This window comes from Vicia villosa, linkage group LG2, assembly GCF_029867415.1.
Source record: "Vicia villosa cultivar HV-30 ecotype Madison, WI linkage group LG2, Vvil1.0, whole genome shotgun sequence".
Taxonomy (NCBI): domain Eukaryota; kingdom Viridiplantae; phylum Streptophyta; class Magnoliopsida; order Fabales; family Fabaceae; genus Vicia; species Vicia villosa.
Window position 1 is genome coordinate 4,769,952 of NC_081181.1, and position 72,089 is coordinate 4,842,040.

The 72,089-nt window shown below is 33.4% G+C and overlaps 7 protein-coding genes across 9 annotated transcripts; 3 read left to right on the forward strand and 4 right to left on the reverse strand.

Moving 5' to 3' along the window:
- Positions 1-1,294: 1,294 nt before the first annotated feature.
- LOC131648866 (signal peptide peptidase-like 5) lies at positions 1,295-8,368 on the forward strand. 3 transcript variants are annotated; one of them, XR_009298184.1, is made up of 14 exons: positions 1,295-1,562; positions 1,669-1,827; positions 1,900-2,005; positions 2,335-2,457; positions 3,317-3,474; positions 3,894-4,073; positions 5,032-5,066; positions 5,168-5,324; positions 6,036-6,089; positions 6,196-6,288; positions 6,478-6,616; positions 7,537-7,607; positions 7,842-7,925; positions 8,019-8,073. XR_009298184.1 is itself a non-coding variant. In XM_058918594.1 (14 exons), exons 1-14 carry the CDS (start codon positions 1,446-1,448, stop codon positions 8,114-8,116), a joined length of 1,578 nt encoding a protein of 525 aa, XP_058774577.1. In that variant the 5' UTR covers positions 1,297-1,445; the 3' UTR covers positions 8,117-8,368. The 3 variants fall into 3 exon arrangements, 1 of the variants encoding a protein (XP_058774577.1); XR_009298185.1 differs by having other exon boundaries at positions 6,478-6,595; XM_058918594.1 differs by having other exon boundaries at positions 1,297-1,562; positions 6,478-6,620; positions 8,019-8,368.
- A 6,197-nt stretch (positions 8,369-14,565) lies between these two features.
- LOC131648486 (uncharacterized) lies at positions 14,566-15,201 on the forward strand. Its single transcript, XM_058918239.1, has one exon. The coding sequence runs from the start codon at positions 14,566-14,568 to the stop codon at positions 15,199-15,201; it is 636 nt and encodes a 211-aa protein (XP_058774222.1).
- Positions 15,202-18,314: 3,113 nt separating this feature from the next.
- Positions 18,315-19,529, reverse strand: LOC131648487 (F-box protein CPR1-like). The gene has a single exon (XM_058918240.1). The coding sequence runs from the start codon at positions 19,527-19,529 to the stop codon at positions 18,315-18,317; it is 1,215 nt and encodes a 404-aa protein (XP_058774223.1).
- A 2,563-nt stretch (positions 19,530-22,092) lies between these two features.
- LOC131648489 (F-box/kelch-repeat protein At3g06240-like) lies at positions 22,093-23,313 on the reverse strand. The gene has a single exon (XM_058918241.1). It carries the CDS (start codon positions 23,311-23,313, stop codon positions 22,093-22,095), a length of 1,221 nt encoding a protein of 406 aa, XP_058774224.1.
- Positions 23,314-55,748: 32,435 nt separating this feature from the next.
- On the forward strand, positions 55,749-56,774 carry LOC131648867 (intracellular ribonuclease LX-like). Its single transcript, XM_058918595.1, has 2 exons — positions 55,749-56,045; positions 56,134-56,774. The coding sequence occupies exons 1-2, from the start codon at positions 55,773-55,775 to the stop codon at positions 56,569-56,571; spliced, it is 711 nt and encodes a 236-aa protein (XP_058774578.1). The 5' UTR covers positions 55,749-55,772; the 3' UTR covers positions 56,572-56,774.
- Positions 56,775-57,230: 456 nt separating this feature from the next.
- Positions 57,231-57,830, reverse strand: LOC131648490 (uncharacterized). The gene has a single exon (XM_058918242.1). The coding sequence runs from the start codon at positions 57,828-57,830 to the stop codon at positions 57,231-57,233; it is 600 nt and encodes a 199-aa protein (XP_058774225.1).
- A 753-nt stretch (positions 57,831-58,583) lies between these two features.
- Positions 58,584-59,804, reverse strand: LOC131648491 (F-box protein CPR1-like). The gene has a single exon (XM_058918243.1). It carries the CDS (start codon positions 59,802-59,804, stop codon positions 58,584-58,586), a length of 1,221 nt encoding a protein of 406 aa, XP_058774226.1.
- Positions 59,805-72,089: the final 12,285 nt, after the last annotated feature.

Consider the following 72,089-nt stretch of genomic DNA (forward strand, 5'->3'; position numbering starts at 1 on the left):
GTTAAAGGGATAAAGTCCCTAGTCTAAGGAAATAGTTTCAAAATTCTTAGTTTTGTATTACAAGAACGTACCGACCTAACCCGTCTTGCGTTTTCAAGGAAAGAAAAAGAGAACTCGAAGAAAACCTTGCCCAACAATGTTATACCCCATTTCCCAATAGTGGTCCAAAGTCCCGATAACTTACCATGCAAGTTAAGCATTGTAAGGGGAGTGGAACCCTTAGGCCAGATGATTCTTCCATGTAGATTATGTTTACATGCTTCTAGACCTAGTTGACATTCTTTTTCAGGAATAAATATTGTTATTCTATAACCATTAATTCAAGGAACTGCAACTGACTCAATGGGATGTTACAAACATTATTTACCGCCTTAGTAAAAGATTTAGTGACTTTGGGTTTTTCCCATGTTGTTTATTATTAGTGGAGTATTGGTTGTTTTAGGAAAAAGTGATTGAAAAATGGGATTAAACATGTTAGAAAGAGAAGGGAAGAAGGTGAATAATGTATAACATGTCAAGTACCAGTCTACACGTCCGAGACACCCCACTTTTTGCTATCTTGATCATACACAGTTATTTGAATCCCACCCCTGTAAAACATTGTCTTCTCACTAACAAAATCCCTTCCATGATGAGCGATAAGACTTATAATATGTAATAGAAACCGTTTCATCATAGTGGAATTTTAAACCTAAAGAATGAAAACACAAAATTGGAAAAATGGGATGAAATGAGCATTACCGTAGGTTGTGTATGTTCAACGAATCTAACAATGACTTCAGCTTCAACTGATTTCTTGAACAATTTTATAGTAGAGAGACTTCAATGGAGTAATATGAAGCTCTTCAATGGTGCTTCTCAATTAGAGCAAAATTGGAAGGACTAGAATAGAAATTTCTATTGTAATTTTGTATGCCTGATGTACTGATGTGACATAAGTGTGCCCATGAGTTATTTAAGAAAAAAATTAAAAAATTAAAAAAGTATCAAACAACATGACACATAATCAATTGGCGTTATTTTCTGTAAATGTTTAAAATAACATAATCTTCATATGATAATATTGATTTTTAAAAAAAAAATTATAAAAAATAAACTAGAAGTCGCCTATATGACACGAGTAAAATGATATTAACCAATTTTTTTTTTATAAAATATGTGAAAATATGTTGTAATATAGAAGATTAATGATATAGTTTAATTTAAAATAGAAAAATAGAATCCAAAATGAAGGTGAGGTTTTGTTATTGGTTTATAGAACTTGCCGTTTATTTATGCTATGAGAGGAAGCAAAGCAAACAAATGGCACCAATCTCTCTCCATCTATCTCCAAATCATTCCATTGCGAAAGAGAGGGAAACAACCGAATCCAAACAACACAAATTCTCTCACATCAAGTCAAATCATTTTCTCTCTCTACCATCTCGCCGTAACCGAATTCAACAATGCCGTGGTTTTCGTATTCTCCCCCCTTCCCGCCGGCGGCGATTCTCATTCTCTCATTGTTCGCCGCAGCAAATGCCGTCGACAACAATGCCTCATGCAATCACGAAATACAATTGGTAATTAATTACTTTTCATTTTCATTTCGTTCCTATTTCTTCAATCATGCATTTGAATTTTGAATTTTGAATTTTGAACTTTGAAATTTGAATTCAATTGTTGTAGATTAAGGTGAAGAATTGGATTGATGGCAAAGAAGGTGAAATGGTTAATGGCATGACCGCGAAATTCGGCTCTTTGTTGCCTGAAGATGCTGCTAAATCTGTTAGAGCTCCTCTTGTTTCTTCTGTTCCAGCTGATTGTTGTTCCCTTTCAACTTCAAAGGTACCTTTCAGAAACATATTGTATCGTCATTATATATAAGGTTTTCTCATCGGCGTGGTTTTTGTATTCTAGGTATCTGGATCAGTTGCTGTTTGTGTTCGCGGTACTTGTGATTACACGACTAAAGCTACAATGGCACAATCAGGAGGCGCTACTGCAGTGTTGATGATAAATGAGGGTAACTAATTCATCCATATGCCACATCTCATGCAATTCTTTTCACTCAAATGTTAAATTGTTTGTCTCAGTAACAAACGCCAACACTATAGATTGACATTGTCATCCAAAATAATTCTCATGGTAACTAGGCCGAGTTAATTTTAACTGATATCAATCAATGAGGCACTAAATGCATTAGCACTACTGTTATTCACTAATTGAAAAATACCTTCCCATCCGCTGTTTAACCCGTTATGTTATGTTCTTTTAAATGTTTACTTTGTTTTTTGCCGAGTTGGTTTTACATGATTGTATTTGTCTGAAATCCATCTGTTTATTTTCTCTCAGAGCTCTTTGAGATGAATTGCCCTAGTGATACTAAGGAAAAGATAGACATTTCAATCCCAGTAGTGGAAGTAACAGAGTCATTGGCAGGAAATCTCAAGAATTCTTTGAAGTCTGGAAAGAAAGGTAAGGATTTCAATTTCTAAAACTTCTACTCGGATTTCTATATTGTTTCAGAAAGAGATTTGCACTTATTTATCTATTATGTTGTCTCAATGTATATATTAATTGGCCGTCTCAATGTATAATTCTTTCAACCATGATAAGAACTGAACTATATAGGAGGGATCCCATGGTTAATTAAAGAAGCCATATGGATGCGAATGTCTTGTATCGAGTATATTATTTGGATGTCTAAAATTTATTTGTGACAAAGAGTGAGGTGCATGTTCTTGTATATAGGAAAAGGGAATCATCAAGTTTCTTTATATTGTATGCATACTTTAGATAGGTAATGGAGAGATGGTTATAACTAGAGGACTTGATAGGTTAAAACTTAATATGAAAAGCTTCCCTGTTAAACATATTGTACCAGGTACCTAACTATTATTTTATATTATATCCTAGACTTCTGATGTTTCTTGGTTTCATTGTACTCTACAATGAATTAAAGATGAAGTAAATACTAAAATAGCTAAACTTGTAGCCAAAATTTTTTAATAAATAAATTTTACAAAAAAGTATATTATATATATATATATATATATATATATATATATATATATATATATATATATATATATATATATATATATATATATATATATATATATATATATATATAATGTATGGAGGGGAGGGATGGGCCGTAGCTCATGGTTGCCCTCCCCCACATCCGTCCCTGCATGCACCCATGCATTCTCTTAAGTTCTTTGAAAGTTAAAAGAAAAACATCACATGTTTTATGAAGAAAAATAATGTATATTTATTATTAGATGTCTATCACAAGATTTATAGATGGTTAATTTTGAGTTGTCCATTGCAGTGGAAGTCCTACTATATGCTCCAGTTCGTCCAGTTATAGATTTCTCCGTTGGAGCTTTGTGGTTGATGTCTGTCGGAACAGTTATATGTGCTTCCTTATGGGCAGACTTTACTGCTACTGATCAAGCCGATGTACACTATGATGATTATTCTCCTAAGGTTTTTCCATGCAACCTTATATCTATTTGTATTAGTTTGTGATGTTTTCTTAATTATACTAAGGAATGACAATATAATTATCAATATATCCTGATATGAAGGCACACTTTCATTAATTCAACGAATATTTTAACAATAGTTAAAGGGAGAATTTGTAATCACCAACGGATTTTAGCCGCATGAATGCTACTATGCATTTCCTTTTATCTTTGACTGCCTTCTGTATGAATCGACACGGATCATTGTAATCAGTTAACTATTATAATTTAGAACTTAGACTAGATCTACGGTTCACCAAGCAAGTCTTCTTCTCATCTACGTTCATATTGTTTAATGATTGTACAAGTTATTTTAGTTCTTTTACTAATGCATCTTCAAGCAAATTAGTTTAAACATTTATGTTTCTTTTCTTTTGCTAGGGATCTTCCACTGCTGAAAAAGGGGCAGATGGTTCTGAAGATGAAATTGTTAACATAGATGCTAAGGGGGCTGTCATTTTTGTCATTACGGCTTCTACGTTTCTCGTGCTACTGTTCTTCTTCATGTCATCTTGGTTTATCTGGGTGCTGATTGTACTTTTTTGTATTGGAGGTATTGAGGTAAGGTAGCTCATTTTCGTTGATTTTATTCCTAACTGTCCTACCTGATATATATGCATCTATATGTACATGTGTATGTATTTCATGGTTTGCTCAAGTTATTGGTTCCCTATTCCCATCTATGATCAATACACTGTAACAATAAAAACTATAAGTGTTATAACTCAATAAACACACAGTACCCATTCTGATTATACTATATTGATTTCGTTGGATTTGATAACCACTATTGTATGTTTGAGCAGCTGTGCCTCATCAATATACACAACCAAAATAATCATCCAGACTAGATTGCAGATGGAGATGGGATGGCATAAGACAACTACTCCCCCGTCAATTAGCTTTTGAACAAATAATATAAATTTTTAATCCAATTAGGTGGAAAGTAGTTCATATAAATGTCCTATCCAATAAGTTAAACACCTAAACTCTCCTTCAGCCACACAGCTAGTAAGTGATTCCATATACAATAACAAATCACTAGACACACATATTTTTCATCTTTAATTGATGAGAAGGAATGTGGTGACTGGCATTCAAGATTAATAGCAAAGCAAGTGAAAAAAGTATTGGATTCTTCTCTTTCACAAGTTTGCACACGGCCCTTGGCAATCAACCATGCTTTTAAGCAGGCAATGGACTCGCTCAGATTTACTTCTATTGTACAAACTTGTTTTTCATTCATGCTAGTTTCAAGGGAACTATTGTTTCACATATAGAGAATCGGAAACTTCACTATGTTCTCCAGTCGGTTTATTGTTGTATCAAGTTTTTGCTATCGAGCATATTTTGTCTGTCCATGTCACTATTTTCCTCTTTTTTTATTTTTTTAATATAGTTTATTTTTTACTATAAAAAATATATCGGAGGGCATTAGTCTTTTCAATTCATATGGGTTTTAATTTTTAGTAATTGCTTAGCTCCTCTTTTCACTAATTAAAGTACTTTTTTTTTTCAGGGGATGCATAATTGTATTGTAACCCTCACTTTAAAGTATAATATATGTCTTCTTTCTTATTAAAATTAACATTACTATTCCTTATGCATATTATGTGTTAGTTAATTTTTCATTTATTTTTCAAATGTATGAGCAGACATCATCCCAGTTATGGACACAAGACTGTGAATTTACCTATGTTTGGGGTGGTATCCATTTTCTCACTAGTAGTGCTACTATTTTGTATGGCATTTGCGGTAACATGGGCGGTTACTCGAAAAGGGTCATTTTCATGGTTTGGTCAAGATCTTCTTGTAAGTGTCAGCTTCTCATACCACCACAATTTCTATTATCATTGCAGTTTCTGTATTAAAACTTTAAGGCAGAGAGACAAACTTTGGAACATATTGTCCGTAATGATTATTATATGAGATTCAATCCTTTTTATTTAAGGGTTTTGCTAACGAGTGCCCTCAGGGCATTCTTTAAGCCTACTAAATAAAGAAAATATTCTTTACAAAAGTCAAGATTTCAATTTCCAATACATTTTCAATGCATTGAATACACACATTTTTAAAAATACTTACTATTTTAATCACTTAAAGATTGCCCCAAGGGCACTAGTTAGCATTTCCCTTTATTTAAACATGTCATTGAACGACTCTAATTGAAGAACTGAGACAAACACAGGAAACTGGTTTCAGAAACAAAGCCAGAAGTTGCACGGCCTTCTAGTCTTAGGTCTACCTTTGTTGATGAGTTCGTATTTCCTTGGAAATATTTTTCCAACATTGCACCCTCTTATATATCTACAAACATGCAAATGCACTAGCACATACTTATGCCTGTAAAGTTTTTCCAACTTATGCTGTTTGATTCTATAACAAGCTTTCTTCAGCAGTGCACTGGAAAATGGCTTGTTGTCTCAATAATGATTGTTAACTTTCACAGGCGATGGGCTGTTTATTCAATCTTTTTATTTGATTTGATACAGTTCACTTGAAATACAACTTTATTCTTTACAGGGTATCTGTTTAATGATAACAGTATTGCAATTGGCTCGCTTGCCTAATATCAAGGTAACTGATTGGGATCCTTGTGTTTATAATTTTGATTCCTTCTCATTTTTTTTCTGACATTAGTTATCACATTTTGTATCATTTTCTGATGCATCTGATATCCTAGGTTGCTACTGTACTACTTTGTTGTGCATTTGTATATGACATTTTTTGGGTATTCATATCCCCCGTGATATTCCAGAAGAGTGTTATGATTACTGTAAGTCTCACCTTTTTTTTTTCTTTCATTTCTTAGCTATTTTATTTTATGTCTTTCTATTGTTTTTTTTTTTTTCATTCTCAAGGCAGAGTTGAACTTTTTATATTTCTTTCTAAATGTTCAGTGTTTCCGCTCTAACTGTTACACCAAAAAAACTGGTGTCTTATAGTTATACATTTTCTTTTCTAGGTTGCTCGGGGTGACAAGGCCGGCGGTGAAGCAATTCCTATGCTTTTGAGATTTCCCCGTCCTTCTGATCCTTGGGGTGGCTATGATATGATTGGATTCGGAGATATTCTATTTCCTGGTTTGCTTGTTTCCTTTACTCGTAGGTATTGAATTCCTTATTTGGTCAACAACTTGTGTGGATGATATGTAAACTTAAAAGTAACTAATATATTTGAACTAAGTAAAATTCAACTGCGTATTTGCAATGATATGCATCAAGCCTTTTCATGTTTGCAAAATATGTTTCCTTTTGATTTTAAAGTTTATGTATCTGTGATTTATCTCTGCCTTGTCTCCAGTCAGTGTATGTAGTAAGAGGAATAGTAACCGGTACAATGGAGAATTTTAGGCTAAGAAGGGTTCTAAGAGAGCAGGAGGAGGGGTGTTCAGAAAGGAGGTAGAGGCAATGCACAATAATTTTTCCACACCCATGCCAATGCTCGCTTATCACATATATACATCTCAGTATTTCCATTTAGAGTTAGTTAGCCTCAGTAAAATTGTGAAATCCTATGATCTTGCAATTTAAATCACGAATTTAACAATATTGATGAATTCTACCCTCGTTTTGATTATCTTGAATCCCATACTTGCTCTGAACTACCCGTTGCTACATAGAATTTGATTTGAGAGAAAAGTTCTCATGACAATGTTAAGATGCCAAATTAATAACCCATTGCCCCCTCTTTCTCAGGTTTGAACAAATCCCACAATCATTTTTTGTATTTCCAAACTTCTAAACAACATAAATTTTGGATAATGTTGTTCAATGGGAAAATTTGTTTCTCACGCTTCAATATTTTGGGATCAATATGGATCACATATGTTTAACATCAAATTAGAAAGACAATCAATTATTTTTGAACTTCGTCTTTTGGATTGATGATTTTTGCATAAGCACTGTGGTTTCATGTCATAAAAGAACTTTTTAAATATTTATGTTGGTTTTAAATTTTCCAATGTGCATCGGACTAGATGTTTTGTACTGATTGTATTTGTCATTGCTTTTGATGGTCTCAGATTCGACAAAAATAATAACAAGGGGGTTTTTGATGGATATTTTCTTTGGTTGGTAGTTGGCTATGGCTTTGGTAAGTTCTTTTGCAGTTAAGCATTGATTTTCTTCTTTTATCTTGTTCTCCATTAAATGAATTAAGAAAACACTCATGAAATAAACACCGGAATAATATAGAATTAGTAGCATTCATTAAACCTTTGTTGATTAGAGTTGCTAGTTTATGATATTTCTTAATCTGGTCATTTATTTAAACTTGTACTCTATTTGTTAAAGCTGCTATGCTTTAAGGACATGTTTCCTATTTCAGGTCTCATCTTCACATATTTGGGGTTATATTTGATGAACGGTCACGGACAACCTGCACTCCTCTACCTTGTTCCATGTACATTAGGTAACTGGTTTTGTGTTTTAGCTTAGATATTATGTAGTGGTTCTCATCATTTAGCTTCTCTAATGTTCAATTGTTGTCAAATTACTTGGACAGGAGTCGCTGTGATATTGGGATGTATAAGAGGCGAGCTCAAGGATATTTGGAATTATAAAGAAGATTCGTCTTCATCCAAAGAACCTTCTGAAGTTTGAATTATTACACAGTTTAATGCAACTAGGACAATTATCTCACATACATCAATATTAACTTAATGGCATGCGATGTATTTGGTGGTTATAGGAAAAAGATCAGGTGTACATGCTATTCTTTCCCAGGCTTCGGTAAATATCTTTTGTAATTAATAACTAATTAACAAAAATCAATGTCCTTTCTCTGTTTTTTTTTTAAAAATATAACTCTGCTTCATAATTCTCGCGAGAAAGAAAATAAAGTGTTGTGAAATTTACCGTCGTTTCTTGGCTAGTGCTATTGTCATTGCGCTAACCTGTGTTTAGATAAAGGCTTTGATTGGTAAGGCATAATTTTGAGCTTATGTCGTATAACTTATAGTTTATGAGCTCATATAACAATTTAGATCTGTTTGGTAACAGTCTTTTTATCACTAGCTTATAGCTTATTATACTAGCTATATAGTTTATTTTCTAGACGCTATTTTAAATAACGTTTTAGCTTATAGGTTATAATATTTTCTTCCTTTTCTATCTTTATTATTTTAGCATAAATTCATTTTTATCCTTTATAATTTATTTTAATTTCAAATTAAATAATTATGTATTAAATATTTTTTTATGTCATTTTACATTTATAAGTTACTTGAACCGTTTATTTTATCAAACACTTTAATTAGTTTATCAGTTATTAGTTTTAACTCTCAACCATCAACCATAATCTATAAGCTATCAGTCATCAGCTATAAACTATTAGCTAATTTATCAACCAACCGCTATTTTTACCAAACAGATCCAAAGCTTCTAAAACAATTGTTTTTACTTTTTATCTAAAGTCTCTTTGAGATACAAGATTTAAATACATGACATTGAAGGTTGAGTTTACTTGTATTGAACTTTATTTTAATAAAACATCCAAACTACTATAGAGATCTTTTGAATGTTAAGTTTACTTGTATTGAACTTTATTTTAATAAAACATCCAAACTACTATAGAGATCTTTTGTATGTTTATTATTTAGAAAATAGTCCCATTAGCATTAGTTAGCCGGAGAATGATGATTTATAGGAGTCTTTGCAAAAGATTGATACGCTATATTATTATCTAGTCTCATGTTTTGTTATATAGTTAGCACAAACGACACAACATGAATCTCTTAGGAAGGGACAATATAAAGTCATATAAATGAAGAATTTCACATTTCAATAGTGTTTAACAGTGTTTTGCCTATAAATAGCCAAATGGGGAGATTGTTGTTCCTTTGATTGACTTATTTTTATAGGAAAACTGTTATGAATGTTTGTAGTGTGCTTATAATTCTCACCTTCTGTTATTTTTGAGATTTATCCATGCATATCTTATAAGTTTTGCAAGAGTTGATTTTGCCAAAATTTGTCAAAGGGGGATTGTTGTTCCTTTTGATTGACTGCATTATGCAAAACAACACGGAGTGTACAAGATGTTTTGGTGAGGAAATGACACATGTGGGACACGATGTTCTAACATGTGTGCAACATCTGCCTCTTGTCATCAGGCCAATGTTAATGTTGTTCAGGGCGAATATTCTTGTTGCGTTTCAATCAAATTTGTCGCTATCTTTTAGTAATGTGTTATTTAGATTTATTTGATAATATTGAATGATAACAAATATATTTAATTGGAGATTTTAATTTGAATAAAAAATAAAATATTTTTCGGTGTTTTTGGAAAAACAAATAAAAACAAAATTTTCTACAAATTTGGACATGATCAAAGCTCGAGCGCATTGGAGAAAATCCCAGAAGTTGCATTGTTATTTAAGAAGAATCAAACCTAATATTTGAATGTGTGTATAAGAATTAAAGATCATTGTGTTAGGATTTCTATTTTGAGTCTTTGTTCGTGTTGTTATTTGTGCACCTCTCTAAGCGCCAAAGTTTCATATCTAAAGGCTTAGAGATTAGTTTGTTAGTTGAATAATAATTCATCATTGTTTAATTTGTTAATTGTATTGATCACTAGGGTTAGTGATTGAGAGAAAGTGAGAGGGGTCTCTTATTCAAGGGGAGCCTGAACAAAACTTCACGTGTAGTATTAGGAAAGTGATCTTGAACTGAGAGAAATCAGAGTAAGCCAATTTGTCATTTTGACTATTGAGAGTGGAATAGTTCTATAGAGAGTCCTGAATAGAAATACACTAGTAGAATTAAGAAGAGTGACACTGAACATGAGTTTCTCATCTAAGTCACTTTGTACTAGTTCTATTGATAATATATTTCCTTTTTTGAGTTGGAAGCCTCCTAGACATAGGCGACGTTGCACTGAACTGGGTTACCAATTCCTTTGTGTTCTTTATTGTTTTATGTTTGATCATCTTATTTTCCATTAACTGCCAACATCTGTTGTCATAGAACAAAATTTCAATTCTAGTTTACTTTACAATTTTATTTTTCCTACAATTTGCTTTCATTTCTAGTAATGTATACTCAAGACTCCAATGAAGCTTTTTCTTAATTCAAGTTACTTGCTTTTATTCCAGGTTTTTAGTTTTATCGATTTTCTCGTTATTACTGCTATTATTACTTTAGATCATGTATGCAATGTATATTTTTGTTGTTATTGTGATTACCATGTTTGAGTAGTCGATTAAGGATTTAGGGCAATGCGGATTGTCTCGTAAGAATATTCATGTAGGTTCATGAATAATTTGTTATGAAAACTTAGGGAAAATTTATTTAAGTGTTTTTGGATAGTAAAGTATTTATATTCAATGCGAAAGTAGGAATAAGTTAGATATTACCTATACGTTGAGGGGTGTAGCGTGATATCAGAATTAGAAACATCGAACTATTGAATCGAGGCAATGAAAGTATCTCAAGTATTTGATAGAGAAAGTAATTTTTGTTAATGGTTGCTCTAAAAAAATTGACTCTAAACAAATACACTACGTTGATGAAACTAGGTAGCGTATTTGATCAGAGTAAGATAACACATTGACGGAATTGGGGTTTGTCTATCTTTTCCATTTTTCTACAAAATTAACTTTATTCTCATAATAAATTGGGGTCAGTAAGAGGATTAGAAGCATGATTTAAAGTCCTAAATTTTACTTGTTTTAATCATTTTATTTTTAAACATAAAAATCATTTACAAACCACATTTTCAATCGTTTTAGCTATACAAAGGTAAAATAGAATTTGATAATCATTCACTTGGCCTCTATGGTATGATACTTTTTATACTACTTAGTATTGTTGTACGCTTGCGACATATCAATCTCATATACGAGCTTTATCTTCTCCGCCTATGAGAGATTTTGGATGAAACATAAGTCCTTCATCGTAACAACAATATCAACTTCATCAAGAGTGTGAGCAAGCCTGAAATAAAATATGACATGCACATGCAGGAAATGGTCCATCTCCCCTGAAGCATCATCCCCATAAAGACAAGTTCGTTCAGGAGAACCCTCTTCCCGAAAGGAGTATTAATCTTTATCCAGGCTCTTATTCGTTGAAATTCGGGATGGAGGCACCATCCATAATCAAAGTGGCTGCAACAATAACAAGTTGGTCGACCTTAGGGGTAGAAATAGTGGTCTCGGTGATTGAGAAGGGAGCAATGGTGGAAGCCAAAGCAACGGTATCGAGAGGAGGCGTTATAGCCCGGCCAGAAGGTCCAGTCTTGATTCCTTGAGCAATAACAAGGTCATTGGAAATCTTCAACTCATCCGTGTTATTTGCAAAATGCAATCACACATATAAAAAAACTCTCTAAGATTAAGTCTTCACCTAAAATCTTTTTCCTTTCCTCCCGGCTAACCGCACTCACGATAGCGTAAGTTCTAATTCACCTCTTCCTCGCCTTGGTTTGATGCACCTCATCGGATCCAAATCCTTCCTCATAGACCATTCCTTGAAACCATGAACACAGATCCTCCTTCATCACTGCCACGTCAGGGAAGAATGAGCCTAACTTGGTGATATAGAAATAGATGTCCTAGAAGAAGTAAGATGAGGACCAATGCTTACAAAATATGCCCTAACAAAAGCGATAAGATTTGGAAGGGGAGTAGGAAAAGGTGAGGCAGGCCTCTGAAGTAAGGGGTTTCACCAGCAAGTAGAGCCTTAGAAAGTCACCCTAGTCCCGGGTGAATTGGTCGAATAAAGGAGCATTCAGGTGGAAACTAATGAATACTTGGTCACGATAATTGTCTTGAGAAGTGAAAACTAGGAAGAATAAGTTGAAGAATAGCCCGAGTGAAAGGTTCGAAGATCAATTCTCAAGAGTCAACATACATTTTAAATACCCTAATGTGAGCCCAGGACCTCGAATGAAGTTGGGAAGGGGAAACCTTTAAATGCTTCATGACGACACTTCGTAGTTAAAGAAAGGCAATTGCAGTCCTACCCTTGTTAACATACATTCATAAGGCAGGACTACACAATTGTCGAAAGTGTTGCATATCCTTTTCTCAGGTCCTACTGGAAGAATAGACCGATCCTTAGTGTTGTCTACCATGATACGAGCAGTCTCTATTGCTATCTCAGTGCTCATAACAGATATGGTACCCACCACCTCTATATCCACCATGTCATACTTAATCACATCGGCAGGCTCCGCCAACGTCACACATTTCTAGGCCAGGTGGTCGGATTTACAATGTTCACCAGGTATGATACGAAACATCACATTTAACCTTCCTCGAAGATCCAAGTGGGCCTTCAGTTTAATATCGTTGGGTTCATGGTTATTGGTTCCCAAGTAAAGTCGGATTAAATTATAAGCACATTCTCTCACCTATTTGTTAGCTTGAATGTCCCCCTCGGTCAAAATGGGAGGGGGCATAGGGACCTCGGTATGATCTTCCCTTTCACTATCATTTGATAAAAGGGCCTCAAAATAGTAGAACGAAGAAGCTCCTTCGTCAAAAGAGTTCCCAGATGCCCTTTTTGAGTTAGAATCATCAAATATGGATATACCTTCTAGACCATGTGGTTATGAGCAAAAGGAGGGAGATGAGAGTCAGGAGATATCCCTATTCCCATAAAATATGAAATACCGCTCTCAGAATCACTCGCTAAATGAATAGTACTATCACTCATCTTTGGTGGAAAATAGTATATGTTGAAAGTAAAATCTTGGATTGAGAAAGGTACCAGGTAAATACAAGATTGAAGGAGCATAGTAATGGATAAGGGCAAAGACTTCGAACAAGGAACCACTGGCGTTTTAATAAATGCTTTCAGGGATGAAGAGACGAAGGTGTTTACTAATAAAGTGACTATGAATGAAATCGAATGCCAAGGATTGGAAATAATTCCTCAATGATCAATTCCTCCTATTCTCCAACTCGTAAAAAGCAAGGAAATATGGAGATGATATGCGTTTAGGGCTCTCGTTCGATACTTGCAAAAAGGAAAGACCATAATCATTTCTTTGACTTCTTCTTCACATATCTCGTACATGAAATATCACTACTCGTGTTATACTAATGTTGTTGTTGTTGTTCTTATTGTTGAGACCCTAAATCCTAGAGGTTTAATGTTGTTATTATTTTTGTTGTTGTTTAGATTGAAATTGAATGTTATATGTTGTTGTTTTTTGTTAGATAAGTACGTAATAAGTTTATTGTCGATGTTGTTGTAGTTTTGTTGAGATTGAGATTGTTGTTTTTGAGTTATTGTTTAATGTGGTTGTTGTTGTTGTAGTTTTGTTGAGATTGAGATTGTTGTTTTTGAGTTATTGTTTAATGTGGTTGTTGTTGTTGTTGTTTAGATTGAGATGGAATGTTATATGTTGTTGTTTTTATTGAAATAAGTACGTAATAGATTTATTGTTGATGTTGTTATAATTTCGTTTAGATTGAGATTGTTGTTATTAAGGTATCAAAATGAACTCTAAGTGTAAGAAATGGGGAAAAAATATTAAGTCTTAAATTATTGATTTGATTTTTATACATTTTTTTTAAAGACTGAGTGGTAATAACCATTAAAAATTCACACACACAACTGTGAATAAGGATGACAATTGGACTCATCCCTAATGGACACCCACAAAAATTGTCCACAACGGATAGGATAGAACCTTGCAAAATAGATACGAGTATGAACATGAACAATTACCCACGAAAATAAGCGGGTATGGACGCGGGTGCGGATACCTTAGTACTGACCCTGCCTCATACTCGTACAATATATATTCATAAATTTTTATTTTTATTATCATGTAAGCAAAAATTCGAAACTCTTAACAATATAATAATAGATATTGTTTATTAGTTGTTGTTTTTAATTAATAAATTATGTTAAATGTTTGAAAAAAATCAAAAGTAAATTACTGTAAAAAAATGAAATGTTTTTGCTTACTTTCAATTCTTATCATTAAAATTTAATAATGGGCCTTGTAAGTAAAAATAATAAATGGGTCTTTAAAGCAAGTAACCACTAGATGTTATCACAACCACTCACTGTCACCATCGCTCACCACGATCATGGATTCCGCCGCCGTCTCCCACGGTGCTCCAATCCATAAGGGAAACAAATCCTCCGATTCAAAGGTTAGCAGAAAGTATATTAACGATGATATTGCCTTCTATGTTCTTTCAAAACTTCCCATTAAATCATTGAAACGCTTTGCATGCGTGCGTAAATCATGGTCCATTTTATTTGATAACTCTCATTTCATTGCCTTGTTTCGCAACCATTTAAAAAGCAACTCTTGGAGGGTAGCGGACATTGATATGTCTCAATGGTATTTTGGGAATGCATTTACGGCTAATGAAGTGTACATGGATGGTGCATGTCATTGGTTGGTTACGTGTAATAATGATAAATCATGGCTAATGTCATTTGACCTTAGTGACGAGGTGTTTTTTACAACATCCATGGATGAAAATTTGGATTTTTATAAACATTTGGTTGTGTTAAATGGATCGATTGCTATAATCTCAAATCATGACGATGATCTTATTTATCATATATCAATTCTGGGTCAAGTTGGTGTGAAGGAATCATGGATCAAACTACTTAGTTTTAGTACCATTCCTTCCATCGACGCGCCCCCATATCCGGTTGGAGTTGGGAAGATGGGATATGTTTATTTTAGAAAAAAAGACGATGATCGATGAACTAGTCTGGATTGACGTGAACACCCAAAGAATTGAAGAGATTGGTTTTAAAGGAGATCAATCTTGTTGTAAGATTGGAATTTACAAGGAAAGCCTTTTTCGATTGGAGGATATGTAATATCCCTTTCTTCTTAGTTCTTTATCAGGCAATATTAATATTCATTTTTTGTCTTCATTTTCTTTATATTTGAGCTGTAGAACCTTATTGTAGAGAAACTTGGCAACAAAACAATGCATGGGGTGGTTTTTATTTCACATGCACACTTTGTTTCTCTATTTTTGTGCACTAAGTTGTTTCCTTTTACTTTTAGTTTACTTTGTTGAAATTTTACTTGGGATATTGATGGTGTTTGGAAGCTAGAGAATTGAAATATTAAAAGGCAGAGTGAGAAATGACAGCAAGCTGCTAAATGTGAGATCTTCACAAATGTTGTTCATGATAGCGTGCATACAATAAGAATTTTGAAGAAATAATATATCCAAGGCTTAAATTCAAGAAGAATCTATTAATAAAGTTAACTACCAACATAATTTTCGAATTATCCTAACTATATTAATTTAGAGAGCTTATTTCATAACCTTAAATATAAATATAGTTGCACATCCCTAATTATTATTTAATCAGTTCGGTCATATTTATAAGCAAAAATCTTTTAAATTCATTGAAATATAAACAAAAGTCAAGAAATCTAGATGTATTTAATGCTTTTATTTCAAAACTATCCCTACATTAAGTACTTAATATTGTTAGTAAATGACAATTTAATTAAGGGTATATTAGTAATTGTATTATCTCTTTTACATAAAATCAAGAAAATTTAATGCACTTAACTATCATTCTTAATAAGCGTAAAAATTATTTTTTTTTTTTGCTTATAAATCATATCGGAGTAGTACCTATTAATTACATCGAACATAAATTACTTCGGTAAACTTTACTCTAATTTCAATTTATTTAATATCTTTTGAAGAGATTTAGGCATTAGAAAAAGACAACAGACCTTTGTCATTCCTCTTCTATTTCATTCATTCAAATCAGATTCTATCATTTATTTAATCAGATTCTACCTTTTGATCATTCATCTTCTTCCGTAAATAATGCATGTCCTTGTGTTTTATTTTTTTCGAAAATTCCATCAACAACCTCATACGTAGGGTTCCACTCACAGAGCCACTGAAAAACATATTGAACCACCGAACAAAGCGTAAGGAGAATGCATAGAGCACTTTTGTTCACCTATAAAATCTACTTAGGTTAACTGTTTTTTCCTCTTCCTTTTTATCGAGTTGAGATCCTCTCCATTTGTCAAAAAATGGAGACCTCCATTACTAAAGTTTTGATGCATAATGGAAAGTGTGACATGTATTTGTATAATTTAACTTTTATATCATAAAAACTTTAGTAATGGAACTCTCCATTTCTTTTGAGAAATGGAGAGGATCTTAGCTCCATTTAGTGGTGCTTCTCTTTGATAAGAAATCACTAATCTCATAATTAAGTTATCCTTTTGAATTCCAAAATTTTTCATCATCATTCCATAATAGAGCACAATGATAAATTATAAGCGAGAGTTGCAACTACGGAGAATATAAAATAGATTTGAATCACAAAATTGAAGAACAAGATAAAAAGGAGGAAAAAACAGTTAACCTAAGCATATTTTTAAGCAAAAAAAGTGCACTCTACAGTCTCCTTACGCTCAGTTTGGCAGTTCCGTACGTTTTTCGGCGACTTTGTGGCTCTGTGAGTGGAATCCTAAGTATGAGGTTGTTGATGAAATTTTCAAAATAATCAAAACACAGGGACATGTAATGTTTATTGAAGAAGATGAACGATCAAAAGTTAAAATTTTATTAAATAAATTGTAGAATATTGTTTAAATGAATGAATAGAAGATGAATGATAAAGGTCAGTTGTCTTTCTCCAATGTCTAAATCTCTTCAAAAGAGAAAAAATACATTGGAATTAGAATAGAGTTTACATAAGTAATGGCGCGTAATTACATTTAATGTTACGAAATAAGGTATCTAAATTGGTTTAGTTAGGATAATTCAGTGATTATGTTGGTAGTTAACATTATTATATTAATAATAAAGTTAACTAAGTTGTCCTTAATTTGAATCACAAATTAGCTTTTGAATTTCCAAATTTGTCATCACCATTTCATAACAGAGCACAATGATAAATTAAAATCGAGAGTTGCAATTATGGAGAATATATAACAAATCTGAGTCACAAAATTGAAGAACGCGATAAAAATGAGCTAAGATCCTCTCCATTTCTCAAAAGGAATGGAGAGTTCCATTACTAAAGTTTTTATGATATAAAAGTTAAATTATACAAATACATGTCACACTTTCCAAGAACATTGATGCATTATGCATCAAAACTTTAGTAATGGAGGTCTCCATTTTTTTGACAAATGGAGAGGATCTCAACTCCACTGAATGAGGTCGATATGTTTGATAAAATACAAATCTTAAATCTTAAAGAGTTATGCTGATTTCTACAGGTTGGTCTTTTTATTTGGCTGGTTCTTGTTGTACCAATGATTCTTCACTTTTGTTTACCAATGATTCCAGCAGATTTAATACTAAAGCTCAAGAAATCATGGCCAAGTGTAACCAGAGAGTTATGGAAATACCAATGAAAGAAGCATGGAACATGTTACTACGATGAACTTTTATATCACATGTATGAATAACATGAACTTTTATTTTCTGACAGATGATTCCAGCAGAGTTTAGTATTCTATTTAAAATTTACTCAAATCATCTTAAGTATATTTCTAGTTCTCTACTTTGATGGAGTTGTTGACTCAATAGTCAATACAATCAAAATTCTCGAGACTTCAAAACAGGTATGCAGAACAAATGTTGATAACTATATGAGTAAAATTGGAGCACATTCATTAAAGAAAACATAGCATTCTTACAAATGAAAAATAGAAACATAAAAAAAGACTAAACATTTAAAATTAAATTGATAAAACAAGATCCATATCACCGGGTGTCTTCTTAAATTGTCAAATACTTGATATAATACTTATGAATTGTCAAGTTGACAAATCACTTTGTAACCAATGCCATATACCTCTGGGTGAAAAACAAAACTAGTTAGTTGATCCTCGAATCGAAACAAGACTTTCCTTGTAAATTCCGATCTTACAACAATAATCCTCTCCTTTAACACCAAGCTCCTCAATTATTTGAGTGCTCAAATCAACATAGGCTAGCTCATCATCTTTTTTCCTAAAGAAAACATATCCCTTCTTCCCAAATCCAATTAGGGGCCAGTCCATGGACGGTATGGGGCCATAAATAAATAGTTTGATCCATGATTCTTTCACACCGAGTTCACCCAAAATAGATATGTGAAAAATATCATCGTTGTCATGATTTATGATATAAGCAATTGATCCATTTAACACGGCTAAATGTCCATAATTGTAATCAGATATTTCACCAATGGGTGTTGTAAAGAACATCTCATCACTGAGGTCAAATGACAAGAGAACTATTTTATCAGGTTGACTATTAACCAACCAATGACATGCACCATTCATGTACAATTCGTCACCAGTAAATGCGTTACCTACATACCGCAGAGACATATCGTCAATGTGGAGTATCTTCCAAGAATTATTTCTCAGACTATATATCTCAAAAAAAGGGTCATACATTATACGAGGATAATCGTCATAGCCATCGCCCCTACCTGAGGTATCAAATGATACATACTGAATGACCTTAAAGTCATCTCTTACTTGGGCATAACCAAACCCATGAAAGTCATGAAGCACATGCACACGGTGTTTTGGTAAAAGATGACCTGGGCTAGGAGGAATGACAAAGAATTCCTGGATAGCAGGATTCCATAATACATATATGACCTTATTTGAATCTCCCCCTACAAAATATTGGCCGATACAAAAAATACCGTTAACACTTGTTTTCCCCAAAATACTAAGATGATTGTCATCCACTTGAAATGGAGGTGGCAAATTTAATTTGAGTCTGTTCTCAAGCAAATGAAGCTCGGCATGGAAACGATAATCAGGTGTGGCAGGCAGTTCACGATGATGTATGAGAAGAAATGTATGATGATCATCATCAGAACCATGACGAGTTATGAAATGGTTGCGAAACAAGGCCATGAAATCAGAGTCATCAAATAAAATGGACCATGATTTGCGTACGCATCCAAAGCGCTTCAATGATTTAATGGCAAGTTTTGAAAGAACATAGAAAGCAAGATCATCATGAATATACTTTCGGCTAACCTTTGAATCGTTGAACGGTGGTGATTGCTTCTGTAGATAATCCATGGCCGAGCTCAACATTTGTGATAGCTTACAAAGAGAGGAAATTTCTTCAATTTACTGTTACCACTGTTGCTAGGTAAGAGAAGTGTTTGAATTCAAATAACATCACACCTCTATTATACTAATTATATATTTTTATTTTTTTATTTTTATAAGAGACGGTGCATGTTTTTAAAATTCATTGAATAATTAATCAAGTATATTAATTATTCAATGATTTTAGATAAATAAAATATTTTTTTTGAAAAGGATTGAGAAAATATTTAAATTAATTTTGGTCAAAACAATTCAAACACCATGACACCTCTATTATAGTAATTATATATTTAAATTAATATTGGTCAAAATAGTTCAAACAATCTGACTTATAAAAATTATTCTTACATTGAGATATATCTTTTAAACTAAATAATACTTAAATTAATAATATTATTTAAATAAAAAATAAAAAATTTAATGTGTAAAAAAAATTTATTCCATCTTACAATAAAAAAACACTAATCTTTTAAATCATTTTAAAATAATAATATGATTTAGTGAGAGAGTGTCTGATGTTTGTGAGGACACGACCGGAAACAGTCACGGAATAAACCATTTATATATATATATATATATATATATATATATATATATATATATATATATATATATATATATATATGATGTTTGTGAGGACACGACCGGAAACAGTCGAGCAATTCTTGCATGGACACGGACTTAAATCCATATATTTAGGAACAACCAATAAGAAGAGAGAGAATTTAAATTTATTTAAAATTTAATGTCGTTTTTAATTGTCAACATGGAGGGTGGTTGTGATAATGGAGGAGAGAGATAATTTTAATTTTATTATTTAATTAATAAAAAAATGTGATTGGTTGTGTGTAAATCCAGGTGGTATAGCTGTGACCATGTAAGTATTTTCCGAAACAGTCACGGAATAAACCAAACAAATGTTGTTTCTTGTTTCACATTCTCACTGTCCGCGGGAAGAAGCTTCATCAGGTTTTTCTTTCTGTGTTCTCTATGTATTATTTCCCAAGGATCCTTCCTTTGTAATCTCAGCAAATTTTGACCATAATACAAATGAATCAATTAGACAATTAACTTTACTACCTATTCTCTGACAAAACACACACATATTCAGATGATTAGTGCACATTTCAACGCAAATGTATCATGTTGCACTACTTTGGCCTTTTATGCAAAGTAGAAGAAGAGGAGCTTGAAACTAAAATGTAGGAATTGCAAAAGTAGAAAATGCTGAAAAATTCTCGGCGAATGTCATTGTGGAAAAACAAGTTAGCATCCAACCCTCAATCAAACAGATTAGCATCAATGTCTACTTGTTCATCTTCGTCTTCGGACATGTTGTTCTTGTATCTTTCTTCAGTGAAACAAGTTAGATTATCAAATGGAAAAACTATCACTCTACTCATATCCATCTACAATTCATTCTGCCTGAATTGCATTTGCTACATGTGAACTGTGATGGTCTCCTTCCACAATCTTTAACGGTTTTATGTTATCTTCAATGGTTTTCTCTTCTTTCCAAAGATCCGATAATTCTAGAACTTGTTCGCAGATTCAGAATTTACGAACAAGATTCTAACAGAGCAGGATTTTGTGGACAGAAGGATATATCAGGAATCTTTTTGGCAGAATATTCACAACATAGAAAGCATCATCAACCAGAAATCTAGCTATGAGTGGGTTAAGGAGGGTGATAACAACTCTAGACTTTTCATGCGTCAATGAAGGCGAGGCATAGGAGAAACTATTATGAAACAGATTTGTGTTTATTTATCTATTATGAATTTCAATCAAATATATACAGATTTATATCTATTATGCTGTCCTCTCATGTCTCAACTTAAAATTCTTTCAATAGTATATGTGTTTTATTGATGCATCTCTGCTTCAACATTGATCCAGAGGCTATTAAAATTTGGACAATCAATTCATGTGTTGGCATGGACTACCTTTGCCACTGTTGTAGATTATTCAATACCAGTAGAAAATTTATTTTGATAAATATTTACAATAGTAAAAATAACATTAAAAACCAGTTCAGTATACTCTTTGCGACCACCTCGCACAAAATGATCCAACTATTGTGAAAGTCTGATGCCATCCAAAATTGTCAGAAAATAGGATAAACAAAGAGGAATCACAAATTAGCTTTTCTGAAACTTAGACTCATTGACTAAACATTCTTTTTGTCAATTAGTTCTTCAACAACCCTATGAAGCCAAGAGTAGGATTAAGTAAATACATATGATTCATGATATGAAATATTATAAACATTCATGTATATATTTGAAGCATAATGAAATGAAATGAAATTCAAAAATAGATATATAATATGAGAAAAATTGGAGCACATTCATTAAAGAAAACATAAGCATTCTTACAAATGAAATAGAAACATAATCCGTTTGCAAAATCTTTTTATTCTTTTCAACTATGAATTGTGAAGTCGACAAATCACTTTGCATACAAGGTAAAAATCCTAATAACCATAGCCAATATACCTCAGGGTGAAGACAATAAGAAGAAAAAAAAACTAGTTAGTTGATCCTCGAATCGAGAGAAGGCTTTCCTTGTAAATTCCGATCTTACAACAATAATCCTCTCCTTTAACACCAAGCTCCTCAATTATTTGGGTGCTCAAATCAACCCGTACTAGTTCATCATCTATTTTTCTAAAGAAAATGTATCCCTTGTTCCCAAATCCAATTAGGGGCCAGTCAATGGAAGGCATAGGGCCAAGAATAAACAGTTTGATCCATGATTCCTTCACGCCGAGTTCACCCAGAATAGATATGTGAAAAGTATTATTCTTGTCATGATTTATGATAAAAGCAATTGATCCATTTAACACCGCCAAATGTCCATAATCCAACTCAGATCTTTCATCTATGGGTGTTGTTAAGAACACCTCGTGACTGAGGTCAAATGACATGAGAGCTATTGTATCATGTATTTTACCTTGAACCAACCAATGACATGCACCATTCATGTACAATTCCTCACCAGTAAATGCGTTACTTACACAGCGCAGAGACATATCGTCGATGTGGAGTATCTTCCAAGAATTATTTCTTAGACTATATATCTCAAAAAAGGAGTAATAGATTATACCTTGAGGTGGAGGAGAATCAATGTCATAGCCATCACAACCTGAGCTATCAAATGATACATACTGAATCACCTTAAAGTCATCTCTTAGTTGGTCATAACCAAACCCGTGAAATTTATGAAACACAAAAAGGAGAGGGTGTTTCGGTACAAGCTCATCGGGGCTAGGAGGAATATTGACGAATTCCTCGGTTGCTGGGTTCCACAGTACATATCTGACCTTATTTCCCCCTATACTATCTTGTCCAATACAAAAAATACCGTTAACACTTGTTTTTCCCAAAATACTAAGAAAACGGTCCTCTTCTGAAAACGGAGGTGGCAAATTTAATTTGATTCTACTATCGAGCAAATGAAATTCAGCGTATTCACGATCAGCATGGTCACGTTGATATATGAGGAGAAATGTATGATGATCATCATCAGAATTGTGACGAGATATGAAATGGTTTCGAAACACTGTCAAGAAATGAGAGTCATCAAATAAACTGGACCATGATTTGCGTACGCATCCAAAGCGTTTCAATGATTTAATGGGCAGTTTTGAAAGAACATAGAAAGCAAGATCATTGTGAATATACTTCCGGCTAACCTTTGAATCGGAAGACTCGCTGAACGCCGGAGATTGCTTCTGCTGACAATCCATGGTCGACCTGAACAGTGGTGATCGCTTCTGCAGATAATCCGTGGTCGAGTTGAACGATGGTGATTGCTTCCAAAGAGAAGAAATTTCTTCAATTCACTGTTACTACTTGCTGGGTTAAAGAAATGTTTGAATTGGGGCTCTAAGTCCAAAAGCCATTTTTTTTATTAACTTTGGTCAAAATAATTCAAATAACATGACAATTAATTTTCATGAGAGAGAATATTTAAATTAATTTTCGGGTCAAAATAATTCAAATATGACAATTTTTATAAAAGAATTGTCAAAACTTCTCCAAAAATTAACGATTATGATTTCACTAAAACTGTTTTACACCGATGTATTTTCATTAAACCAATTATATTAAATTAATTATATATTTAATTTAATATTGGTCAAAACAGTTCAAAGAATATGACTTATAAAAATTATTTTTAGGTTAACATATATCTTCTAGATTAAATATATTTATATTAATAATAATATTTAAATAAAAAATAAATATTTTAATGTGTAAAAAAAATCTATTCAATCTTACAACAAAAAATCATTCATTTTTCAAATCATTTTTAAAAAAAATAATATGATTTAGCGAGACGTATCTTATTTCTTAGATGACGCTGTAAAGTTAGCTTACATCTTTACTTAGTGCATCTTTTATTTTCTCACTCGTCTATTTTTTATATTTTATGTAATTGAAATAATTAAAATAATTTTTTAGACAATATGTTAGTAGTTATTAAGTAAACATACTTTTTGTTTTTTTTAGGATTCGAACACTATGTTAGTAGTTATTAGATTAACATATTTTATACATTTTTCAGGATTCGAACTCGTGACCTCAAGCATAATTTCTTTGTAATTTTTAACTTTTGAAAAGTTGAGAGACATTTTAAAAGATGCCACGTAGGATAATGTGTGATGTGGCAAAACTAATTTTATGTGGCATAAATAATGTTTGGACAAAAATGCAGGGACAACACAAGTTTCATATGAAAGAGATCTATGAGATGTTGTTAGATGAAAAATCGCATGTTGAATGGAAGGATTTGATGTATCAGAATGCAGCAAGGTCTAAAACTGTCATAACACTATGGCTTGTGTGCCACGGGAAACTTGCCACAAAGGATATAATGAAAAAGTTTGGATTAATCGATAATGATAACCGTTGTATGTGTGAAAAGGAATAAAGTATCAATCATATATTCTATGAATGTGAAAAGCTTAAAGAAATATGGTGTAAGAGTTTGGAGTGGTTGCATATCTGGCATGAGCCTCAAAAGCGGAAGGAAGAACTTAAATGGATTGTTATGGCTTGTAAAGGAAAGGGTTGAAAATCTATCATTCCCAAAATTTACCCGATACATCTACGTATATTCGATTCATCAGGATTATAAAAAAATAAGGGTCATGGGGTTTAATACTTGTTAAATCCGACTCTTATAAGGGTGTATTCAAAGTCAAAATAGTGGGGTGTATTTTTATAGGATTTCTCTTTGAGCCCAATATGATTTTTAGGCCCATTTAGAGTTTTGTTCAAGATTTTTTAGTTTGTATTACTAACTAAGTAGTAGTTTATCATTTATATAAGTTGTATTTATTTTTTTTTAATTAAGGTTATTAGTAGTTAATTTTAAAACCATTAATTAGTATAATTATTAGTAATGTTTTTAATTAATCTGTAAAGTTTTACTAAGTATTGTTTTATTTTACTAATTTATTTAGTTTTTAATTGAGATTGTTAGTTAACTAATTTAGGTTTTAATTGAGATTGTTAGTTAACTAATTTTTTAGTTATCGTACAATTTATAGTTTTAATAATGTGATTATTAATGTGATATTTTATTAATTAAAAGAAGAAAGGTTGACCGAAGGTTGTAACAGCCTGATTTTATTAGATATTTTATTTATTGGCTTATTTGTGTGTTTTATTAATTAATTGTTTATTTAATTATTATGTGGAATTACTAATCAATTGAAATATCTAATTATATGCATATTTGTGTTTTATGATATAATTAGGATATAATTAGGATATTAGTAGTATACTATGTATTGGGCCAAATTAATAATTGGATGGGTGGGTAATAACATAACTAAGCCCATTAAGAGAAATATAGTAAGAAGAGGAAAACTAGGGTTTTAGAGATAACACAATTTGGGGAAAAGAAGAGAAGAGAAGAGAGGAGAAAGAACAAGAGAAGAGGAATTGTAGATTTCTTGAAGAGTGTGGATTTAAGAGTAGAGGTAAGGGTTTGAATACAAGTTCTTGTAGAATCTATAATTGGGTAATGTTTGTGTTGTGTGAATCTCTTCATTCTTTGCTATTTCATGAGAAATGTATGAACCCTAATTTCTATGATATTTCTATGGATTTACATGATTAAACATGATTTTGATGATATATGTTGTTCAATAATGATGAATACTGGTTGTATTTAATGTTTATTGATGTTTGGAAGTGATTTGGAGTGGTGGGTGTGTGATTTCGCAGTTCTGTATGTTGCTGAGTTTTTCTGCATAATCGCACAGCCGCTAAACGGGGACTCTGGCCGCTGAGCGGACCTGCTGTAGGCAGAATTTTCCAACTTTAAAATGTCATAACTTTTGATCCGTAACTCCTTTTAGGTGCCGTTTGAAGCATATTGAAGCTTAAATAATTGTATATATGATAGAATAGAATGGATTGAAGCTTGTTTGATTAATTATGATGATAATTAGGAATAAAATGTAATTATATGTGTGTGTGTGTGTGTGTGTGTTGTGAATGTTGTGTACAATTAGTTGATAATTCATAGAGTTGAATTATTGTGATATGCGGAAAATTAAGATGGTAGAGATGATCTTAATTGCATAGGTTTGATTAACATTGTACATACATTCATATCATGGATGCCTTGAAACAAAGGTGGTTTGCTTTGAAACAAAAGCGAGGCTTAGATTCTAAAGTGAATCGGAAGCGGTAAACTATATGTTTACGTTTTGGTGGGCTTTGGTCTTGTCCGGATCGGAAGCGTGGCTTGGATTCTAGATATTGAATCGGAAAGCGGTGAAACTTTGGGTTCACAATTCGGTACCACATGCATAGCGTCACATATCTTGCATTGAGTCACACTTGAGTCGCACGTGTCGGTGTGAAATGTTGTTATTGGTGTGATTTATGTGATATGAATTGTGTGGAATGATGTTGGTGGATATGCATATATGTGAATTTGTGATCATTTGATATGAATAGTTGTTGTGTTATGAATGTGATATATGTGATTGAAACATATGTGATGTAGATGTTAATTCATATGTAATAATGATATATGTATATATGTATATATGTGTGGATATGTGAATCATGTTTGATTAATGATGATACATGGGGTAAGAGAGGTGACTACATGTATACTTGTGATATTAATGACATGATTCCAATGATGTAAATATATTCTATGATGTTTTGTGAAATGGGATAGAGATGAATTTGTGTATTTGGTGATATATGAACATACTTGCGATACATCGGTGAATCTGTCTATATATTCGGAAAAACATGTATATGTGATTATGTGATGATAACTTGTATATTTAGAATATGATTATGTACATTGTTTAGGAATCATGTTTGATCACTTGGAATTGAATGAACTAAGTTGTACGACATGAATATGTGAATCTTGATTAATTGCATATGATGCATGTTTATGTGAACAGTGATGAATTCTTGAAATGTATTCTTGTTGTGTTTTACATTTCCCATATTATGTTTTCTATAAGAAGTTGAATTCTCACCCTTCTGTTTGAATGTTATCCTTTGTTGGTAACGTGCAGGTTTCATGGATAGTGATGCTTCGAAGGAGTCTTAGCGTCGAGATTTAGATCTCTAGTAGGGTGTCGTGACTAAGTAGTCACTTGTGCTCTGGTCATATGTAACACATCTGTGATCCACATCTTCATCCGCGGCGAACATTGACACCTGAAACTAAGTAAAAGAGAGGTCAGATCGGAGAGGACGAAACGGGGAGATTCGCATAAGAGGTAAGCCTACAACACTTAGCTTGCGTTTTTGTTCCAAGGTGTACGTGTATTGATTGTTTCCACCAACAAAAATTTTTTTAGGGTTCTTAGTATGAATGTTAGGATAGGTTCATAGACTTTAAGGCTTGATTATGGGTTTCTGGGTTTAATTGGCGAAAGAGATAGGCGGAGAAGATGAAGATCATGTAGATCTTCACCCGGTTTCTGGGATTTTGTGGTGGTTCTAGGGGGTGGACGGCCACTTTCGGCCTTGATGTTGTTTGAAGAAAAGGAGAGAGTGGTAGAAACAAGAGAGAATGGGGAGGAAGATAGAGAAAAACAAAGATTAATGAGAGTAAGAAATTTTGGGAAGTGGGAATGAAGATAATGTTATCACTCTCCTTCCAACGGTTGTGCGACACGTGGCCACTACCAGGCCACGTGATTGGTCTTTCAGATCGCGACCCATCATAAGCATTATCATGCACCTTCCCTTAAACTTTACATGCATGCCATTGGATCCGGATCAAACGGCCACAAACCTCGCAGACATACCGTAAACCCAAACGCACGCACACACCCAATCTAAACGGACTTGAAACACCAATGGGCCAGGCCCCTTGCTAATTACACACCCTTTAATTTATACTCCAAATAAAAGTACACCCCCTGAATAAATTAAAAACAAAGTTAATTAATTTAATTTTTATAATTTTAATAATTTGCTTAATTGCTTTGTTTACTCAATTTTCTCCCCGATCCGATCATACCTATTGGTCGCATTGGCGAGGAATAAATTTAACATAATTTATTTATTTTTAATTTAATTAATTCTTGAATAATTCTCTCTTCGACCCGACTAAAGCTATTAGTCGCAAAGACGAGAGATGATAAAATGGATTGAATTCTTTATTTAATTTTCTCCTCGACCCGACTAAAGTTATTAGTCGCAAAGACGAGAGATGATAAAATGGATTGAATTCTTTATTTAATTTTCTCCTCGACCCGACTAAATCTATTAGTCGCATTAGACGACATGTAAAAATACATAAAATTTAAAACACATTTAATTTGCTGCCCGCGATGATCAAATCTATCGATCTGAGTAACCAGCAATGCCCCTTAATCTGTTAGCTATACTGACCAAATCTATTGGTCATCGTGTGGTGGTCGTTTTCTTTTACCTCCCCGTTTCACTTGGGAGGACGGCACGCTAAACCCTTCACGCGAAATTTGGAAGGAGAATGCGCCCGTGGTGGGATGAATTTTATTTCAGTTCTTCCTACGATATCACACGAACTTTCTTATTTGTCCTACGAGTAGGAAAGGGGAAAAAAGATCTCAACTAAACCCTAGGAGTTTGCTAAGTGTGGGGATTTCACCTAGACTAGAAATTCTGGAGTCCGGGAGGTCGGTTATACATAGGGAAGTGTTTAAACACCCTACATATCTGTAGTACTCTACAGGAACCTTCTCTGTGTCATTGTGATTGTGTTTATTGCTAATGATTGGGAAAGTTTCTCCTTTGTATTAGGAGAGAGAATTGAATTGATTTGAAAAGACAGACAGACAGACAAACTGACTATTTTTGGTGTTTTATTAGCTCGCTGAGATTCCTTGTGAACCTCATGCCTACATATCCCTAGTGGAAGTCAGAGCTTAATGTAGTTCGGGGAACTAACTAGGGAAATTAATTATTTTTGGTGCCTTGCTTGAAGCTCAAGGTTGAAGCTTGGAATTAAATCTCTGTTTACAGTAAAGAGACATGAAATTATCCCTACAGAGAGGTATTTGTACTATTCTACCACAAACATTTAAAGAGTGACAGAATAACTGAATTCATTTCATTCAAGAGGGGGACCTTACTTGTGTATGTGCAAGTATACCAGTCAAATGCCTCTTAAATGAAAGAAGGATGCTCATCCAAATTAGGGAAAGTTACCACATGTCTGGGTTTTACTGCCAGCTCATGCCTTTCAAAATCCTAAATGGGAGACTTGATTAAAATTGAAATGAAATGTTTGTTTGTTTGAATGTGGTAGAGTAGTAAAAATATCTCTCTATAGAGATAAGCTATGTCTATCTACTGTATAAAAGATTTGACTTTAGCTGGCTTGTATGAGGCCCAAGCTTGAGGCTTTTGATTGATTAATTAATATTATTGACTCTGGGAGATGACTCCACTGGGGATTAATTACAGGGTATTTTTGTGTTCTGTACAAAGCCCAGAATTGAGGCTGACTCTACTTAGGGAGACTCTATTTGTGTGCCTTGTACAAAGCCCAAGGTTGTGGCTAACTGTTGAGGATAATTGAATGAATGACTCTATTTTGTGTGCCTTGTACAAAGCCCAAGGTTGTGGCTGACTGTTGCTAGGGAAAACATTATTTTCTGCCTTGTACAAAGCCCAAGGTTGTGGCGGACTCTTAAATGAATTAAGTATGGATGACTATATGGGGGAAGATCCTAAGTGTTAGGAATCTTTGACACATGAAAAATATGGTTTATCTGCCTTGTACAAAGCCCAAGGTTGTGGCTACTGAATGATGAAGAACTCACTGGGGAGACTCTATTATCTGCCTTGTACAATGCCCAAGGTTGAGGCTGACTCTTGACAGGGGAGTTTTATTGTTTGGGTGCCTTGTATGAAGCCCAAGGTTGAGGCTAACTGTTTTTGTTGGTTTTGACTCTACTGAGGAGATTTTATTTATTAAAAGACTGTTTTTCTTTGGAAGCTAACCCTTTCCAGGGATTTTGACTCAGCTGGTGAATTTGTCTGTTAAAAGACTGACTTTATTATGTTTTTTTTTTGGAGGCTGACCCTTTCCAGGGGTTTTGACTCTTTTGGGGAAATTATCTCCTAAGAGAAATGAATCTTTATTAATTGACTTTGGAGGCTAACCCTTTCCAGGGATTTTTATTAAAATGAAGGAATGTGTGGAAGCTAACCCTTTCCAGGGATTTTGACATTTTAGACAGATGTTGGAGGCTAACCCTTTCCAGGGGTTTGACATTTTAGACAGATGTTGGAGGCTAACCCTTTCCAGGGGCTTTTATTAAAATGAAGGCAGAAAGATTATCTAGTGGAGACTTCTTGTTTAAAGCCCAAGATGAAGGCTGACTCAATGCTGAGGATGACCAAAACATGGATCCTAGACTCTGCTAAGGAAGATTGATGAAGATAAGGGTGACAGAGACTGTCCATGTCTCTCATTCCAAAAATGTACTCAATGTAGAATTGAGACAAACTTAGCTTGTTTAAAGTCTGGTTTAAATTGGAAGAAACTCACCAGGGTAGGCTAAAAGGTGACTAAAGACCTGTTCCTATGTTTATAAGAAACCTGATGGGTCCTTGTATACAAGCTCAAGAGGAAGCTGGAAATGCTTTTAAGAAGCCTGTGGGTCCTTGCACAAAGCCCAAGAGGAGGCTAATCGAGGGTCCTTATTATAGCACAAGAGAAAGCTATGTAGTTTTGAACTTATTTTGGCTCTAAGCAAATGGGTAAGAGGTTTCACCGGGAATAATTCCTCTTTGGGTGGATGTGTCCTATATTTTTGGATTCTAAGGTTTTTTGCCAAGATGTTTCACCGGGAATAATTCATCTTGGGGGTTTGAACTACAGATCTCTAATTAGGAAAGAGCCTTCACCGGGAAGACATTCTCAATCCTAGGTCATATTCCTATAATATATATATAGTTTAACTGTCCTAAGGTTTATACTCAAACGCAGTTCTAAACTAATATATGCACAGTTTATATTTGACAGTAATTTAAATAAAGACTGTAAATTGAAAGCTTGTAAAGCCTAACCTGGATGGAGTGGAGGCCATTGAAGAAGTATGTACAGAGCTTCAACAGTATTTTTGTTGTTTTTGTTGATAACAGTTGAATATATATGATAAACAGTTAATGGTTTTTGAAAACAGAAGAAGTGAAGATGGACAAAGGTCACATAGGTATCTGAAGAGTTTCACCGGGAATAATGCCCTTCAAATACCAGAAGAATGTTTTGAAAACAGAAAGAAGATTTTGAAAATACAGTTTTGAAAACAAGCTAAGAAGAGAAGGTTTTTGGGACTTACACTCTATTAGAGGCCCAGTACTTTACAGTACTGGTGTAAAAGTAAATTGAAAAAAAATGATTTGGAATGATGCAAGGTTTTGTTGTTTGAAAACCCTAATCATCCGTTTAATCAAAGATTGAAAACAAATTTGAATATTGACAAAAGTCAAATTAATTAAGGTAAAAATAAAGAACTTTTAACTAATTAAGACCTAAACAATTAGGGTTTTATCATAAAATTATTCACAGATTGATTAGGTTAAAATGATAATATATATATTTAAAGTATTTAAGAAAACACTTAAAAACATACTATTTTAAACCTAATTAAAATTCAAGAAATACATAATATTTTTATGATTTTTTTGATTATTCACAAAATAGGTATATTAAATGATAAGTGTGTGAAAAATGAAGTGAAAATAAATTAATTTGATAGGTTAAATGAATATGTGAAGTTTTGTGAGAAAATGAAAGAAATTGTGTGTAAAAAAATAGTTTTGGCCCTTGGAGGGTTTGAACCCACACCCTCTAGGCCACACACTCAAAACAAACACCACTGAGCCAACGCGCGTGTGGTGATAGTGACTTGCCTTCATTTGGTTATGTTTCAAAACAAGTTGTAAATCCTTAAAAAATAAAAGAATCAAAAAATCTGGGGCGAGGGGGATTCGAACCCCAGACTTGAGGCATGATGATACTAAGGGCGTATGGGAGGCCACTAGGGCAAGTTTGTTCAGTCGTTAAGGGAACGCCTATCATTAAAAATAAAACAAACTTTGCTCAGAGATTTGAAAAATGGCGCCACCCTCCATCTTCGTCTTCAACCTCAAGCTCCATCAATTCAAATTTCTGAGCTCTCTCAACTCTCAACCATTTGCAATGATGTAAACATGAAACTTGCTCTAAATTCACTCACGATTCTAAATATGTAACTAACATGAATTAATATTAACTACATCTAACTAATTTACCAGGAATCGTGAAGAACCCTAAAATTTCAAAATCAAATTAAATGACTATACTGCAAGATAAATGGATGATGATAGAGGGTTTTCAATCCTCTGATGATGCTGAACAAGATAGAATCGAGCTATTTCACAAAGAGTACTTAAATTAGAGAAGTGAGGTTCAGGAACTTACCTCTGAAAATGGAGGTCGTGAGGATGATTGAGAGCACCTGGGCTTGAATGAATGATCTCAATAGCTTCCCTGAGACTCAATGATGCTAACTGAATGCTTATTGGAGCTTGAATCCTCCTGAATTGCTCTATGGTCCAACCTCGATTTCAGCTTCAAGTGAACATGGAGGGTGTTGATTCTTGAGTTACAGATGAGCTGCAGCCATCTGGTTAGCTTCACTATGACCTGAGGAATGTGCCTGGATGATTGGCTTGGCTCAGAACCTCCTGAATTACTCCATGGACCTCCAACTGCAAATGCTCCAAAGTGAGAGCAACAATGGTGTTCCTCCACTTACAGAAGTGATCCAGGTGCTTGGATCACCTCAAATGACCTCCCTTGAGATGTTAGAATGCTTACTTTCCAAAGATGAGCTCTGGTTTGAAGAAAACGATTCTTCTTGCCAAAGAACTTTGAAAAACAATAAGCATGAGAAGAGAAAGAGAAAGCAAGGAATTGAGTTGCTTTGGTGTGTTTCTGAATGAGAATGAGCCCTCTATTTATAGGCAATTGGATCAGAGTAAGTGTGCATAGTGAGCTTGCTTAATGAGGTGAGTTTGGTTTCTTAGCCATGAAGAAAGTTTGAAAATATTCCAAATGCAATGATGCATTTTCGGGCTAGCTTCCCCAACCATTGATCTTGCATGATCTTGGGGAACATTTCTGATTCAGAGGAGAGTTCTAATTGGGTTAGAGCAAGATTCCTTGATGATTCACCATTTGCCATAAATTCAAAAATGCAATCATTACATAATCACATGCCTTTGTTTTTGGGAATCTTCTCTAATCCTTATGCAATCATGAATTTGAATGTATGGCATGTCTTCAGATGTATTAGAGGTCGTGTAGCATCATTTAGTGAAGCAAAATGCACAAAATTGCAAAGTTTCAAATTGTACATGACCTATAATTTCACTTCATGAGGCCAACTTTGAACAAGCATAACTCCTAGCTCAAAATGAATTTGGAGAAGGTTGAACACAATTTGGAAAGCCCTAAACATCTACTTCAAATCATTAGTTTGGAGTTTCTTCAGAATCCTTTGGCAAATTTGTGAAAAATGAGGCCAAAGTTGGAAGAAAACTAGGTTAAAACACTTAGAAAAATTTCTAAGTGTTTATGACCTAAACTTCAAAATTTCCAAAACTTCATAAATGGTTGATCTTTTGAAAAAAGTTCCTTTGTAAGATGTTGTTTTATTTTGCAAGATCTACAACTTTCATGTTGGAAGATTTTTGAGTTGTGTAGGTGAAGTTTTGAGTTCTCACCATGCCTTCAAAAACCCTAATTCCCGACTTTTCGCTCCTTGATGAATTTCTTTGAATTTCTTTGGTCAAATGACTTTGACATCCATATATTGATGATATTGACCTTTAAAAGTCATTTTTTGACCAAAAACCTTAAAAGTCAATGATGATCCTTCACAGTTGACTTTTTCCTGACAAAGTGAATTTTTGGGCTTTTGTGTAGAAACAAGATCTTTTCCTCAAATGAATGATGTAAATGGATTATATTGAGGTAGTAGAGATTCTTGAATCATGTCTTGAGTTTTGGATTCATGCCCTGATTAAAAGTCAACTATCTTGGTGAATTAGGTCAAAAACCCTAATTGTCGACCAGAGGACAATGATGACTGTAGACTTTGAACTGAGATGTAATGTCCAGTGGATCTTGTCATATGAGTTATTTGAAGATGATTGATGTCTTTGAATGGTTCCCTGGGGCTTTTTAGGGTTTCCCAAAAGTGATCCCTGATTTTAGTCCTTGATAGGCTCAAAACCCTAGTCTGGTGACCTGAGTAAACCTGTACTCATATGACTGGATGTCTAATCAATCATAGATGAGAAAAGTGAAGTTTTTGAGCCCCATGATTGTATTAGGGACTCATCCTTGTATTGATTGATCCTTTGCCTGAGCTTTCTTGTCTTTGAGCATCCCCGATTAGATACCAGATGGAGAAGTGACTGCTCTGGGAACTTGTCTTGACCTGATGAAAAATCCTGAAGATATGCCATCTCAGGGGGGGGGGGTCAAAAATTAGGGTATGACACATCGCATCAAACGGTGCCATATCAAATCAGGGTTGTACGCCTGAAACATCTAAAACACACTAAACCACGATACTATGGATTTTCATCCTTTTCAATCAGGCAATTCAAAATGCCTTTCAAATCAAATTCAAACTACGATAGGCCATTCAAAAAGCCTTCAAACAACCTCATACTAATTCTAAGACGTACAACCCTGTGCCCGAACTATGTTGACTTTGATTCTCCATAAGGAGATACGTAGGCACTTGGATAACCAAGGCGAGTCCCCCTCCCTAAAATCTCAATTCACTTAAAATCTCAATTTTGCCCTTTTCACTTCTTTAGCTATTAACCTTGATCTTTTAGCCATAAACTACTATCTTAGATTCAAAGCCAATAGGAAAGGGTTGAGGGTGCCTAACACCTTCCCTCGACCTAATTATAATAACTTACCCCGATCTCTTAACTGCGTAGGGTTTCCTATTCGCCCTTCAGAATAGGTGGCGACTCTAAGTCTTAATTTTTAGGGCAGGTTGCTACATTGGGCACGTGAGTTGAGAGATTTTTCTTCTCAACTTTTTTCTTAATCAAGATGTCTTGGACATCCTCTTCAGCATCACTTTCTGAAGTAGCAGATTCCCTGATCTTCCTCTTGTTGGAGTTAGGAACCTCTTTACTCTAGGGTTTTGAAGGACCATACCCAGTCCTTGTCTTGGTGAGAGTGGAGGTAGCCACAACCTTGCCTTTTCTAGTCTTGAGTTTCTTAGTAATTCCCGGCATTACAGTAGCATTGAGATCATTATCAGATAAGTCATCAAGATTCACCACATCCTCAGCAGCAAGATTTTGTGATTTCCTTGGTTCAGAAGTGCGAGTAATGGTTGAAGATCCCTTCCCTGCAAAGGGATTCTCTACCCCTTTCTCAGTACTAATTCTAACTTCTTCTAGAACTAACGAGGCAAGTTTGCCAAGTCTCCTTTCTTCCCCACCCATTTCCAACCTAGATGAACACGTAGTGTCATGCAGGTTAGTATCCATATTTACATCAGCAGGCATTTGAGAGGTCTTATTGTAACGCCCCGAATTTAATTAATTGATTAATTAAATTAATTAAGGATTCAATTGATGGGAATTATCGAAGTTGGAAATTTATCGGAATTAATTTAAGGGACATAAGTGAATTATTATACTACTCGAGCAGTTAAGTGGAAAGTCGAATTAAATTGGTCGGTTTAATCAGAGAAATAATATTAGGAATAATATTATTAATTTGGAATAATTATTTAATTAAGTGAGATTGGTTGGTATTAGTAAAAGGAAGGTGTAATTGTAAGCCCACTAAGAGGAATAATGTTATTTGGTTATATTTGATAAAAAGAGAAAAATTGAGCTATCAATAACTGTTAGAGAAAAGTGGCTATCAGAATAGAAGCAAGGGTTTGGAGAATGAGTTTGCCGGGAAGGAGAAAACGGAAGAATTTTGCGAAGCCGAAAGCTTGGAATTCGGCTGGAAATTGTAGAGCAGACTCCCAATACAAGGTAGGGATGGAGTTCTTGCTCTATAAACGGGGATATGATGAACCGTATGTAAGGGCGGGGTTTTAATTTTCTAATGGGTTGTATGATGAGTAGTATGTGGGAATTAGGGTAATGAAGAATTAACCATGCATTCGTAGTTGTTCTGTTTGGGAAGGTAGTGATTTTCTGTGTTGGAATTGTGTTTGAATTAGTTGCTTAATTGATGTTGTGAATAGAAAATTATATTTGGTAATATTTGGTAGTGATCGATTGATGTATCGTGTGATGAAATTATTGCTTGTAATTAATCGTAAGAGGCATGGAAATAGAACTGGAAAATTGCAGAAGAATTCGAAATGTTTTGCAAGGAAGAAATTGATTACTGAACGACACACCCTGGTAAGGGGAGTGTGCCGAACGACACGCATGGGGAAGGATGGTATTCCCGACGGCATGCATAGTAATGAAGAAGTGTCAAACGACACTTTGCTGTAATATCCTTTTTTTAAACCTGGCCTAATATTTTTTTGTTATAATAAACTTAAGGTAAGTGATAATGACATTGTATTATTTCTTTAGGTTACTAATATAATAATAGAGTAATGCTGTATAGTAAGAATGATTTGAATAAGAAATGCAAGAATGAACACTTGTCATTGTTTTAGAGGATAATTTTAAATTAATTTTAAATTTAATTTCTTTTTTAATAGAGATCATGGGGTAGTGGTAGTAATGAATGGTTGAGATTTAATTCTTGCATTTCTTGGTTTCGTACTTTCTTACTAATAAGCATTTTCCATAATAATAATAATAATAATAATAATAATAATAATAATAATAATAATAATAATAATAATAATAATAATAATAATAATAATAATAATAATAATAATAATAATAGTTTAGTATTATTAGATATAAATGGTTTCTAGGAGTTTTGAGTTAGTAGTAGTTCCAGAAATTAAATTGCACCGAGATGATAAATAGCAAGGTAATTATCAGAGTGAATATATATTTAGCAGAGCTAATTCAATTAATTGTTACAGAGATGATTTATTATCAAGTTAATATAGTCCAATTAATTTATTAGCAGATAAATAATAATGATATTACAAAGTTGGTTTATAACAGAAAATTTAGTAATTAAATGCATAGTAACAACATAGGTAATTAGTACCAGAAAATTAGCAGCTTTAATAATAGGGGCTAGTAATAATAATAGGATTTATGAAAATATTACCGTTTAGAACTATTAGTGAATTTAAACGATAATTTAATTAATTGATTTCAGATGAGAATTGTCTGAATAATTTCGGAACGTGCGTAGATTATTTTTGGTTGGATTGTTGGACTGAATACTTGTTGATATTATGTGAATTGCCTTGGACTTATTCATGGTTGATTTGTTGTGATGTATGTGCCGTTGTTGATGTATTGTTGTGATGTTTTGCTTTTGTTGTTGATTTTATTGTTGTGTCGTGCTGATTTGAAGTTGTAGGCCAATGGCCAGTGACGTTGTGGTGTTATTATTCTATTAACCTTGTGATGCACAAAAAATTTAGTGACGATGTGTTACCTCTAATTACTGGTAACAATGGTGATGTAAGCTTATGTCTTTGTGATGAATGGTTAATGTTGTGATGTGATGTTGCATGTGTCGAGTCACATGCATTGCATATTTCTGCAACGGTCTGGATTGAAAAAATAGTGACGAAGGCTTATGCCTATTTTGATATGCCTCTAATAATTGGTATTTCGCGATGGGGGATGAAGCCCTGGATACCACATGCACGTGCACTGTTAGTGTCGCATTTGGTTTTGCATAAGTGTGATTTAACTGCGAAGTGTTGTGATTTGATGTTATGAACATATGTGAAGTATTGTGACTTGAATTATGATGTGAATTACTTGTTGGATATTATGATGTGAAATGAGATGTTAATACTATGAGGTGATGATTTTATGATACTCGAACTCTAATGCATATTGTTTATCATACTCCTGTTTATATGGTTCGATATCTCACCCCTTATGTTTGAATGTTATTCGTATGTTGGTAACGTACAGGTTAAGAAGATTAGTGCATTTTTGGAATAGCTTGGAACATGTTAGTCTTCTGTTACTTCTGTTGAGCCGGGTCTTGCTCTGATACGTAACACTTGGGAAGGGATGATCATTTAGTCGTTGTGCATTGATGTAAATATTGTTTTGATAACATGAACATAAATCATTTTCGTTGTGTATGAAAATGTGATGTTTAATATTTATGAAGTGTACTTTAGTTCATATGAATATCAGTGTTATGTATCTGTTTTATTAAAATGAGATGTTAATGCGTGATGTATGATTTAATGTGACGTGTGACATCCTAATTTCACATTTATAAATTGGAAAAGAATTACTTTGATTTTCTTAACATTCTACGGGGTAAAGTAGGGTGTTACACCGCAGTTATACCTAAAGTCTGAGCAACAAACTTTCTAATATGTCTATCATCAGCTACAATATTTTTATCTGAGATATTAGGGTGAGATGGCTCAACATTAGGTTTAGACACATTACCTCTATGGGGAACGAAGGTTGCTTGTGATGACCTTGCATAAGGCAATTTTTCCTTCTTGAACTCCGTTGCTGGGCACGGAACGATGGACAATGGGACAACATCGAGTACCTCATTGTGAGAAGGAGATATCGGGTGGATATTAGACCTAGATACGTCCTTTTCATCAGATGCATGCTTAGTAGCATGCTTAGTAGAAGACGAACCACAATGTTGAGACATCCTTGAGAATTTGTGCACTAGAAATCATTGACGAATAGATCCTATTTGGATTACAAAGATGTTAAATAGAGAGAGAGAGAGAGAGAGAGAGAGAGAGAGAGAGCAATAGATTGGCTCTAGGGAAGATACTTGACAATGATTTGAACAAATGTACTTTGATGAGTATTTTTTGAAATTTTTGGCCTTAATATAGCATTTGTGTTATACCAAAATAAACAATATACGAAAACTTTGATGATATTCTAATCGGTCACAAATTCTACATACTTTCCGTTAATTATTTGATGAAAAATCTCTCATTTCAGTAACACTTTAGTTTAGCTTTTTATCGGTTTAACTTAGTTATTTCGTATTTTGCGAATTCGTACTTGTTTGATTTTTATTTAATATTAGATGCTTTTGATACCTTGGTTTGGTAGTTGTTTGTGATTTCAGATGAAATTGAGGCGCACCAAAAGAAGTAGACGGAAAAATTCCATAAAGTTGTGGTTTTCCAAGTCATCCCGTGTCAAGAAGAGATGAAAAAATGAAGAAAAAGAAGAAAAAATAAATGACACGGGCGCCCGTGTCAATGTTGCTGATGGAAAAAGGAAGCAAAAGAGTGGACAGAAGCTGACACGGGCACCCGTGTCAATTGACACGCCCATGTCAATTTGGTTGGGTAAGAAGGGATGAAAGGGCGTGTGAGGCAGAAGCTGACACGGGCGTCCGTGTCAATTGACACGGTCGTGTCAGCAGTTCCGGATAGATTTTCAGCTTTTTCAATTTTTGCAATATTTGACTCATTAAGGGCGTTTTTGACATTCTGCATCATAAAAGAACAACCTAACACTATTTAGACCTAGTTTTTGGAAAGCATTAGGATTATCTTGGATCGAATTGAAGAATTGGAGAATCAAGAAGAGAAGCTAACAAGGGTTTCAAAGAACGGAGATCTTCAACGGCAATCGCAATTGAAGATCAAAGCCTTCCATAATTTTTGTAATGTCTATCATCTTTATTTTTAATTCTTTGAATATTACTATGAGTAGCTAAACCCCCCATTGTTAGGGGGTGTCCCTGAATTGCCATTGTTATGAACCCTATTTCTATCAATTTATGTTATTCAAGTTTTAATGAGTTTATCTTCATTGTGCAAAGTTTCTAATGCCTTTTTCTATCGGACAAATAGTTTTCGGATTTACGGTTGAGGTTTAGGTCGGACAAACCACTCAACGCTTTTTGCACAATAATACTATGGTGAAATTGCTTAGGAATGAGAATTTAACCGTAGTAATCGTATAATTCTTGGTAAATTGTAGTTTATTGCTTGATGTTGTCTTTATTGGCTAAGGAATTAGGATTAGAGATAAACATTAAAGGTTTTCAGTTAAGGAATTAAGGAAAACAACTCTTGAGATTCGGTAGTAGCTCATTATAACTATATTTAATAAATTGGGGATTCAAGTTCATTGCGAGGCAATTTAAACACCTACCCTAGCATGCTTTCTCATATTGTCAAGAACCGTTATTTTACTTTTGCTTTAATAAGTTATAATTTATATAATTTCTCTACAAACCAACAAACCCCATGATATTTTGTTCAATTGAATAATTGCAAAAACCTGTATTTCCTACGCAGTCCGTGAGTTCGATACTGGGTATAAACCTTTATTTAAAACTACATCGGTGAAAAACAGTACACTTGCTAATTTTCGATCATATTCCAGCACACTTTTAATTGCAATAAACCCTTGTATATATAACCGTCTAGTTTTCTTCTTGGGACCTTGAAGTCTTTAATTATAATATAGACACCTTTATTTTGAGACCAAAATACAAGTTCTCTAATCTACCTAGTTTGTAGACCAGGGTGATAGATTAGGCTATCATATTTTGACTTTATTTGTTTTTCTCATAATGTTGAGGCATCTTATCAGACATTTCACTAGACACAGCATAATTAACACATGTTTGAGCGCCTATCATATCACTTTTCTCTTTCTTCGGGAAAGAGTTACTTATCCCTTGAGGCACCCATATATAACAGTCGTCTTTAGTCCTGACTCATCTCGTCACCACTTTACTCTTCATATTGGATATGATACACTCAGTTTTAGAGAAATTTATTCTATACCCCTGATCACATAATTGACTTATACTTATCAGATTGGTTATCAATCCTTTTACAAGTAGCACATCATTCAAGTTTGGTCCTATTGACCCCTTAAGACCCCTAACTCCTTTGATTTTACCTTTGGACCCATCACCAAAGGTTACATGGCTAGTGGAGTAAGGTCTGACATCCATCATAAGATTCCTGTTGTATGTCATATGCCACGAACAGCTACTGTCAAAGTACCAGACATCTTTGGGTAGACTTTTGATTGAGATATGAGCCATAAGACTAGTAACTTTATTATTAGGGACCCATGCTTTACTTTCTTGCTATTTGATCCCGCCTTATCAACCTTGAGAGTAAGGGTAGCATTAGGGAGTCCATACAGCCTAAAACAGAAGGGCCTTATATGACCAAATCTACCAAAATGATGGCATCTCCAGTGCTGTAACTTTTTCTTGGTACGGATGACATTACTTTTGCCATGATGTTGAGACATCTGATTCGACAATTTTGGTTTGGACTTGAGTTGAGTGGAATCTAAAACAGGTTTCTTGTTTTCATTGAATCCTAATCCACTCATGTCTCTTGTTACTCTTCTGATTTGTAGGATCTCATCTAGCAGGTTAGACCCATTATTCACCATCCTGACAGACTTGTGAACCCTGTCAAGTTCAGACTTCAGAGAGACCACGTCTTCTTCCAATCTGGTCATAGTTTTCATCTGGTCTTCCCTTTCTGTTTTTAGATTGTGTATGAGATCTTTTTGTTTTTCACTTACCTGATATAGATTTTTGAATGATGCAACCAATTCATCATAAGTTACCTCATCATCACTTGAGGCTTCATGTGTCACCCATCTTCCAGTCAGGGCTTTCACATGCTTGCTGGATTTTTCATCACAGTCACTCTCAGACCTCTCTTTAGTCCGATTTGTAGATGACCCCTTCTTCTATTTCGTGAGACATGTAGGACATTCAATTTTAAAGTGTCCAAGACCTTCACATTCATTGCACTGTATACCCTTTTCTTGTGATGACTTATCTTTAGTTATCCTTCTTCCAGCATCATTCAAATTGAAGATGTCATATGAGTGGTCCTGGACATCTGATCTAGAATTTCTTCCCGTCTGCTTAATTACCCTGTTTAATTGTCTTCCAAGCAGAACTATGGCATTGGAAATTCCTTCATCTGAATCCATATCGCATTCTTTCAGACTGACTTCAGTGTTGGCAGCAAAAGCTATGCTTATGTTCTTTTTATCGGTTCTATCATTGATGCTTAAATCAAACGTGTGAAGAGATCCTACTAGATCATCCAATCTCATTCGGTTAATGTCTTGAGCTTTTTCGATAGCAGTCACCTTCATGTCAAATCTCTTAGGAAGGGACCTACGCATCTTTCTTACCAGTTTCTCTTTTGGTATCTTTTTTCCTAATACACTGGATGCATTAGCTATCTCAAGAACATTCATATGAAAGTCATGAATATTTTCATCATCTTTCATCCTTAAATTGGGTGGTTAGAAGCTGGAGTCTTGACATATTCACTTTGGATGTACCTTCATGGGAGGTCTTGAGAATTTCACATGCATCCTTGGCTACTTCACATGTGTTCACCAACCTAAATATGTTCTTGTCAATTCCATTGAAGATGGCATTTAGGGCTTTAGAATTGCCAAGAGCAAGTTCACCATCCTTTTTGTCCCAATTTTCCTCAAGCTTTAATACAGTAGTGGGTTGTTTGTTTGCTCCTATAACAACAGGATGCTTCCATCCTTTCAGGACTGCCTTCCAGGCTTGGCTGTCTATGGACTTCAAAAAGGCCACTATACAAGGTTTCCAAAAGTTATAATTGCTTCCGTCCAAAACAGGTGGTCTGTTTAAAAATCCAATTTCCTTGTCCATCATACCAGAAAGTAACCTCCCTAGATCTCACCCAGATGCAGAGCAGGATGCCTGCTCTGATACCAATTGAAATTATAGTATCAGATATGTGATGTCGAATGTGATGTCACGACACAAATATTTGTTAATGGAACAAGCTAACAGCAGTAAGGATAACAATAAAAATACGTGCAAAAAGTAAAGAACATAGCGATATGTTAACCTAGTTTGGTGACAAACACACCTACTCTGAGGGCTACCAAGCCGGGGACGAAACTAATATTTGATAGTATCAATTCAGAGTTAAAATCCTCCATTTACAACTCCTCACTTAATCACTACCCTTCCTATAAATTCTACCAAAGACTCACCTAGGTATAAGGCCCTCCTCAAATTCATTTAATCACAACACCTTGTGAAAAAATAACACGAACAGAGAAAACATAAGGCACTCTTCCAAGACACACAATCCTTAATGCTTAAAAGCTTATGAGGACGAAATACTCTCCTTGCTTAACAGCTTCAGAGATCACACAACATTCAGCACCTACAGGTTAGTGAATGTTCACATTTTAAACTTACAACACTTAACCCTTTAACCAAATGCACCGCAACACAATTAGGATTAGCTGAACTCTTATAGATCAGCAATAGCTAGCAGTCATGGGCTTGGGTCAATCATTAAATAGGGTTCAGATCACCCAATAAATCTTCCAAGAAATTAGGTCATACATACTCCAATATTATTTGAGTAGCTAGAGAAAATTCATCCAGAAATTGTGTAAGAAAACACACAATCAGTTAAACAACCGACAAACAAAACCCTAAAACAGATACTGTTGCTCGATTCAGTTTCAGAAACCTAAGATGTTAAGACATCTGCTTTGATATCTACGCAGAATATCCAAACAGTATATTTTATCAAAATTGTTGCCAACACATAACCAATAAGAACTATAAATTTTAACCGTTATATTTAATTAAGGATTGTAATTTAAATAATTTATCTAAAGAGCATATTAAGCTTTTTGTTAGCGGAAACTTTTTTTAATATTTTATAAGATAATAAATTATCCTCTGCTTCTAATAGTTAACGTTCTAATGGTTATCTAAAGAGCATCTTCTTCCAAACTCAGCATGTTAAGCCAACCAACCACTACAAGTAACTAACCGTTCTTCAACGAAGAGAAATATCTACCGCTGAAATAACTATTCTCCACTAATTCGTCAATGTTCAATGGGTACCTTGATTATAGGTTCTCATGGAGACGCAACTGTTTTTTCTAGTGACGCGATCAGGGTCGGCTCAATCGATGTCAAGGCCTAAGACAGATTAAAAAAATGAGGCTTTTAAATAATTCTTTTAAAACTATTATTAGTTTGATCAAAAAAAATTGTTAAGTCAAAAATATTTATTAAATTATTATAAAAATAATTTATTTAATGTTTTTGAGATATCATAAATGTTAACTTTTAAATTAGAATAAAAAACATTTTACAATAGACCAAATATACAATAAATAAATAAATAAGATTATAAAATATGACTATATGTAAAAATAAAAAATAAATTTGGTTATCAAGATATTATTTCATATAAAATCACTCTAACTAATATAAAATTGTTGTAAACTAATATAAAAAAAATTAAAAAGTAAAATATAAAATATTTTTTAAATTTATCTATTTGCTTAAAACAAAATAAAAGACATTAAAAATGTTAAATTCATAATCACATGATCAATTAAAGAAACTTAATCACTAATAGTAACATTAAATTATTGTTTTTAAAGATATATTACAAAATAATGGCAGCACATTGATAGGTGCAATGCACGTCAGTATCGTACCTTACATATATGTAGACAAAAAATTGAGGCCCTGGGCAAAGGCCTTGATCATCTACACATAGGGCCTGGTCTGGACGCAATAATCTACCTAATGACGTAGTGGTCGATTTTTCAAATCGCAGCGATTTGCGTATTGACTCACTCATTTGTCTATTTGAGAAATTGTCTAAATTAATTTTGTTCTTGAGGTTAATTTTGACTCGTTCATTTGAATCACAAAGCGATTTTATAGAATCTCGACAGTGTTTATTTTAAAAGTTTGTTGCTCACCAATCCATACACCAACATTGAGTTGATGATGATCACTTGAAGAATTTTGTTATTCCCTCCAAGTGTTTGGTCAAATATTTGAAAGGTGTTTCCACATCTTCATGAATGGGTGTGGGTAAAGAAGTTGGTTCATGAAAGAAGAATTATATGACTACAACAATCTAATTTAAATAATAACAACTCGTTTTTGATAAATTAAGAGCCCCTTCATTTTGACTATTTTAAATAGTTTTTAGGGTTAAATATGTTTTTAGTTTTTATAAATACGCGACCCTGCACTTTTAGTTCCTATATAAAAATTCTTAGAGAAATGGTCCTTGCAAAATTAGACGTCACCATTTATCGTCCCTGGTGTTAGTTTCTTCTAATGGTGGATGACGTGGCATAGTTGACATGGAAAAATAAATTATTGAAATTGCCACAATGGAAAAGGAGATTCACTTAAGTGTATCAAATACACATCTTCAGTAACCCTAACTTCATAATCTCGTTCCCCCCCAAACCTAAAAGCAAATCCCTAGCTGCACGTTGTTCTTGTTCGCCATTGGTGGTCCCAGCTTCATTGAGTTTCATTTTCTTGTCTTTGCATGTTCCCTCGCTCTCGTTATTTTCTCCTTGTGGTCCCTCACAATCGTTGCTGTCTTCATACTCGTGGACCTGGGTAAACTCATTTCTCCCAATTTAGTATTGTTAGGGTTTCGTATTTTAACTGTAGTCTGTATTTTATTTGAACTCAACCTAAAACTTTTACCCTAATATGTATGGCTCAGGAAATGATTACCTTTAAAGTGGTGTTTTATATAAAAGGTTCTTTTGTGAAAGACCCAGAGATTAGATATGAAGGTGGGGATGTAATTGGGTTTAATAACCAATACATAGATTACTGGTCGTTTTTTGAAGCCCATGACTTAGTGAAAACCATTGAACCTGACTTTGATGAAAAAACTATTAAGATGTGGTAGAAACCTAAAAATGGAAGTTTTGAAGAAGACTTATTTCCATTTATGGATGACTCAGATGCGGTTGAACTAACAATGTTTGTTGTTGCGAATAAATGTGATGCAGAGATATATTGTGAGGCAAAACCTGAGTTAAGAGGTAGTACTTTTATGGATAGGATTAGGGAGAATGGGAAAGGTAAAGCAGATGATGAGGATAATTGTAATGATGAATCAAGTGATGAGTCAGTTAGGGATGTGCATTTTGATGATAGTGGGGAGGAAAGAATGAAGGGTTTTGGTGAAGAAATTGATGATATGGTGGATGGAATTGCTGCTGAGCATATAAATCAATCAGATCCTTGTGTATCAAGTGAACTAGTTAAGAAAATGTGTGTCATAGATGAAATGGAGAAGCAACATGTCATTGAAGATGAAAACATACATGAAGTGACAACCATATATAGCAAGGTGGATGACCTAGTTAGCTATGTAAACAAATGTTATCATAAAAGTACATATGAAGCATGCTATAATGAAGTCATCACCCCTTTGAATGGCGAGAACAAATGGCCAAAAACCTCTCAACCTGATATGTTTCCACCACTGTACAACCGTGGTGCAGGGAGGCCTAAAAAGTTAAGTAGGAGAGAAGTTGATGAAGTTAATTAGAATAAATGGAAGAGAAGTAATACTAGTCATAGGTGCAAAATTTGTTTTGAACTAGGTTACAACAAAAGGACTTGCAAAAAAAATAGGCAAATTGTTGCTATAGGTGTGCCAACAAATGTGCCAAATGAAGAAGGTCCAACAAACAATGTGCCAAATCAATAAGTTCCAACAAACAATGTGCCTACTGAAGATGTGCTAACAAAGGCCAGTCAAACAGCCCAAGCAAATATGGCAGCAAAAAAAAAGGGTATTCAATTGACTTGTTATATGATATTTACTTAACTAAATTATTTTCTCATCCTGATTTGTTTTTTGCAGCATATGCCTAAAGCCAAAGCTTCAAAGAATGTCAACTCTAGGAAAACAAATATGAACTCAACAAACTCTCAAAGTTTGAATGATGGAGCTGGAACAGGTGGGACAACACAACCATCAAAGTCTTCACCTGTTGATAAGTACTATGAATGGCATGCTGAAACACTAGAGTCCTTGCTGGATTGGGATGATATATTGGAAATTCAGCCTTTGCGTGTGGATACTTCACCCATTAAGAAAAAAGATGCTCAACCAAAAAAGGGTGATCCGCTATCGCACGCGGGTAAAAAACGAGTTAATTTGCAAACCTGTAGTAACGGTGGTAACGGTAACTCGTGTGTCGTCTCTCAAGGACTCTTGGGTTTTACTAACCGAAATCGAAATTGGGGGGGTTTGGTTTGGTCGAAAAAATGATTATCAAAAGTGATTATGAAAATAAGCTGTTTTGAAAAAGTGATTATGGAAACAAGCCAATCTACTGAATCAGTTCCTACTATCATTGATTATTATAATTTTAATTCCCTAAGCGGATTGTCTATTCCTATTTGGATACAAACTCAATGACAAGCCCGGTGAGGTTCGTGAGATGTATGATCCTATTGTCTGAATTAAGCAAACGGGATAAATTTCATGGATTAAGCAAACATGTTTGATCAGGCACAAAAACGAATTAAGCAAACGATTCGTGTCTAGGTTAGGATCATACAATCAACCAAATTTAATCAATATATTTCATGTAATTGAATTAAGCAAACAAGAACACAAAATATAATCGAAAGGAATTAAACTAGAATTAACATTATAATAATCTCAAGTATTGGAACCTGAATTACAGTAGATCGACTCAAAAGCGATTAGTTCTCCATGAGTTCGTACAAAACTTCCAAATCGTGAATAGTGTTTCGTGATGAACAATAACGAGTGAATAGTAGCGCGTCTGCTACCCTAAGGGAAAATAGCACAACCCGTTTTACAATCCAACTGGGTCAAACATATGACCCAGGCCCAAAACTAATTGACCTGAAACTTAACTAAAACTAGTGCTGCAACTTCAACGAATTTTCTGGCCCTTCTACAGTCTGATTCTGACTTCGACTCCAACATAATAATTGTAGCTCTTTCTCTTAGCTTTCCGTCGATTATTAGAACGCCTCAATCGGACTCCTGGAACTCCAGTTATGATCGTTTCCGCGCAGACTGCTAAAGCTGAAAATTAAATACGAAAATCAAATAACCATAAAAATAATTTAAAATATAAAAACATTATAAAATACAAAAATAATACAAGCAAACCATGGAAATGTATAAGTACAACCATAGAGGAATATGCATCAAAATGCACTGATCAAAGGGTAAAGAATCAATTGTTGCAACAAAGGAGTCTTAACCACCTGTTGTAACTACTACTACCAAGGCCAGGGATGGACCCAGAATTTTCTTTGGCCCAACTCCAAAAAAGTATAAGACCAAACCATTCAAACCACCTGCATCATCTATTGGACAACTTCATGCTAAACCATCTACATCATTTTTCAACAGAAGTGCAGGCCAAGTCCAAGAAAATTAAAAGTGATGTTCAAGTGGCAAAAAGGCAAAGTGATATACTCAGGAGCCTCAAGACAAAGGCTATTGCAAGGCCAGGAAAAAAAACCAGATGACCCAATGGTTATCACTGAGGAGGATGAAGCAACACAAGATTAAACTAGTGGTGTCATTGTTGAAAGTATTTTGGGTAAATACTTTCAATATAACGTATCCACAGAGACTGAGTCAATATTACTGCCGTTCTATAGTCGAATTATAATGAGTGGTAAAAAGCATGGGTTTTGATTATTTTGTCTAAAAGTGCGTATAAGAAAGTAATAATTAATTGACTGAAAGCTTAAAGAATGAATAATAATGGTGATGAATATGTTGAGTTCTAGGGTTCATCAACCTATTCGTATGCAATTGATCAATTAATCCATAAGTGAACCATTATATAAGTTATTATCTTCATTCATCCTCAAAACTGACCCCATGTCTAAGATCAATTTAGAACCACCTCTACCGGTATGATATTCGATCTCTCAGAATAACAATAAGGATAAAGGGAATTAAACACAATGATTTATGAAAACTGATTCACAATCCCATCTCTTAAAATTAAGAACAAGTCAATATAAAAACCTAGGGCAAAAGTATGAACCTTATCTCTCGATTGATAGCTCAACAATGATATAAAATAAAAGCAAGGTTCTTTATTAATAATCAAACGTAAACAATTGTTCACAGGAATTAATCAAAGTTATTGCATCTTCATAGGTTAACTACTACCTTAAACTCAACACAATGGGGTTTAGCTCTCCATAGACATGAAGAACACACAAAACTTCATAGAGGGATTCATCTTAATCAAGGGAATGTCTTCGATTAATGTTGAATTCTCTGTCGAATGATGTTTTCAGCTCTGGAATATGAATGCTCTCTGAATTTCGCTCACCAAAAATCTATGAGTTATGGGGATTAGGGCTTCTATTATAACAATCTTTATTTTTAACGAAGTAACCGCGGCGCGGCACGGGAGTGCGCGACGCGGACTAGAAGGTTTGGCGCGCCTTGCCCAAATCTGCTGCGGCGCGGCCTTTGCTTTATCTCACTTCTTTGTTCTTTTGCGTCTCCAGTGTCCTTTGGCTTTCATGTTTCCTCGTCCTTACTTCTCAGCCTTAATACCTGCACAAATAACACCCAAAGTGGTTCAATTTGCTCTACAATTAGCATCAAACTTCTAGAGTTCAATTCTAACCATAAACTGACTAAAGATCATACGATATGCTCAACTTCAGATCAAAAGGTAGTTATTTTAACACATGAAAATACTGATAATTCACTCCTAACAAACTCTCCCCAAGTTAGAGTTTTGTTTGTCCCTAAAAAAAATTACTCACCTTACTGAATACAACAACACATACCAACAATCATGCAACAAGTTTTTCAAAGATTTTTCCAAATGGCTCAATTCAGCAATCAATTCAGATACTTTTCATCTCCCTGCAAACTCAGAACATGCACATGAAACAAATTTTGAAAGAAAATTACCTCCAGAAGTTCAAAACACTACACAACCGCAGTTGAATCAGCACTAATCACTCTCATCAGAAAATATGATGAATTAACGAGGGGTTAAACACTCATCCAAACAATTAACTCAATAAGTATTCATATCATACGTTCACCATATTGTTAGCATCAAGTCCTGTGAAATCTGAGAATCGGAAGGTCTTTATAGGGTTGTAATGCGGTTTAGATTCAAAGAAAAGAAGATATTCAAAGGTTGTTCCTATTCTATGGAAGCATCCTAATCACAACTCATTCCTTTTTCTCTAGGCCATTAACTTTCTTACCTGTTCATCTTTTCCTTCGTAGATCGATATTTTCTTTTCTTCAAACATTTTCCTTTTTTTTTCACTTTCTAGGTTCCAACATTGTTTTTCTTTTGTTTTTCTTTATTCTCAAACTACGAATTTCTTTTGTTCTTTGCAAAACACCACCTATACTTACTCTTCTTTTGATTATGAATCTCCCCAACTTGGAGATCAACCTGTATTCAGATTCTATGAATGCTCCCCTACTTTCTATAAAGGTAAAAGAGAAAACACATCACCAAATTTTATGGTTGATGGTCCAAAACAAAACTTTTTATTGAGATTAAAAACTCACCAGATGTTTTTCTTGGTGCATATTATGATATTTATCTTGACATCAATCACAAAGAATGGTTATCAAAGGATCACACTCTCACAGAAAAAATAAGCTTTAAGATGGAATAGGCTCAAAGAAACTCTCAATTTCAAACAAGTGCCTAAGTCATTTTCACAGATTTTCACAAAACGATGCGACAACCGGTTTAGCAAAATACAAACATGTCAAAGTAATCGATGGTCTCCTGCATATAGTAAACAATGGAAAGCTTTCCTCACAATGGTTAAGGCTAAGTTGGTCCAACAAAAATTGTGTACCATAAAGAACTTCTATTGGTATTTACTAACAACCTAAGTTTCATGCACATACTAAGAGTCAGAGTTCAAAAATTCATACATGCCTTGTCACTTTTATTGAAAAAGAAAGGGAAAAATTAATTTTTCAAAAATTTCCACTCACTACCACTTTCATGCATGTTGCTCCATTGTTGGCACTCTCATTGTTTCGCTCGAGCTTTTCATTATGTTTTAGGAACTACTCATTCTAAACTGGGGATAAAATAAACAATAAACAGAAAATTGAAAAATGCAAAAGAGTAAATCCACCCCCAAACTTGAACTAAACATTGACCTCAATGTTTCAGAACAAGCCCGAGAGGGTTGACTCACAAAGGGTATTGCCATATCAATTACTTCTTCCTAGATTTCACCAGAATGGTCCCCTTATTATTTCCTGAAATAAAAATAAACAAAACAAAATAAAACATTAGAAGTGTGGGTTACCTCCCACGAAGCGCCTCGTTTAACGTCGCATGGCTCGACGGTTCATGGTTGAATCATCAACCATTGTCTCGTTTTCTTGGTACTTTTCTTACCAATGTGAAGCCCCAAAAGTATTTAATGTTTGCTTGTTTTGTTTCTTCATCCTTAATTCTTACCACTTCAATTCGCGATCTCTCTTCCTTCATTTGTTTTATCCTCTCCTCAAGAGAGATAACCTCTTTATCCATTAATTTCTTCTTCTGTGAGAACCTATCCTTGATGAATTTGACACATTTTTCCTTTAACTCTAAACCTTATAAAAATGGGATGGTGATTTGCAAACGGCTAAACATTTCCATTGGCCGAAAGTAATGACTCTCATTCCCTTCTTTATTAGGAACTTGTAGAGGAAGTAATTCCAATGAGAGTTTATGCTCCTTTGCATTACTACTCTTCTTCAACTCTAAGTCCACCATATTCTCTTTTGAAAAAGTTTCAACTTTTGAAGTTTTTAACTCATTCACGACTTCTTTGATTATATCCACTTTTTTTGTTCCTTCGACTAACACATCATCTACTTTTTTATGAGGTCTTGGATAAGGTAGCTTCATTGAGAGCTCATACTCAACTTCCATAGTTTTCTTGATGTTTACATACTCTATATTATCCTTTTCAACAACATCTTCCTTGTCATCAACTTCCTCCTCCACTCTCTTCTTTCCAAAATCCTCACCAATCACTTTTACACTCCTTATGGAAGTAGTATTGCAAGTTTCTACACAAGTCGTAGGGTTTTGAAAAGTTGAGACTTGACTTACGTTTTGCTTGGTTAAGAATTTGGTAAGTTTAACATCTTGAGTTTCCCGGTTTTGTTGAATGGCTAAAGAGAATTGCATGAATTGATTCATGGTTTCCTCTAACTCAGAGGGTCCTCTTTGATAACCTTGATTATAGTATGAAAGCCTTTGTTGTTGATATTCATGGTTAGCCATATGATACTCCATCGCATCTTCCGGTGTGCACCATCCGATATCATGAAACTCGTTAACTTGAGGTGTAAATTGTGACACACTTTGAAGGAGATACTTCATTTGTTGAGTTAGGATATCGTTTTGAGCATGAATCGCAACATTTATATTTGGGTCCAACATTCCGACAAACAAAAATCTACAAAACTAGCAAACAAGTGAAATAACAAGATAAAAATAATAATAATAATAATAATAAAATCAAAATTAAAAGACTATTGCAATAACAAAATCTAAAATAAAGGTACTAAACTAAAAATCTAAAATTAAGTAACTAAACAAAAAATCTAAAATTAAGTAACTAAACAAAAAATATAAAATTAAGTAAATAACTAAAAATAATACGACTATTGTTATGCGTGCGATATTGACATCAATCCCCGGCAACGGCGCCAATTTGTTGAAAGTACTTTGGGTAAATATTTTCTAAATATCGTATCCACAGAGACAGAGTCAATATTACTGCTGTTCTATAGTCGAATTATAATGAATGGTAAAAAGCATTGGTTTTGATTATTTAGTCTAAAAGTGTGTATAAGAAAGTAATAATTAATTGACTGAAAGCTTAAAGAATGAATAACAATGTTGATGAATATGTTGAGTTCTAGGGTTCATCAACCTATTCGTACGCAACTGATCAATTAATCCACAAGTGAACCATTATATAAGTTATTATCTTCATTCATCCTCAAAACTGACCTCATGTCTAAGATCAATTTAGAACCATCTCTACCGGTATGATATTCGATCTCTCAGAATAACAATAAGGATAAAAGGAATTAAACACAATGATTTATGAAAACTGATTCACAATCCCATCTCTGAAAATTAAGAACAAGTCAATATAAAAACCTAGGGCAAAAGTATGAACCCTATCTCTCGATTGATAGCTCAACAATGATATAAAATAAAAGCAAGGTTCTTTATTGATAATAAAACTTAAACAATTGTTCACATGAATTAATCAAAGTTATTGCATCTTTATAGGTTAACTACTACCTTAAAATCAACACAATGGGGTTTATCTCTCCATAGACATGAAGAACACATAAAACTTCATAGAGGGATTCATCTTAATCAAGGGAATGTCTTCGATTGATGTTGAATTCTCCGTTGAATGTTGTTTTCAGCTCTGGAATATGAATGCTCTCTGAATTTTGTTCACCAAAAATATATGAGTTATGAGGATTAGGGCTTCTATTATAATAATCTTTCTTTTTAACGAAGTAACCGCGGCGCGGACTAGAGGGTTTGGCGCGCCTCGCCCAAATCTGTTGCGGCGCGGCCTTTGTCTTATCTCACTTCTTTGTGCTTTTGCGTCTCCAGTGTCCTTACGCCTTCATGTTTCCTCGTCCTTACTTCTCAGCCTTAATACCTGCACAAATAACACCCAAATTGATTCAGTTTGCTCTACAATTAGCATCAAACTTCTAGAGTTCAATTCTAACCATAAACTCACTAAAGATCATACGATATACTCAACTTCAGATCAAAAGGTAGTTATTTTAACACATGAAAATACTGATAATTCACTCCTAACAGTCATCAAGACAACGAAATGAGATGATATCTATAAAGGCTTAACTCAGTGAACAAAGGATGCACTGATTATGTTGTTTTGTAATATTTTGAAACTTTTTTTGTAATCAAATGCTTAACTATGCATGTTTCTTATGTTTATTTGTAATCTTTTGAAACCTTTTTTTGCTTAACTCAAGTCAGCTAAATATGCTGCAAAAAGTACTGATAATGAACCTTATTCAAGGTCATCTTTTTATGTTATGTCTAATTAATCTTATGTTTACTAATTATGGTGCCTTATATTATGGAATATATCTGCTTATGTCAAATTATAGGTAACTAATTATGTTACAAGTGCAAATTATATATGTGACTTATAGGACACCAATTTAAAGGTGACTTACAATGGAACATGTCAAATTATAGGTCACTAATTAACATACACAAATTATAGGTCACTATGGAACCTGTGAAGTTATAGGTCTTATAACATTAACATGCACTTATTCTTATTAAACCCATATTGTAACATTGTCAAATTATAGGTCTTATGACAACAACAAGATTAACAAACAATTATTAAACCCATACTACAACATTGCATTCAATTTCAGAAACAAACAATTACACGTTACAGGTTTATAAAAAACTACAATTTTCTCAATTTCCCATGATCCTTCAGCATTTACATTTCATTAGCAAATACGAATTGACCATGAACGAAATTGCAATGTAAATTGTCTTCGTCTTTCCACAAAATCCATCTGACTTCTGTTGTATCTGCAATTCAACATTTTTCTCATTGCTAACTCATATAACTCCTTCAAGGCTTCAAAATATTGCATCTCCCTTATCTTAGTTGAATCATTTGTTCATTCTTCATCTAAAGTCTCGATTACGTCTCCCTTATCTTAGTTATTAATTGTAGTGTAAAGGTAATGATTAATTTTTTGTATAGACAATATTTATTATAAATGGTATTATTAAATTAATTTACTATAGTAAAAAAATTATATAATTTAATTAATTTAATTTATTAATGAAAAAACTTATATAATTTTGCAAAAGAGAATACGTATAAATATTAAGATAAAGAATAGAAAAATAATTGTCAAATAAATTCTCTAGCAATTAATATATATATATGAATAAATTTTTAAAATAAGTTTTTAAATTAAAATTATATAAATTGTCTATAAAATCCTTGAAAAGTATGATGTGTCACAAAATTAAAGTCATGGTAAAAAGATGCAAATGTATAAATTTTATTAATTAAGTTTATAAAAGATTGAAATCTCTCAATATAAAAAGAATAATTTATAATAAGAAAAATGGTATTTCAAAATAGATCAGAGGTTTAAATTATTGGTACATATGCATATAAAAATGATTAAAATAACTCAATATAAAAATAATGATTTATAATTAAAAAAATGATATTTATAAATCATTACAACTCATGACAACTATACTTCTAAATTGTAACTAATTATGAAAAGTAGGAAGTAAATTTACGTCATTGTTTATAAGAGAATAAGACTAATTAAATTAAAGTAATAAAGAGCATAAAAGAAGTATTTCACTAAAAAAAATTAATAATAGAAATGGCAATAGTGATAGAAAAAATAAGAAAACAAATAGGTTGGTGGAAAAGGTCAAAATAAAATATATATAAATGATGTATTTCATTGTAGTTGCATTTTTCCATTTTCTTATAACTTATTTTTTTTAAGAAATAAATGAATTAGACTAGGAGGCAATTGGAATTTGAATTCTTTTGTATTCCAATAACATTATTTGACATCATGGTTGAGTTATAAATAAGAGAGCAATTTGATGTAAAAATAGTCATCGGAGTGAAATGGCTTTATCATCATCAAGAATGAGTGTAGTAATAATTGTGATATGCTTTACATTTTCACTTAACATGTGTGTGGGAACTGATTATGACTATTTGGCATTGGCTCATCAATGGCAACCAGGATACTGCAGGATGCCAGATATTAAATTTACCTGTCAAAAGAAAGTAACAGACAACTTTAGTATCCATGGTTTGTGGCCTTCGAAGCACTCGGGTCCTCAGCCACGTGATTGCACGACAGATGGTCGAGGGGGATACTTGGATGTGAATAAGGTGATGAGTTTGTTTGTTTATTATCATGACAAAAAATAACTTTTGTTTATATTACATGTATCAATAACATGAATTTTTTTTTTTACAGATGATTGGTAGTTTAATATCAAATCTCAAGAAATCATGGCCAAGCTCAATTGGAAAAGATGAAGACTTATGGACATATCAATGGAGGACGCATGGAACATGTTACTACGATGGAAACAAGCATAAGCAATACAAATACTTCCAGACAGCCGACAACTTTTATAAGAATTTTGAACTTTTTAATAAACTCAAGGCAGAAGGGATTGTCCCTGTTTCAGGATTAGGCAAAAACTACACTACAGAGGCTGCAATAAAAGCCATCAGAAAGCAATACACCCAAGACACTGTTACCTACATTCCTCAATTCATGTGTTCTCCGTTCCTACCACATGAATTATATGAAGTTATTTTGTGTTTGGATCATGAAGGAAATCATCTCATCAACTGTACAAGGCCTTCAACTTGTGGCAACTTGTTTTTATGGAAATTAGAACCATAATAATATATTGCTTCCAGATATAGATATACTAAATAAAATGGAAGCAACTATGAGTGTCGTCAAAGTTTATGAAACAGATTCTTGTGTTTATGAATTTCAATATACTACTCCATCCCCCTATTATGAAACAGATTTGTGTTTATGAATGTCAATGTACTACTCGATCCCCCTATTATGAAACAGATTTATCTATTATCCTCTCATCTCAATGTTTACTTTATTGTTGTCTCAACTTAAAATTCTTTCAATGAAAAAAGAAAAAGTACCAGTATTTAGTATTCTATTTAAAATTTACTCAAATCATCTTAAGTATATTTCTAGTTCTCTACTTTGATGGAGTTGTTGACTCAATAGTCAATACAATCAAAATTCTCGAGACTTCAAAACAGGTATGCAGAACAAATGTTGATAACTATATGAGTAAAATTGGAGCACATTCATTAAAGAAAACATAGCATTCTTACAAATGAAAAATAGAAACATAAAAAATATTAACAAGTCCCTGTAACACACACCAAACCATAAACTATAATTTTCATATACACATACACATGAATAAAACAGAGACATACAACATGCATTTCAGCATATTCACACTCTTAAGTATACAAGGCAAAAATCCTAATAACCAATGTCATACCTCCGAGTGAAAAAAAAAACTAGTTACTTGATCCTCGAATCGAAAGAAGACTTTCCTTGTAAATTCCGATCTTACAACAATAATCCTCTCCTTTAAGACCAAGCTCCTCAATTATTTGAGTGCTCAAATCAACATAGGCTAGCTCATCATCTTTTTTCCTAAAGAAAACATATCCCTTCTTCCCAAATCCAATTAGGGGCCAGTCCACGGACGGTACGGGGCCATAAATAAATAGTTTGATCCATGATTCTTTCACACCGAGTTCACCCAAAATAGATATGTGAAAAATATCATTGTTATCATGATTTATGATATAAGCAATTGATCCATTTAACACTGCCAAATGTCCATAATTGAAATCAGATATTTCACCAATGGGTGTTGTAAAGAACATCTCATCACTCAGGTCAAATGACAAGAGAACTATTTTATCAGGTTGACTATTAACCAACCAATGACATACACCATTCGTGTACAATTCGTCACCAGTAAATGTGTTACCTACATAGCGCAAAGACATATCATCGATGTGGAGTATCTTCCAAGAATTATTTCTTAGACTATATATCTCAAAAAAAGGGTCATACCTTATAGGATAATTGTCATAGCCATCACCCATACTAGAGGTATCAAATGATACATGCTGAATGACCTTAAAGTCATCTCTTATTTCGGCATAACCAAACCCATGAAAGTCATGAAGCACGCGCACACGACTTTCATGAACTTGTTCGCAGATTCAGAATTTACGAACAAGATTCTAATAGAGCAGGAGTTTGTGGACAGAAGGATATATCAGGAATCTTTTTGGCAGAATATTCACAACAGAGAAAGCATCATCATATGCAATTACAGCAGGGTTGGAAAGAGTAAAAAATATAAACAAGTTGGCGTAACACACACCAAACCACGTACTATAATTTTCATATATACACGATTAAGACATTATGGTTATATAGTATTAAAATAAAACAACACATCAGTGTAAGTTTATCATCATATATTCTTCCAAATTCAACTGAAACAATCCCTCATTTTTACTTTTCTAGTGGTCTTCACTACATGCATTTCACCTAACTGATTATAGGTATCCAACTGATATGTGTTGGATGTTAAACAATCTCTAGAGAGACATTGATCTATATATTTCAAGCATATTGAAAAGAAATTCAAAAATAGATATATAATATAATGAGTAAAATTGGAACACATTCATTAAAAAAAACATATCATCCTTACAAATGAAATAGACAAGAAACAAGATCCATATCACCAAATGTCTTGTTAAATTATCAAGTACATGGTGTACAAATCCTTTACATACAAGGTAAAAATCCTAATAACCATAGCCAGTATACCTCCAGGTGAAAAACTAGTTATTTGATCCTCGAATCGAGAGAAGGCTTTCCTTGTAAATCCCGATCTTACAACAACAATAATCCTCTCCTTTAAAACCAAGCTCCTCAATTATTTGGGTGCTCAAATCAACCCGTACTAGTTCATCATCTATTTTTCTAAAGAAAATGTATCCCTTGTTCCCAAATCCAATTAGGGGCCAGTCAATGGAAGGCATAGGGCCATAAATAAATAGTTTGATCCATGATTCCTTCACGCCGAGTTCACCCAGAATAGATATGTGGAAAGTATTATTGTTGTCATGATTTATGATCAAAGCAATTGATCCATTTAACACCGCCAAATGTCCGTAATCCAACTCAGATCTTTCATCGATGGGTGTTGTAAAGAACACCTCATGAGTGAGGTCAAATGACATGAGAGCTATTGTATCATGTATTTTACCTTGAACCAACCAATGACAAGCACCATTCATGTACAGTTCTTCACCAGAAAATACATTACCTACATAGCGCATAGACATATCGTCGATGTGGAGTATCTTCCAAGAATTATTTCTTAGACTATATATCTCAAAAAAGGAGTAATAGATTATACCGTGAGGTGGAGGAGAATCAATGTCATAGCCATCACAACCTGAGCTATCAAATGATACATACTGAATCACCTTAAAGTCATCTTTGACTTGGTCATAACCAAATCCATGAAATTTATGAAACACACCAAGGAGAGGGTGTTTTGACATAACCTCATCAGGGCTAGGAGGAATGTTGACGAATTCCTCGGTAGCTGGGTTCCACAATACATATCTGACCTTATTTGTATTTCCCCGTTGTCCAATACAAAAAATACCGTTAACACTTGTTTTTCCCAAAATACTAAGAAAACGGTCCTCTTCTGAAAACGGAGGTGGCAAATTTAATTTGATTCTACTATCGAGCAAATGCAATTCAGGATGGTAATGATCATCACAGTCAGGTTGATATATGAGGAGAAATGTATGATGATGATCATCAGAATTGTGACGAGATATGAAATGGCTGCGAAACACGGTCATGAAATGAGAGTCATCAAATAAACTGGACCATGATTTGCGTACGCATCCAAAGCGTTTCAATGATTTTATGGGAAGTTTCGAAAGAACGTAGAAGGCAACATCATCGTGAATATACTTTTTGCTAACCTTTGAATCGGAAGACTTGCTGAACGCCGGTGATTGCTTCTGCTGATAATCCATGGTCGACCTGAACGCCGGTGATGGCTTCCAAAGAGAGGGAATTTCTTCAATTCACTGTTACTACTGTTGCTGGGTTAAAGAAATGTTTGAATTGGGGCTCTAAGTCCAAAAGCCATTTTTTTTATTAACTTTGGTCAAAATAATTCAAATAACATGACAATTAATTTTCATGAGAGAGAATATTTAAATTAATTTTCGGGTCAAACAATTCAAATATGACAATTTTTATAATAGAATTGTCAAAACTTCTCCAAAAATTAACGATTATGATTTCACTAAAACTGTTTTACACCGATGTATTTTCATTAAACCAATTATATTAAATTAATTATATATTTAATTTAATATTGGTCAAAACAGTTCAAAGAATATGACTTATAAAAATTATTTTTAGGTTAACATATATCTTCTAGATTAAATATATTTATATTAATAATAATATTTAAATAAAAAATAAATATTTTAATGTGTAAAAAAAATCTATTCAATCTTACAACAAAAAATCATTCATTTTTCAAATCATTTTTAAAAAAATAATATGATTTAGCGAGACGTATCTTATTTCTTAGATGACGCTGTAAAGTTAGCTTACATCTTTACTTAGTGCATCTTTTATTTTCTCACTCGTCTATTTTTTATATTTTATGTAATTGAAATAATTAAAATAATTTTTTAGACAATATGTTAGTAGTTATTAAGTAAACATACTTTTTGTTTTTTTTAGGATTCGAACACTATGTTAGTAGTTATTAGATTAACATATTTTATACATTTTTCAGGATTCGAACTCGTGACCTCAAGCATAATTTCTTTGTAATTTTTAACTTTTGAAAAGTTGAGAGACATTTTAAAAGATGCCACGTAGGATAATGTGTGATGTGGCAAAACTAATTTTATGTGGCATAAATAATGTTTGGACAAAAATGCAGGGACAACACAAGTTTCATATGAAAGAGATCTATGAGATGTTGTTAGATGAAAAATCGCATGTTGAATGGAAGGATTTGATGTATCAGAATGCAGCAAGGTCTAAAACTGTCATAACACTATGGCTTGTGTGCCACGGGAAACTTGCCACAAAGGATATAATGAAAAAGTTTGGATTAATCGATAATGATAACCGTTGTATTTGTGGAAAGGAATAAAGTATCAATCATATATTCTATGAATGTGAAAAGCTTAAAGAAATATGGTGTAAGAGTTTGGAGTGGTTGCATATCTGGCATGAGCCTCAAAAGCGGAAGGAAGAACTTAAATGGATTGTTATGGCTTGTAAAGGAAAGGGTTGAAAATCTATCATTCCCTAAATTTACCCGATACATCTACGTATATTCGATTCATCAGGATTATAAAAAAATAAGGGTCATGGGGTTTAATACTTGTTAAATCCGACTCTTATAAGGGTGTATTCAAAGTCAAAATAGTGGGGTGTATTTTTATAGGATTTCTCTTTGAGCCCAATATGATTTTTAGGCCCATTTAGAGTTTTGTTCAAGATTTTTTAGTTTGTATTACTAACTAAGTAGTAGTTTATCATTTATATAAGTTGTATTTATTTTTTTTTTAATTAAGGTTATTAGTAGTTAATTTTAAAACCATTAATTAGTATAATTATTAGTAATGTTTTTAATTAATCTGTAAAGTTTTACTAAGTATTGTTTTATTTTACTAATTTATTTAGTTTTTAATTGAGATTGTTAGTTAACTAATTTAGGTTTTAATTGAGATTGTTAGTTAACTAATTTTTTAGTTATCGTACAATTTATAGTTTTAATAATGTGATTATTAATGTGATATTTTATTAATTAAAAGAAGAAAGGTTGACCGAAGGTTGTAACAGCCTGATTTTATTAGATATTTTATTTATTGGCTTATTTGTGTGTTTTATTAATTAATTGTTTATTTAATTATTATGTGGAATTACTAATCAATTGAAATATCTAATTATATGCATATTTGTGTTTTATGATATAATTAGGATATAATTAGGATATTAGTAGTATACTATGTATTGGGCCAAATTAATAATTGGATGGGTGGGTAATAACATAACTAAGCCCATTAAGAGAAATATAGTAAGAAGAGGAAAACTAGGGTTTTAGAGATAACACAATTTGGGGAAAAGAAGAGAAGAGAAGAGAGGAGAAAGAACAAGAGAAGAGGAATTGTAGATTTCTTGAAGAGTGTGGATTTAAGAGTAGAGGTAAGGGTTTGAATACAAGTTCTTGTAGAATCTATAATTGGGTAATGTTTGTGTTGTGTGAATCTCTTCATTCTTTGCTATTTCATGAGAAATGTATGAACCCTAATTTCTATGATATTTCTATGGATTTACATGATTAAACATGATTTTGATGATATATGTTGTTCAATAATGATGAATACTGGTTGTATTTAATGTTTATTGATGTTTGGAAGTGATTTGGAGTGGTGGGTGTGTGATTTCGCAGTTCTGTATGTTGCTGAGTTTTTCTGCATAATCGCACAGCCGCTAAACGGGGACTCTGGCCGCTGAGCGGACCCTGCTGTAGGCAGAATTTTCCAACTTTAAAATGTCATAACTTTTGATCCGTAACTCCTTTTTAGGTGCCGTTTGAAGCATATTGAAGCTTAAATAATTGTATATATGATAGAATATAATGGATTGAAGCTTGTTTGATTAATTATGATGATAATTGGGAATAAAATGTAATTATATGTGTGTGTGTGTGTTGTGAATGTTGTGTACAATTGGTTGATAATTCATAGAGTTGAATTATTGTGATATGCGGAAAATTAAGATGGTAGAGATGATCTTAATTGCATAGGTTTGATTAACATTGTACATACATTCATATCATGGATGCCTTGAAACAAAGGTGGTTTGCTTTGAAACAAAAGCGAGGCTTAGATTCTAAAGTGAATCGGAAGCGGTAAACTATATGTTTACGTTTTGGTGGGCTTTGGTCTTGTCCGGATCGGAAGCGTGGCTTGGATTCTAGATATTGAATCGGAAAGCGGTGAAACTTTGGGTTCACAATTCGGTACCACATGCATAGCGTCACATATCTTGCATTGAGTCACACTTGAGTCGCACGTGTCGGTGTGAAATGTTGTTATTGGTGTGATTTATGTGATATGAATTGTGTGGAATGATGTTGGTGGATATGCATATATGTGAATTTGTGATCATTTGATATGAATAGTTGTTGTGTTATGAATGTGATATATGTGATTGAAACATATGTGATGTAGATGTTAATTCATATGTACTAATGATATATGTATATATGTATATATGTGTGGATATGTGAATCATGTTTGATTAATGATGATACATGGGGTAAGAGAGGTGACTACATGTATACTTGTGATATTAATGACATGATTCCAATGATGTAAATATATTCTATGATGTTTTGTGAAATGGGATAGAGATGAATATGTGTATTTGGTGATATATGAACATACTTGCGATACATCGGTGAATCTGTCTATATATTCGGAAAAACATGTATATGTGATTATGTGATGATAACTTGTATATTTAGAATATGATTATGTACATTGTTTAGGAATCATGTTTGATCACTTGGAATTGAATGAACTAAGTTGTACGACATGAATATGCGAATCTTGATTAATTGCATATGATGCATGTTTATGTGAACAATGATGAATTCTTGAAATGTATTCTTGTTGTGTTTTACATTTCCCATATTATGTTTTCTATAAGAAGTTGAATTCTCACCCTTCTGTTTGAATGTTATCCTTTGTTGGTAACGTGCAGGTTTCATGGATAGTGATGCTTCGAAGGAGTCTTAGCGTCGAGATTTAGATCTCTAGTAGGGTGTCGTGACTAAGTAGTCACTTGTGCTCTGGTCATATGTAACACATCTGTGATCCACATCTTCATCCGTGGCGAACATTGACACCTGAAACTAAGTAAAAGAGAGGTCAGATCGGAGAGGACGAAACGGGGAGATTCGCACAAGAGGTAAGCCTACAACACTTAGCTTGCGTTTTTGTTCCAAGGTGTACGTGTATTGATTGTTTCCACCAACAAAAATTTTTTTAGGGTTCTTAGTATGAATGTTAGGATAGGTTCATAGACTTTAAGGCTTGATTATGGGTTTCTGGGTTTAATTGGCGAAAGAGATAGGCGGAGAAGATGAAGATCATGTAGATCTTCACCCGGTTTCTGGGATTTTGTGGTGGTTCTAGGGGGTGGACGGCCACTTTCGGCCTTGATGTTGTTTGAAGAAAAGGAGAGAGTGGTAGAAACAAGAGAGAATGGGGAGGAAGATAGAGAAAAACAAAGATTAATGAGAGTAAGAAATTTTGGGAAGTGGGAATGAAGATAATGTTATCACTCTCCTTCCAACGGTTGTGCGACACGTGGCCACTACCAGGCCACGTGATTGGTCTTTCAGATCGCGACCCATCATAAGCATTATCATGCACCTTCCCTTAAACTTTACATGCATGCCATTGGATCCGGATCAAACGGCCACAGACCTCGCAGACATACCGTAAACCCAAACGCACGCACACACCCAATCTAAACGGACTTGAAACACCAATGGGCCAGGCCCCTTGCTAATTACACACCCTTTAATTTATACTCCAAATAAAAGTACACCCCCTGAATAAATTAAAAACAAAGTTAATTAATTTAATTTTTATAATTTTAATAATTTGCTTAATTGCTTTGTTTACTCAATTTTCTCCCCGATCCGATCATACCTATTGGTCGCATTGGCGAGGAATAAATTTAACATAATTTATTTATTTTTAATTTAATTAATTCTTGAATAATTCTCTCTTCGACCCGACTAAAGCTATTAGTCGCAAAGACGAGAGATGATAAAATGGATTGAATTCTTTATTTAATTTTCTCCTCGACCCGACTAAAGTTATTAGTCGCAAAGACGAGAGATGATAAAATGGATTGAATTCTTTATTTAATTTTCTCCTCGACCCGACTAAATCTATTAGTCGCATTAGACGACATGTAAAAATACATAAAATTTATAACACATTTAATTTGCTGCCCGCGATGATCAAATCTATCGATCTGAGTAACCAGCAATGCCCCTTAATCCGTTAGCTATACTGACCAAATCTATTGGTCATCGCATCAAACGGTGCCATATCAAATCAGGGTTGTACGCCTAAAACATCTAAAACACACTAAACCACGATACTATGGATTTTCATCCTTTTCAATCAGGCAATTCAAAATGCCTTTCAAATCAAATTCAAACTACGATAGGCCATTCAAAAAGCCTTCAAACAACCTCATACTAATTCTAAGACGTACAACCCTGTGCCCGAACTATGTTGACTTTGATTCTCCATAAGGAGATACGTAGGCACTTGGATAACCAAGGCGAGTCCCCCTCCCTAAAATCTCAATTCACTTAAAATCTCAATTTTGCCCTTTTCACTTCTTTAGCTATTAACCTTGATCTTTTAGCCATAAACTACTATCTTAGATTCAAAGCCAATAGGAAAGGGTTGAGGGTGCCTAACACCTTCCCTCGACCTAATTATAATAACTTACCCCGATCTCTTAACTGCGTAGGGTTTCCTATTCGCCCTTCAGAATAGGTGGCGACTCTAAGTCTTAATTTTTAGGGCAGGTTGCTACATCGGGCACGTGAGTTGAGAGATTTTTCTTCTCAACTTTTTTCTTAATCAAGATGTCTTGGACATCCTCTTCAGCATCACTTTCTGAAGTAGCAGATTCCCTGATCTTCCTCTTGTTGGAGTTAGGAACCTCTTTACTCTAGGGTTTTGAAGGACCATACCCAGTCCTTGTCTTGGTGAGAGTGGAGGTAGCCACAACCTTGCCTTTTCTAGTCTTGAGTTTCTTAGTAATTCCCGGCATTACAGTAGCATTGAGATCATTATCAGATAAGTCATCAAGATTCACCACATCCTCAGCAGCAAGATTTTGTGATTTCCTTGGTTCAGAAGTGTGAGTAATGGTTGAAGATCCCTTCCCTGCAAAGGGCTTCTCTACCCCTTTCTCAGTACTAATTCTAACTTCTTCTAGAAATAAGGAGGAAAGTTTGCCAAGTCTCCTTTCTTCCCCACCCATTTCCAACCTAGATGAACACGTAGTGTCATGCAGGTTAGTATCCATATTTACATCAGCAAGCATTTGAGAGGTCTTATTATAACGCCCTGAATTTAATTAATTGATTAATTAAATTAATTAAGGATTCAATTGATGGGAATTATCGAAGTTGGAAATTTATCGGAATTAATTTAAGGGACATAAGTGAATTATTATACTACTCGAACAGTTAAGTGGATAGTCGAATTAAATTGGTCGGTTTAATCAGAGAAATAATATTAGGAATAATATTATTAATTTGGAATAATTATTTAATTAAGTGAGATTGGTTGGTATTAGTAAAATGGAGGTGTAATTGTAAGCCCACTAAGAGGAATAATGTTATTTGGTTATATTTGATAAAAAGAGAAAAATTGAGCTATGAATAACTGTTAGAGAAAAGTGGCTATCAGAATAGAAGCAAGGGTTTGGAGAATGAGTTTGCCGGGAAGGAGAAAACGGAAGAATTTTGCGAAGCCGAAAGCTTGGAATTCGGCTGGAAATTGTAGAGCAGACTCCCAATACAAGGTAGGGATGGAGTTCTTGCTCTATAAACGGGGATATGATGAACCGTATGTAAGGGCGGGGTTTTAATTTTTCTAATGGGTTGTATGATGAGTAGTATGTGGGAATTAGGGTAATGAAGAATTAACCATGCATTCGTAGTTCAATTATAATAATTATATATTTAATTTAATATTGGTCAAAACAGTCCAAGAATATGACTTATAAAAGTTATTTTTAGGTTAACATATATCTTCTAGACCAAATATATTTAAATTAATAATAATATTTAAATAAAAAATATTAAATTTTAATGTCTAAAGAAATTTTATTCAATCTTACAACTAAGAATCCTTAATTTTTCAAATAATTTAAAAAAAAATGATATAGTGAGACGTGTCTCGTTTTTTTAGATGATCAATGCATCTTTTATTTTCTCAAAAATAAATATGACTAGAATATGATCTGCAATGCGCGAGTGTGTTAGTCTATTTTTAAAATTTTACGTTATTGTAATAATTAAAATAATTTTTTAGAAATTATGTTAGTAGTCATTAAGTAAACTTTTTTTTTTTGTATTTTCAGGATTCGAACACTATGTTAGTAGTTATTAAATTAATATATTGTTTACATTTTCAGGATTCGAACTCGTGACTTCAAGTATAATTTCTTTGTAATCTTTAACTTTTGAAAAGTGGAGAGACATTTTAGAAAATGCCACGTTGGATAATGTGTGATGTGGCATAAATAATGTTTGGACCAAAATGCAGGGACAACACAAGTTTCATATGAGAAAGGTGTATGAGATGTCGTTGGATGAAAAATCGCATGTTGAATGGAAGGATTTGATGTATCAGAGGCGTAGAACTGTCATAACACTATGGCTTGTATGCTACGGGAAACTTGCCACAAAGAATATAATGAAAAGTTTGGATTGATTGATAATGATAATTGTTGTATGTGTGAAAAGGAAGAAAATATCAATCATCTTTTCTATGAATGTGAAAAGCTTAAAAAAATATGGTGTAAGAGATTTGTGTGGTTGCATATCCGGCATCAGGGGCGGAGCTATAGTCCAGCGAGTTCGGGCACACGCCTGAGCTCAACCCCTCCTTTCATGGTATACTCCTCACCTAATAGTTGGGTTTTTAGACAACACTAGGATAAAAATTAGTAATTTTTAGATAAAATTAAGGGCAAAATTAGTAAACATAGGGTGTAAAATTTTTGAAAAAAATTAAGAGAAAAATGTTTAGACAATATTAAGGGTAAAATTAGTAAAAACAAAATATAAATTTTTTTGTCCGAGCTCCCTAAAATTTCTGGCTCCACCACTGTCCGGCATGAGCCTTAAAAGTGGAAGGAAGAACTTAAATGGATTTCTAAGGCTTGTAAAGGAAATGTTTGAAAAGCTATTCTTCTGAAGCTTGTAGCGACAAAAACTATTTATGGCGCTTTGAGGTATAACGATGATAGAGTGTTTGGAAACAAAGTGGAAAACAAAATGTAGAAAAGAGTATACTTGATAATATTGTGTATAGGGGGTGGTATAGTAGAAAGTTAAAAGAACACATAGCTAGATTAAGGAAGGCTTAGTTGGTTTTTGGTGGTATAGATTTTGGGACTGCATCATTAAGGATCGCCTTGTACTCAAGTAGATTTTTTGATTTAATCCAAGTTGATTTATTCAAAAAAGAAGAAAGATTATAAAGTATACTAAATGTGAAAATAAAAGAATAAATTTGATTGTCAAGATTTTATTTTATATAAAATCACTCTAACTAATATGAAATTATTATAAACTAATAAAATAAATATATAAAACAAAAAATAATATATAAAATATCTTTTAAATTTATCTATTTGCTTAAAACAAAATAAAAGACATTAAAAATATCAAATTCATGTAATCACGTGATCAATTAAAGAAACTTAATCACTAATACTAACATTAAATTTTATTTTATTTTAGTTTATCACCACAGGTTTAGTCGGCATCAATTAGTTTCAACCCCCTCCTGACCGTAGTTGCGGGGTATCGAACCATGATACTCCTTAAGAAATTCAGCGTCAATTACCACTGAACCAACTAACGATTGGTAATACTAACATTAAATTATTGTTTCTAAATATATATTACTAAATAATGGTTGCACATTGATAGGTGCAATGCACGTTATAATTAAACCTTACATATATGTAGACAAAAAAATGAGGCCCTAGGCAAAGCCCTTGATCGTCTGCTCCTAAGGCCTGGTCTGGACTCGATAATCTTCCAAATGACGTATTGGTCGATTTTTCAAATCACAGTGATTTGCGTATTGACTCACTCATTTGTCTATTTGAGAAATTGTTTAAACTAATTTTGTTCTTGAGGTTAATTTTGAATCGTTCATTTGGATCACAAATTGATTTTATAGAATCTCGACAATGTTTATTTTAAAAGTTTGTTGCTCACCAATCCATACACCAACATTGAGTTGATGATGGTCACTTGAAAAACTTTGTTATTCCCTCCAAGTGTTTGGTCAAATATTTGAAAGGTGTTCCCACATTTTCATGAACGGGTGTGGGTAAAGAAGTTGGTTCATGAAAGAAGAATTATATGACTACAACAATCTAATTTAAATAATAACAACTCATTTTTGGTAAATTAAGAGCCCCTTTATTTTGACTATTTTTAATAATATTTATAATAGATAAAATACCATTTTTAGTCCCTTAAATTTACCTCGGAGACAAGGCTTGCCTTTTTAGGAATTTTGAACGAATGTTTATGATGTTTGAGAGAGAGAGAGAGAGAGAGAGAGAGAGAGAGAGAATAATGGAAGATTATTGTCACGCAATCAATACAATAGACTGACGTGGGTTTTTACCCTATTGTATGGAACTAAATTTATTTATTTTTGGATAAAATGGACCTCTTGTTTTTGTACAACATTTGTCATAATTTAACTTGTCACCCCCCAAATTAGTCATGGCACCCCCAAAAATGCATGAAAAACCAAAATGTCCATCCAAAGTCATTTACCACATTTTTCCAAATTTGTGGAGAGCAACGGTTTTTTCAAATTCTCGGGAGATACCCGATTTTTGAGGAGCTTACTGGAAATTTCGCGAATACTAGTAAGTTTCCGGTATTTTTATGTATTTTCCGGTACTTTTTACCAAAATTTTTGAAATTTATGGTATTTTGTACTGGGAATTTCAAAGTTTCCGGTAACTTTATAAGTTCTTAGAATTTCCATTATTTTTAGTTTTTCTTAAAAATTCTATTTTTCTTATATTTTTAATTTTGGTTGAAGAGATAAACGTTAGGTCATTCTGTTGTTGTATCTACGGAATATAGAAAAAAAATCGTTTTTCTAATTTAATTGTATTTAATTCGACTTTATTTGTATTACGTAGACAATATGGCTGACCAGGAGGATTGCATAGCATGCATCAACAACAAAACATAAGTTTCATATTCAAACAAAATAAGACCCTAAAAAAAGCCTAGCCAGCATCAACACTAAAACATAACTTCTTTGACGTTATCCAAGATAATTGAACTCTCTCGAGGCATAGTCGACCAACATTACCATGTGTTGTATGATGAAATTAGATTCAGTGCAGATCAACTACAAAATTTTACTATTAACTTATGCTAAACGTAATTTAAAACAACTAAAACTTTGTAGGTGTTCTGCACTGAATCTATTTTCATCATACAACACATGGTAATGTGTTGGTCGACTATGCTCCGGGAGAGTTCAGTTATCTTGGATAACGTCAACGAAGTTATGTTTTACAGTTGATGTTAGTTAGGCTTTTTTGGGGGCCTTATTTTGTTTGAATATGGATGAGAACTACTAGTCTCATCGATCTCAGTTTGAGACACTTTTGATATCTGTGTTTTTATTAGGTTGATATAATTTTATTTTTGTTATGTTTGACACTATTTGTAAGATTTATAAGATGTTTTCTTTTCGTGTTCTATATATGATTACATTTACATTACACTACTATGATATACTTTGGAAAAATCATGATTCTTATGTGTGAACATCTTTTTTATTGCATAATCTTTTTGGCTTATATATGTTTCGAATAGATAACAAACATCAAATGACAAATAACAAACAACAGAGTTGCGGCCATTGAAGTACACTTCTACATTGATAAAATACCGAGGAAGAGGCATTTTGTTGAAATGATGTATTATCACATAACCCTAACACCCCTATTTATACAAATGGTGGTGCATTCTAGACCGCACAAATGTGTTTATGCAATCAGGATCCTCCAAAAGTGTTGGCAAAATCTCAACCGTTTAAAAAACAAAAAGTGGAAATATTCTAAATATTTAACTTATCTGAAATTTCTGGTATACACCGGAAATTTGAAAATTCCGGTATACCAAAAATTTCAAATAAACTAAAGTTCCGGTATGGTGTACCAAAAATTTCAAATTAACTGAATTTCCGGTATTTCGTACCGAAAATTTTGTGATGCATACCGGATATTTGTTTCAAAAATTATCTGTTTTTCACATTTTTTTAATCAGGAATAAAATTGAATTAAAAAAATTAAAGGGTGGCAAATACAATTTAGGGGTGCCAAGTAAATTTCCTTATATTCCCTCAGCCCAATATATGTTTCATTATACCCGTTTCAATCATACTCTTATCAAATTTTTTTAAATGTTATACTATCTTTGAGAAAATAATAGATTTTTTATAGAGATTGGATAAAATTTAAGAAAATAAAGGATAATAATTAATATTTTTTTAAAAACTAACCATTCGTAATTATCTATGAATTATACTATTAAATAAAAGAGATTAATGGTTATGCACTGTCAGTGTAAAAAGTTTTACACGGTTAGTTCATCCCAACCATTCATAATTATTATTTTATATATAATTAAAATGAAAGTCAAACATAACTTAAAATCTGACAGTTATAATTCGTTGACGGTGTAAAAGTACTTTAGACCGTCGGTGTATTCCCATTAAATTCTAAATAAAAATTATTAATTATCCTAATTATTTTTTATTGTTATTAATTTTCATTTTTATAGAGAATTTGGTTTATTAATGGTTTTTTTTTATGTTTCTAATTATATTAAATTATTTTCTTATTACAATTTCATTAAAACTGTGAGATTTCAAAATAAGACGCATTTTTATATTGTATTTTTTTTTCATATTACCAATAATATTAACATCTATTTTTGTTATAGACTTTTTAATATTATAGATTTTGTTATATTAAAATATATTTTAATATAACTTCTTAAAGTTGTATTATAGATCTTTTGATTATTCCAAATTATGTTAAAATATATTTTTATTACAATTTGATTAACATAATAAAATATCTAAATATTTTCTATATTTTTAAAAACACAACTTCTCAACATGAGTGGCAAGGGGCGTGGACGGCCGAAGAAGGCCTTGCTACCTCCGGCGAGTCGTGACAAATCACCATCTCAACCAGTTACAGAGATAGAGAGTACGAATTAAGGGAAAGGAGTGCAAAGCAATTCAAGTACGAAGGTAACACAGGTGAAAACAACAAAATCTCTGCAGGTGGAAGGGCCGATTATCCTAGATGAAGATATCGTGGAGAACCTGGAAAATCCAAAGAAGCTATGGGTGGATATCATCAGTGGTAACAGAAACCCTTCTAAT

Coding starts and splice junctions, on each gene's coding strand:
- LOC131648867 (XM_058918595.1), top strand. CDS start 55,773: ATGGCTTTATCATCATCAAGAATGAGTGTAGTAATAATTGTGATATGC. Junction 56,046..56,133: donor GATACTTGGATGTGAATAAG/GTGATGAGTTTG, acceptor TTTTTTTTACAG/ATGATTGGTAGTTTAATATC.
- LOC131648866 (XM_058918594.1), top strand. CDS start 1,446: ATGCCGTGGTTTTCGTATTCTCCCCCCTTCCCGCCGGCGGCGATTCTC. Junction 1,563..1,668: donor GCAATCACGAAATACAATTG/GTAATTAATTAC, acceptor CAATTGTTGTAG/ATTAAGGTGAAGAATTGGAT. Junction 6,090..6,195: donor CTCGCTTGCCTAATATCAAG/GTAACTGATTGG, acceptor CTGATATCCTAG/GTTGCTACTGTACTACTTTG.
- LOC131648490 (XM_058918242.1), bottom strand. CDS start 57,830: ATGGGTGATGGCTATGACAATTATCCTATAAGGTATGACCCTTTTTTT.
- LOC131648491 (XM_058918243.1), bottom strand. CDS start 59,804: ATGGATTATCAGCAGAAGCAATCACCGGCGTTCAGCAAGTCTTCCGAT.
- LOC131648486 (XM_058918239.1), top strand. CDS start 14,566: ATGGATTCCGCCGCCGTCTCCCACGGTGCTCCAATCCATAAGGGAAAC.
- LOC131648487 (XM_058918240.1), bottom strand. CDS start 19,529: ATGGATTATCTACAGAAGCAATCACCACCGTTCAACGATTCAAAGGTT.
- LOC131648489 (XM_058918241.1), bottom strand. CDS start 23,313: ATGGATTGTCAGCAGAAGCAATCTCCGGCGTTCAGCGAGTCTTCCGAT.